This window comes from Hemicordylus capensis, chromosome 14 (genome assembly GCF_027244095.1).
Source record: "Hemicordylus capensis ecotype Gifberg chromosome 14, rHemCap1.1.pri, whole genome shotgun sequence".
Taxonomy (NCBI): Eukaryota; Metazoa; Chordata; class Lepidosauria; order Squamata; family Cordylidae; genus Hemicordylus; species Hemicordylus capensis.
The window spans coordinates 14,689,443-14,750,390 of record NC_069670.1 but is presented as its reverse complement, the minus strand read 5'-3'; the positions used below and the strand labels follow the sequence as shown (position 1 = coordinate 14,750,390).

The 60,948-nt window shown below is 51.3% G+C and overlaps 2 protein-coding genes across 2 annotated transcripts; one reads left to right on the top strand and one right to left on the bottom strand.

Moving 5' to 3' along the window:
- Positions 1 to 921: 921 nt before the first annotated feature.
- Positions 922 to 34,124, top strand: LOC128337203 (palmitoyltransferase ZDHHC3-like). The gene is made up of 10 exons (XM_053277946.1): positions 922 to 1,120; positions 2,671 to 2,759; positions 7,553 to 7,632; positions 8,218 to 8,330; positions 8,753 to 8,814; positions 9,976 to 10,096; positions 10,749 to 10,821; positions 11,559 to 11,688; positions 12,363 to 17,664; positions 32,605 to 34,124. Exons 1-9 carry the CDS (start codon positions 939 to 941, stop codon positions 12,452 to 12,454), a joined length of 942 nt encoding a protein of 313 aa, XP_053133921.1. The 5' UTR covers positions 922 to 938; the 3' UTR covers positions 12,455 to 17,664; positions 32,605 to 34,124.
- ADAMTS4 (ADAM metallopeptidase with thrombospondin type 1 motif 4) lies at positions 19,248 to 33,672 on the bottom strand. The gene is made up of 9 exons (XM_053277945.1): positions 32,985 to 33,672; positions 28,926 to 29,249; positions 28,493 to 28,625; positions 27,202 to 27,369; positions 25,611 to 25,897; positions 24,566 to 24,752; positions 23,464 to 23,639; positions 23,052 to 23,227; positions 19,248 to 22,195 (listed from the first exon to the last, which is right to left on the bottom strand). The coding sequence occupies exons 1-9, from the start codon at positions 33,654 to 33,656 to the stop codon at positions 21,754 to 21,756; spliced, it is 2,565 nt and encodes an 854-aa protein (XP_053133920.1). The 5' UTR covers positions 33,657 to 33,672; the 3' UTR covers positions 19,248 to 21,753.
- Positions 34,125 to 60,948: the final 26,824 nt, after the last annotated feature.

Sequence of the window (60,948 nt, the reverse complement as noted above, 5' to 3'; positions counted from 1 at the left end):
ACAAGTAAAATAAAAGATAAAACAGATGTTAAAAGTAGCAGACATTTTGATGTCACCCATCAGCTTCAGTGCTATACAGTGGTGGCTGAAACATGCTCTTAAATACAATAACTTAAATACAATTGATGAGTCGTTTTGTAGTAGCAAAATTTTTGCTACTTTTAACATCTTTTTTATGCTTTATTTTACTTGCACATTAAAGAGGTCTCGGGAAAAGCTTAAATAAAATTCAATTGAATGCATATTCTTCCCTCGCCTGTCTTCTTTCTTTCCCTCTGTTGCCTTCCCTGTGTCAAGTTTTAGACTGCAGACTCCTTGGGGCAGAGACCTGACATTCTTGTCACTCTGTAAAGCACCAGGCACATTGGCGACGGCTGCGCTATATAAATTAAGAACAAGAATAACATGACAGTGCCTCATAGTGGAGTTACGACATGCCATTAGCTTGAAACCAGAGCTTGCTTTTTCCTAGCGCAAAAAGCCTCCATGATTGTAAAAATCAAGGTTGCATTTCATCTTTTGTAATAGTCGTTTGACGTGATCCGCTTCCATAAAGAATCATCAGACAGTTGCTGAGAATCTCCCGAATGAGTAGTTCGTCCTTGTCCTGAGAATAAATGAAATACATATTGATAAAATGAATGCTGCTCTACTGATTTATTATTATTGATTACTGAAGGCGATTATAGTATTTCTTGATCGTTGTGTGGCCTAGAGAGAGGCCATTTAGTCTCCAGCTGACATCGCCCTTCTTGGACTGGACTAGGGGCTGCAAAGGTGGAAAGGCCAGACTCTCGCCCTAGGCCCCGTCTCCATGGCAACAGTAACCCAGGAAGCGCGGCGCCCGGACGCTTCCGCGTCTGCCCCCTCTGTCGAGCTGCGATTGGCTGGCGGGGCCCGGGGAGGGGGCGGGCCCGGAAGCAGCTGCCGGGGTTGCCATGGGGGCGGCGGTGACAGCGGCGGCATCGGGGGGTCGCGGCTGGTGCCGCTGCTGCGGGACGGGGCGGTGCCGGGCGGACCCGTGCGGGGTGCTCTGCCTGCTGCTCACCTACCTCAGCGTGGGCTATGCCGACTACGTCGTCCTGGAGCACGTCCTGCTCCAGCCGGGCTTCCGGTCCAGGTAGGACAGCCGAGCCCTCTGCACACGCCCTGGGGCCCTGTGCCCGTGGGAGGGGCTTCTTGGCTCCTGTAGCGGGGAGTAAAGGCACTCTGCATGCGCTCAGGGGCATCGGGGCTAAAGGTACTCTGCATGCGCCCAGGAGCACTGTGCCCTTGGGAGAGGCTTCTTTGCTCTGCATGTGCTCAGGGACACTGTGCCCTTAAGTTGTTTTAAGAATGCAATTAGGGAGAGAAAGGCACTCTACATGTGCTCAGGGGCACTGTGCCCATAAGTTATCTTTAAAGGCTTTTTTGCCCATGGGGAGGAATGGTACTCAGCACATGCTTAGAGGCCTTGTGGTTTCTTCTTTGGGCTTTGGCTTTGGGGAGAAATGTAGTGTGCCCTAAAGTGTGGGTTTAGGTAAGGGGGATTCCGCTCCCTTAGAGAAGTCTTAACACCCACTGCTGTGCTGATGTCTTTAGGGAAAGACATTTTTCAACTTGGATAAATTAAAGATGTATGTTCTGCTTTACCTTCTAAAGCAAACTTGAAGTACCTTGCAACAAAAAGCAATTGCTTAAAACAAACTTCAAAATACATAGTTAAGACAGCAGTGGAGACCAGAAAGGTCCTCTGCTCGAGGACACTTGTTTCTCCTTGAGAGGGAGGATGAAAGAACTCTGCACATGCTTAGAGGTGCTCTGCCTGTGGAAGCTTTGTTGAGACCTTTCTCTGAGGACATGCTCATTCTGAGGGACACTGAGCTTTAGATGACAAATTTTCTTGTCTCTTCTAAAGGTCTTATATGAGATCATGAAGTCTTGTAATTACGATAAATAGAGAGAGGGGATTGCAGTGCAGACAACAGAGGTGTGGAATAGAGCTTTAGTATTTTTAAATCTGTTTTACAATTGCTTCTAAGCACAAGTAGGGCCTTGCAGCACATTCTGTTGTTGTTGTTGTTGTTACGCGGTTCAAACCAGGGATTCTCAGCATTAGGTCCCCAGATGTCATTGTACTTCAGCTCTCATAATCCTCAACTGAAGGCCACTGGGGCTGGGGATTATGGGAATTGCAGTCCAAAAACATCTGAGGACCCAACATTGAGAATCCCTGGTCCAAATCATTAACAACTTGATGAGTTCCAGGAACTATTTATGGGCCAGGATCCTAAGGAACTGTGGTGTACCGAGTGGGACTCCCATTGTGTCATAAAGCACCCCTCTCCCACATGCTGCATTTCGGAAGAGAGTGCAGTGGAAAATAAGTCAAAAAGAAATTCCGCTGTGCGTGTTCAAGCGATTAGCATCCCCAAAACTAGGCCTTGGGATCCTGGCCATAACATTTAAAACCTCCCTTTCTTCCACGAAGAAACCCAAAGAGTGCTGCATTAGTAAGATGATGCCTGCCTGCCTGTCAGAATGTGATGTTTGCAACCAGATAATATGAGTTTGGGAGATGGTTATGATGGCATAAGAGAGAGTTGAATTTCACTGAGTTAGCCTCCTGGGAGTGCGGGAAGAAGAAAGCTTGTGGGATGCTAATGATCTCATCACTTCCGTTTGTTGCAGCCTCTGGTGCCCGTTCCATGCCGTGGCATTCAACTTCATTGTCGTGATGTTGCTGGCCTGCCATACGCGGGCTGTCTTTGCCGACCCAGGTAAGTACCTGCTCTTTCGTCCCTTGGGAGGCCACTGTGGCTTTACTGTTGGTGTAGGGGCTTCCTGGGCAAGAGGACAGTTTTGGTACCCCTTTGACCACAATTGCCCCTTTAACATACGGAATTCACTGCCACAAGATGGAGCCAGTGTTCCCTCTAAGGCGTGCGCATGTCTGTGCACTCAGAAGGTTTTTTTAATGTCCGTTCACTTAGCAGCAGTGTTGCTCAGATGACTAAAAAAAAAAAAAAAAGAGGATTAGACACATTCATGGAGGAGGAGGGATGATCAACTACTGCTCTTAGTCATAACACTGAAAGAAATATCTGTATTTCAGAAGTGTCATAATTGTAGTCGCATCCACTCGCTTTCACTTTAAAATGGTCTCACAGAACTCCTGTACACACATTCAGCACAAGTACAATCTGTGTACATTGTACATGGGTATAGGTCTGCACGCTTATACAACAGGGTTGCACAGCTTGGGCCCTCCTGCAGCTGTTGGACTACAACTCCCATCATCCCTGATTTTTAGCCACTGTAGCTGGGGATTATGGGACTTGTAGTGTAAAAACAGCTGGAGGGCCGAAGTTGTGCAGGCCTGTTGTATATGCATACAGACCTATGCCCATGTACACTGTACACAGATTGGGAAGCATGGTACCATTATTAGACGGGGCTGGTTCCCACCACTTTTAAAATAAACGTACATGCAAGCCATTCACACAAAAGTGTGTGAGTGTGTACAGGCGCTTACAATGTAATGTCTGGATAGGACTGGAAGTTCCCTTCGACCAAAAATTCAATACAATGCTAGTGACGGTCACTGTACATACGTGTGAGCAAGTAAATTAATTTATTGTCATGACCACTGTAACAAAACATAAAACATGACATAACAGTCTGAAAAGCTCCGTAGCCGCCCAGAGAGCAATTTCTTATGGGGCGGCTAACAAAGTTATTTATTTACTTATTCATTCTGAAAAGAAAAATAACAGTCTGAAGCAGAGGCTCTAAAGCAAGCTGTTACTCTGTCAGCAGCTTGGCTCTTTCCCCCATATGTGTAAATGGCAAAGAGAATGGAAGAAGAGGAACAGGTCACTTGTTAGCCACCACTTAGAAAAATGGTCTCGTAGAAAAATAGGATGAAATGTTAGATAAGGTAAATGAGCAAAGTCTGGTTGCTCTCTGTTGGAAATAGGATGCTGGGCAGAATGAGTGCTGTGCTGTGGTCCATTCAAGGCCATTGGTTGAGCCCCTTAGCTAAGCAGGGTCTACCTTGGATGCATCTGAATGGGAGACTAGAAGTGTGAGCACTGTAAGAGATTCCCCTTATTACGGGATGGGGCTGCTCTGGGAAGAGCAGAAGGTCCCAAGTTCCCTCCCTGGCAGCATCTCCAAGATAGGGCTGCGAGAGATTCCTGCCTGCAACCTTGGAGAAGCCGCTGCCAGTCTGTGAAGACAATACTGAGCTAGATGGACCAATGGTCTGACTCAGTATATGGCAGCTTCCTATATGTCCCATCAGAACATAGGGAGTTGCCTTATACCAAGTCAGACCCTTGGTCTGTCTGACTGAGGTTTGTCTACACTGCTACAACCTCTGCAAAGTTTTCAGGCAGAAATCTCTCTCAACTCCACCTGGAGGTGCTGCCGGCAATTGAACCTGAGACCTTCGGCCTGCAAACCGGCTGCTCTGCCATTGAGCTACAGCCCCATCCCTTGTGCGAAATCCAAATGCCAGGTTTTTCCTTGGCAAACAAAAAGGGCTGGAAACTCATACTCTTATCTTAAATATTTATAGCTTGCCTTTCCACTTTGTGAATGCACAAGGTGGCTAACAACAACATTTGAGATGTGTGTTGTTACAGTGTAGCGAAGAAATTCAAACACTGCTTATAAATCAGAAGAAAATGCAATAAGAGCAGAAGGGGGAAACTAACAGCTTCACTGAGAGGGACGAAGCCACTCGGCCCCCTCTTTGAACAGGGAAAACTGAGCTCCCCACAAACTGCTCAGACCCACATTTCCATGTTCTGTAGCTTCTCGCTTCTTGCTTCTTCCATGATGCCGTTTTAGCACATCCAGGCAAAGCAGCTGCGAGAAACGGAGAAGCCTGGCCCATCCTTTGGCTGGAATTATTTTTCCCGCGGTTGCTTGTTGGGATCCAAGGTTGTTCGCCTTGGCTTCCTTGAAAGTGTTGTCTTACCCTGGAAGGGGGCCCTCAGGCCTGCTGGTCTTCAAGAGCGTTTATCTTCGGCAGAGGGAGGCCGTCGGTCATCTTGGCCAGTGGTGCTTGGCGCCGAAGCCGAACTGGCGCGGTTTCAATGTATCATCCCGCTTGTCCGCCCCCTCTTCAAATGCAGAATCAAAATATTTATCACGCTAATGTCCTTTTGCTGCGTCATTAAGGGAGAGAACATCTCCGCTGAGTAACGGGCCTGCATCATTGTCGGGGGTTTGTTCTGTTCCCATGGCTCAGTGTTAATGCATGATGCACTTTGTCTTAATCCACGATATACTTTAAAAGGAGAAAAGAAAAGGCCTGGATTCTCCATGTCCCTTCTAGCCATCGCTGCGTCTTCACTTGTTGATTTGCTTAGAAATGCAGAGGATTTGCCTTGCTGGGTTGGGCTGTGGGCCCATCTTTTCATCCAGGGGAGCTGTGGTAGTCCAAGCCGGTGGTGCGGCCACCGCTGGCCTGCAGCGCACCCGGCGGCCGAGTGTGATTGTGATCTGTGCTGGGTGCTTTAGAGACAGAGTGGGGCAAGCAAGATGTGGGATCAGAATAGGGGGATGTTGTTTGACTTGCAGCAAAGGGCTCCAGAAAGCGTAGCGGGGGTGGGCCTCCAAAGGCCTTTAGGTCCAGGCTCCAAAATGACCTGAGTGCACCTCTGGTCAAAGCTATCCCTTGTTGATTGTTCCCAGCATCTGAGAGGTATACTGCCTTGGAACCTGGAGGTTCTGTTCCTAGCTGTGGGTAATAACTCTTGCCGCTCGGGCAGAGAGGCACCTTTTAAAAGTGGTAGCTCTCCGCTGTTTAGCAGAGCGAGCGAGAGAGCAACCTCCCCTCTTCAGCCCAGCGTAGCATTCCCCCCAGTGGCCGTTGCTGGGGGTCTCCCTTACAGATTTGTGTGTGTGGTGGTGGTGGTGGTGGTATTGTTTTTTAAAAGGGCAGAGTGGGCAAGCTGCAAGCAGCCCCCTCAGGCAAAGATTGGCCTTGTTAAGTCGCATCTGCTCAGTGGGCCAGGACAGGAGGCTTCTTCTCCAGATGGTGGCGCCCCTCCGGGGGCGGCTGCTGGGGTCCTCCTTGTGTTTCTTTTTCGGCCTGGAGCCTCTTTGGGGCAGGGAGCCATCTTCTCAGTCTCTTTGCCACATAAACGGCCTCGGGAACTGTTCTGTGGGGAAGCAGCTGTTCCCTAAATAATAGATGCCACCTTCTCGCCATGGCAGCTCTCTTACAGCTCAGCAAGGGCAGAGCTCCTGCCCAGGGGCCGTTGCTGGTGCCCCGGCCCCGTGGGTTTTGGAGGCTGCGAGCCTCTTTGGGACAGGGAACTTTCTTCTCACTCCTCTTGTGGTGTAAACTGGCTTGAGACCTTTTTTTGGTTGAAAAATGGTAAGCATCCTAAATAAATAGCCTCCATCCACATTTTTCAGTTCGATTTTAGAGGGGTTTGGGGCAGGGGGAGGTTAAGAACCTAAGAACAGCCCTGCTGGATCAGGCCCAAGAAGGCCCATCGAGTCCAGCATCCTGCTTCCCACAGTGGCCCACCAGATGCCTCCGAGAAGCCCACGGGCAAGTGTTGAGGGCATGCCCTCTCTCCAGCATGTGACTCCCCTGCAACTGGGATTGAGAGGCATCGTGCCTCTGAGGCTGGAGGTGGCCTATAGCCCTCAGACTCATAGCCACTGATAGACCGGTTCTCCCTGAAGTTGGGTTTACATGCATCCATCAAGAAAATAGCAAATACACTTGAAGATTTCAAGCCTACATTCCTGGATTGAGTGGTCTTTTCTCTTTAAAAAAAAGGATATATATTGCATTAGCTATAGAAGGACTTTTTTTATCTTCAAGCAAAAGACACACCGTGGAGGATGAGGAAAGGAGAATAAATGTTTGCAGGCTTTTAAAAAGGATATAATATTATCCTGCAGCTGCTACCAGCCAACCAAGGACAGTGACAGGAACGTGAGCATGTTTTGCTTGAGGTGACCCTGTGAGTTTCATGGCTGACTGGAGGCTTGAACCTGGCATTTCTCGCTCTTGGCCTCTCAGCCACTACACACACCACTGCCCTGTTCTTTCAGAGCTGTGGGCCCATAAATACAGTTACTGATTGTATTATTAACTGTCCATTAAACTTCTGTCACCCGTTGCGAACCTTCTGGAAAAGATGGGGTATAAATCCTAACAAAGAATCTGGGCGGCCAAGGAAAGCATGGAAACCAAATTTCCCCGGGATGTACGCTCAGGACCTTTTAATCCCAATTAGGAATGGTTTAATCCCCATTTGAAAACACACCTACCGTATTTTCTCAGGCTTTTAGTTCGTAACGTTTTAGATGGTGGTTTTAATTTGTTTTGTGTGATTTAAGGTTTTAATTGAAAACCCCCCAGATATGGGGCGGTTTGTAAATATGAGAAATAAATGGATTTGAACATCGGGTTGGTTGAAGACCAGTGACAAGAGCCTTCTCTGAAAATAAGAGCAACAAAATATGTGGTGGCCTTATTGTGGGGAGGTTTGAGCGGCTGCCAGCCTTGATATGACCCACCCACCCCTCCCTCTTTCAGGCATGGTCCCACTTCCTGACACTGCCATTGACTTCTCTGATCTCCGGAGCGGCAGCAGTTCGTCACACAAGAAAAGCCGGGTGAGTTTGTGAGCCTTTTCGCCAGGCAAGGATTCTGTCCTGCCAGAGTCAAGCCAGTAGTCCCTCCAGGTTAGGATTGTTTGCTGCAACTGGCAGCATCTCTCTCCGAGGTCTCGGGCCCTTTCCCAGCCCCTGCAACCTAAGATCCTTTTAACGGAGAAGCCAGGAATGGACTCGACCGCAGCACTAACCACATAACCTAGGAAGCTGCTTGATACTGAATCAGGCCCTAAGTCCACCTAGCTCAGTGTGGTCCACACTGACTGGCAGCAGCTCTCCAAAGTTCCAGGCAGGGGGTTTTCCCAGCCCTATCTGGAGACGCTGCCAGGGCTTGAACCTGGGAGCATCTCACTGCGCCATGGCCCTCTCCCTGGGGTCCCCACCACATATTCTGGCTCTTCCGTTTCCGTTCTGAATGGAAGCATATTTAATCATGAGATCTGCCGTGAGACAGCCGAGTCACAGGCTTACCACCTGGGGAGGAACTGGGGTCTGGGCGTGCAGATGACCTGGCCCCACGGCAGCCGGAGGGAGGTGATGCAGGTTTCCCTTTGAAGCATCCTTTCCTCCTCCCGCCCTCTCCAGAATAATGAAGACTGGACAGTGTGCAACCGCTGTGAGACGTACCGGCCACCGCGGGCTCACCACTGCCGCGTCTGCCACCGGTGCATACGTCGCATGGATCATCACTGCCCCTGGTGAGGTTCTCAAAGCTTGCGGGGCAAGGCAGGGGGGCGGGGGGGGCTGGGGTGGTGTGGCCGGGGGCAGTCTCTCCTCTCCCAGGGATTCCCAGGTGTTGTTGACTACAACTCCCAGAAGCCCCAAGCAACAGCTGTTGCTGCTGGGGATTCTGGGAGTTGTAGTCCACAACATCTGGGGATCCCTCGGAGAAGGGGACACTGGCTGGGGCCACACGCACCGACAGTGGGGTTTGGGTGGCACGTTTCAGGGACTGGTGGAGGGGGCTTCCCCGAGTCGTTCAGCAAAGCACTTGGGCAACTTCAACCTTGTCCTGCCTTCCTGTAACGGGGGCGGAGTGGGGGGACGACGAAACTCTGATATTCGCGAGGTCCGTGGTTCGGCTTTCTTTTGACACGCACACACTCCGCCTTTTTTGTAGGATCAACAACTGTGTTGGCGAACTGAACCAGAAATACTTCATCCAGTTCCTCTTCTATACAGGCAGGTTGGAAGCAGACACCGCTGTGGTTCAGAAGGGGGTTTCTTGGGAGGGACCAGCCGGGGGTAGTAGTCCTGGTTGATCTCTTGGCTTAGCGGCCCCTCCTGCTGGCCTCTGCGGGCCTGGAGCCCAGTAAGCTCGTGCTGCTTGATTGAGCTGTGCACAGCTCTGTCTGAAGAGTGCTGCGGTGAGACCCACCAGCTCCTCTCCTTCTGCACTAGCAGGCATTGGCCCAACATAAATTCTGTTGTTCTCTGATGCGGCCCTTGCTGTCTTTTCCCTCTAGAGGCCGCTCTTGCCCCAGCCATGCCTTTAACTTCTGCCTTAAAAACCTGGGGATTGTTCTCAGTTTCTAACCAATATCTTTGTTGCTTCCGGGGCTGAGATTAGCCCTTGCCTGGGGTGCCCTTTCCTGTCCCCACACTAGAGATGTGGTGCCAGCACAAGGCCTCCAGTGCAAGCCCTTCTCTTGACTCTTTCCTCATTTGCCACTTCACCTAATGGCCTTAGTTCCTAAAACCTACTGCCGCCAGCTGCCCAGAAGTGTGCTGCTCCCCTCAGCCGCTCTGTCCATTCTCCCTTGAGGTCCCTTAAGCGCCAAGAATTTGGGAGCCCATGGGCAGAGTGCCCTTAGCAGGCCCTGATTAGTCTGGAAGAGGTCGTGTGTGCACAGAGGTGGGTTGTGCACAGATCTGAAGGCCTGGGGATGGGGGCAGGGTGGGGAAATGGTTCTGAAAAAAGCTGGGGAGGCGGGCGAGTTTTCCAGAAAAAGAAACCTGCCCCCCACAACACACATTTCCCCCCCTAGGCCTTCACATCTTTAGTTCTGCACCAATAATTTGTTCATCTCTGGCAGTTAAAGAGCTTTAAAACTGTCCAAACCGACCCGCAGTCCGAACCTGTCTTTCCTTTGCTACCTGTTTTCTAAAATTGTGACCATGAGGACTAGAAACTGAAGGAGAACGGTGGTGGTCAGGAATTCACAGAGCCACCCTTGAAGCCGGTTTAACAAACAGGAGGCTGCAGTTCCATCCTGGCCACGTTTTGGGGAGTTAACGGCAGCTGGCCCTCTAATGGGTTAGAGTGGAGTGAAGGGGTGGTTGGTTGTTGTTTTTTGTTGGTAAGCCATCCTGACTTTTGCTGACCTCCTTCTCCGGCCACAGGCTTGGCCAGCCTCTACGCCATGGGGCTGGTCCTGACCACCTGGCTGTGGCCCGCCGACAAGGGCTTGGCAGGAAAAGCGGAAGGAGCCGAAGGAGGCGTTTCTGGCAGCCACCTCCAAACGTAAGTGCCCAATTCTTCCTTTCCTCACCAGGCTGATGAATTTATGTGGCACTGGAGGGCTGAGTCGTCTCAGCAGGGGCCCTGCAGATTCCTCAGCACAGCCTTCTCAGGGCTGGGCTGGTTTTTTTTGTTTTTGGGTTTTTTTTAAAGAAACTGCCATGTCACACAGTTCTTGCCAAGAACAACTGGAGCTCCAGAATTTGGCTCAGGGCCTGGGGAAGGGAGAGGAAGAAGCGCTGAGCGGACGGCTGCAGAGCAGCTGGGCCAGTCCCTCTGGAAACTGGGGGCAGCCGAGGTGGGGGAGCGGTTCCTGTGTCCATCTCGGCGCCTTGCTGCCTCTCCCACGTCGGGTTGCTCTACACCAGTGATCTTCGCTATTTTTCATGCAGAGGCCGCTCTGGAAGGGTTTTTTTTGCCAATGTGAGAGCCATATCCCACTGTACTGTGCTTTTCTCCGTGCTGGGAGGGCCCTTGAAGAGAGAGGGAGCCCTCTCTTAAGAGCCCTAGGAGGAAAGCAAGGGTGACGGCTACACTCCCCAGCACTCCATTCGCGCCTTCCCATCTTTATTTTATTTTTACATTTATACCCCACTCTTCCTCTGAGGAGCCTAGAGCCCTGACTATGTTTTCTCTTTCCCATCTCCTCCTCTAGTGCTCACCACATTGTCTTGCTGGTGGAATCCATCCTCTTTGGGCTTTTCGTCACAGTCATATTTTATGACCAGGTTAGTTGCTCTACGTGGGTTAGCCTTTGATAATCAACCACCCCACCCCACCCCGCCAAATTCTCTGATTTTAAGAGTCCTTATAAAACAAAAGCAGAATGTGAGCAGTTTCAAAATTGCACGGGCATGGGACCAGAAGCGAAATTGTGTCTTGTTAGTGGTGGCATGGGCACTGGCCAATATGAAGCTGCCTTGTACGGGATGGAACCATCAGTTCTTCTGGTTCAGTATTCCTCAGGCAGAAGTCTTCCCTGGAGTGGAGATGCCAGGGACTGAACAAGCAAAGCGTTTTCCTCTACCACTGAGCAATGATTCCTCCAGAAGGAAGGAACAGCCTCTACCAGTAGTCTGTCTAGGACGGTATTTTCTGCTGTAACTGGCAGTGGCTCTCCAGGATTGTAGGTCTTTCCCAGGGCTGCTCCCGCAGAGCCTTTGTTTTGGCTGGAGACCCCAGGGATCGAACCTGGCTGCTTCTGCAGCCGAAGCATGTGCTCCAACCCTGAGGTGTGCACCCTCCCATTCGGTTGGTTCCTCGGACAGCCAGGCATCACCTCTGCCTTGAAGTGACATGGGTGCTTGTGAGGGTGGGAGAGGTTTCAGCTTCTAGCAGGCCAATGATGGCAACGCAGCAGAAAAAAGTGGAAGCTCCTATTTCTCAGGACAAAAGGTGGGTGGGAGTGCTGCTTGGAATGGGTCTGGACCTTTGCGTGCTACTTTCTCTGCTTCTTCTCTCCCAGCTGGTCTCCATTATCACGGACGAGACCCCCATCGAGCAGCTGCGCAATCGGCTCAGGAAGGAGGCGCACCGAGAAGTGTCCCACGTGCGGAAGCCGAAGATCGCCCTCCTGCGGGAGGTGTTCGGCCGAGGTTTGTCCGAGAAGGGTGGCTGGGCCGGGGGTGGAGGGGTGTCCATCCCGAGCTGTGGAAGCCAGGGCCTGCGACAAGCCACTCCCTTGCTGATTCAACAGCATAGGAAGCTGCCGTATACTGAGTCAGACCCTTGGTCCATCTCGCTCAGGAACGTCTTCACAGACTGGCAGCGGCTTCTCCAAGGTTGCAGGCAGGAGTCTCTCTCAGCCCTTTCTTGGAGATGCTGCCAGGGAGGGAACTTGGAACCTTCTGCTCTTCCCAGAGTGACTCCATCCCCCGAGGGGGGGAATATCTTACGGTGCTCACACATCAAGGCTCCCATTCTTATGCAGCCAGGGCAGACCCTGCTTAGCTAAGGGGACAAGCCATGTTTGCTACCACAAGACCAGCTCTCCTCTCCAAAAGAGGCACCTTTTTAAAAAATTCTCTTCCGTGAGCAGGGGGAGAGCAACTGGCCCTCTCCATCCCCAGCACAGCATTCCTCTAGGGGCCGTTGCTGCTGTCTGTCTTGTGTTTCCTTTTTGTATGGTGAGCCCTTTGTGGACAGGGAGCCATTTTATTTATTCATAGCTATGTAAACTGCTTTGGGGTCTTGGGCTGAAAAGCAGTCTATCAAGATTCGTCAGATTCGTCTCGGTATTCACAGCAGCCTTCCCTCTCTCCCTGCCCAGGGCTCGTGATCTGCTGGTTCTTCCCATGCAACTGCACCTCTCCACTGGCCAGCGGGCCCTCCTACAGCTACGTGCCCAACTACGACGTGTGACCTGGCCTTGGTGCCCCCAAGGAAAGTCTCCCTCCTTGCTTCCCCACTTTCTCTCTCTCTCTCTCTCTCTCCCGGCGAGAGCAAAAGCTTTATTTGGTTCCTTGCTGCACCCTGAGGAAGTGGCTGTGGTCAGTGGCCTATCCCTTGAGTCCTGAAAAGGGGGGACCTGTGTTCCACAAGCATTTGAAACTCCATGCCCTGGCAGGAATGCGTGCTGTTGGGTTCAGCGAGGGGCTCCTGCCTCTGAACCCTTTGGCCGGTGTGGCCCTTTGGCTTTTTTTTTGGCGAGCCCTGCACTGAAACCCGCTCTGGAAGTCCTCGCCCTGCAAGGAGGAGTGGGTGGGAGAGGGGCCCCTTCCCTTCAGGCCTGACTTCCTGCCTTGCACAGGAAGCACCTTAAGCCCTGTGCCCTGATTCGGGGATCTGAAGACTTCCACCCCAGCCTGCAAGAACACGGAACTCCAGGGCAGTGTGAGCCTCTGGCTGGTTGCTAATGGGTCCTTCACAAGCCACTCTGCCTCTCTAGGGAACTGTGCCCGCTAAAGACGTTACTCTGGTTCATGTGGTCGCTTCCCCTGCAGTGGGAGGCAAGGCGCCAAGGCCCTGATCTCGTCCCAGGGGCTGTGGACACTCTCACGTGTGCTTCAGCGTCCAACTCACCGGTGGGGTGTTGTTGTTTTTAATGTGTCAGCAAATCAAAGGCTGACGGGAAGCTGCTACTCTGGGCTAATAGTGCCTGTCTGCACACCCTTTGTCTCCTGTTGTTGGGCTGTCTCTCTGTGATGTGTGTGACTTTGATCTCTCCTGGCCCCTGGCAGGGCTTGGGTAGGTGTGTGGAGCAGGCAGCGGCACCCTCCTGTAGCTACTTGCCTGTGGTATGTCTGCTTATGTGTCTAGCTTGCTGTGAACATTGTGTGTGTGTGTGTGTGTGTGTGTGTGTGTGTGTGTGTGTGTGTGTGTGTGTGTGTTGCTTTTCAGTGCTTGCCCCTTGCCCCATCCTGCCAAGTGTTTTGGCTGCCTTGGAAGCAAAATCAGGACGTAATGCTGGGGGAGGCGTGCAGGGATGGGATAGCTACACCTTCCAGCTCTTGTTTTTGTGTTTGATTTTCTTTCATATCTCAGGAGGCTTCTACTACAGATGTTGAGCCTGGCAAAAGGGATGGCTTTGTCATTTTTAAAAAAAAATTCCTCCCCCACACATTCCAGGGATTCCCTGTCTACCTTCTTTTTCATAGAATCAGCCCTGTTTGTCTTGCATGTTGCTCCTTAGTCCTGAGGGGTTGGGTTTCCCGCCTATTTATTGAACACTTTTGTAACCCGCCTTTCAGACCTTTTTTAAAAAAAAAAAAAAGACGGATCACAACAAATCTAAAAGACATTAAATATGGTACATCAGAACAAAATAAACAGTACAGCTGGAAAGCACAGCACGTTTAAAACCATGCCACTACCACATCTAAACCATGGTGAAAATCACATCTTAACTGAACGCTTGTCAGAACCAATGCGTCTTTGTCACCCACTTAACAGGAGGGAGGGTGCCTGGGTCTGTTGCAGGAGAGTATTCTGCAGTCTGTACACAGCTCCTTTCCTGCATCCCAGCCGAATGCACCTCCTAAGGCAAGAGGGTGTGAAACAAGGCCTCCCAGCGGACACAGCAGGTGGGTGGTGTTTTTATGATCGTGGCTTTCAGATTGTGCATTCAGTGACCAGGTTTGGGCCTCGGCAAAGCTTAACAGCACTGCGGTTCTGTTCTTCAGCCCAGGTTGGCACCTGAGCCTTTGGTAACTGGAAAAGGACGCGTCTTTGAGGAGTAGGTGCAGCTTCTCCTGCCTTGGTGCTGCAGCACTGGGGAAAGCTGCACCTCTAAAATCGCCCCCCCTCCCCACTTAGACCTCGGAGCTGCATCTTACATGGGAACAAAAGCACCAGAGCTGTGTCCCCTTTAGAATCCAGTGCCCTTCGTATCAGCTGCTGCTTCCGTCTGATGCGCTTCACCCCAGCAATGCTGCTGCTGCTTTTGAGGGTTCGTAGCACAACGTCGCCAGTTTTACGTTCCACGGGGCTCTGTTGCTGCATCTGCTTTAATTTGTGCCCTTTGCTTTGATTCAGTTCTGCTTAGTTTAAGAAGACTTCTCTGCCCTCCCGCCTGCCACCCCGTATCCAGCCAGGATCTGGCTTCGCTTGAAACTTGGCAAGCCAGTTTGGAACCGTGAACTTTGAACTGTGAAATGAATAGAGGGTGTGAGGAGGAGGAGAAGGGGAACCATTTATCTTGCATTTATGAGAGAGAATTATCACAATTAGCAAAGGTCTAGACGAAGGCCCAAATGCAGGGCGTAGCCAGGTGGGAGTGGTGAGCAATTGACTGCCTGCCCTGCAGACAGCCATCGTGTTGCAGGGGAAGTTAAGGATGCCCCTGAGATGTTCTGCAGCTGCTCAGGTTGTATTTGGACATGCTGCTTCATTTTCGGGCTAGATGCCGTGTGCTCTGTCGAAGAAGAAAAGCCTGGAGCTTTTTCAGACGGCCGCTTCGCCGCGACTTCACTTTGGGAGGCTGGGTGCGCATTCACATATCGGCCAGATTTACCCCGAAGTCCGTGCGATGTTTCAGAGAGCGCTTCACACATGGTTCGGGTTCCCCCCTCTGTATTGGAACCTAGCCCGATTTATGTCCGGGGTTAAAAAAAAAAAATCCTCTTTTTGCATGGGAGTATCCGTCATGCCCCGAGCTCGCAGTAAAGCCTTGTAGTAAAGCCTGCTGTCTGAAAAGCCGCCTGGCACTTGCACAGGAAGCAAGTCAGTTTTTCGCTCGCGTGACCTACAGGAAGTGGGGGGCATCTGTGGTGCCAAGAGAGCGCGAGACGACATGGAATCTTTGCTCTTACGTAGGAAGTTGCCTTGTACTGAGTCAGACGCCTGGTCCGACCAAGGCCATTATATTCCGCACTGACTGGCAGCAGTTATCCCAGGTTTCGGGCAGGAGTCTTGCCCAGCCCTTGAACCTGGAACCCCCTGCATCCGTAGAGGCTCTAGCACCGAACCACAGCACTGTTCCATTGCTTTGTTTTCATAACACAGTATTCTTTTCTTATACTCCTGTCGCTCTTCCCTGCTGTGGGTTTGATGCACTTTGCTTTCCACTCTCTTCCTCTTCCAGTCAAAGCTGTGCAATGAATCCCTTTAAAAAAAAAAAAAAACAGTAGTAAAAGCAAATCGTGCTGCTCTGGAAATTGTGGACATTGAATGTAACATAAACTCTGCATCCTTTATTCCAGTTGCTCAGTGAGGAATATTTAATTGGGTTTAGGGTTGTTGTTGTGTTTTGGCTTTGGGGCAGAATTCCAGACCCTTGGCTTGTGGCTGTGTCTGCAGTGAGGTAGAATGGAAAATAATAGCATACCAAAAAAAAAAGGTTGGTCCAGGCAAGCTGAATGCTGAGACCAGGGTAGGTCCAGGAAGAGCTTGTGCAGATGTGCTTTCTTTGAGTGATGTATTCAGTTTGTCCTGTGGCAGGACGAAGGGCCACCTGAGGGGCTGAACCCCCGACCCCTGGAACTAGGTAGCCACGTGAACAAAACGTTGGGAGAGCTGAGGCAGTGTCTGCCGATCTCTGGCGTGTGGAAGGCTATGCACCCTTCTTAAAAATAAAAATAAACTGAAATTGACATTACCAAGATGTAGAGTCCTTTGCTTCGTACCAGCTGATTTGCTTCGGCGGTGCAGTGGTGGCTTTGAGCGGCCCCATTCCTTCCTCGGTGTCATGTACAGGTCCCTACACAAGGTGGGGGGGGGAGCCCATAAGGATCCACTGGCAGACTGCTGGCTAACTTGCAGGGTGCATTGGCAGTACATTGACAAGGGTTTTTGACGCCCAGTTTTTAGAACAGTGGAACTTGAACTTGCTCTTCAATCAGGCTGTTGAAATCCCTGCTCTGTCGTCACTCACACATAGATTTATACTCGTGCTTGCAGGTTATTCCGGTGCATGGCTCTTGGGGTGCAGGCAGTGGTGGAGGGCTCAGCCTCTGAGCCGCCGTTTTGTACCTAGCTTTGCCCCTTCTTGCGCCCGCCTCCAGTTGTTTCTTGGGGTTGGTTGTGGGTCCTAGTTAAAAACAGGGCAATGTAGATCCTTCAAGCCTGGAATCTGACCCACCTCACTCGAGAAGAACCTCCCAAGTTTCTCTGGAGAGAATCCCAGTTCCCTTGATCAGCAGTGTGAGCAAGCATACGCGGGGGGAAGAGAAGCAGGCGCCCTTATGCAGCTGTCCGTTGACAGGCTTGCAGTGACCATTGCACTTGGTAGAGACCCTGTGGCTTTACACCATGCATGTTCCCCCGGCCCCCAACAGCTGCAACATCCAGTGATGGTTTGCGTGTGTGAATGGGCCATCGCAGATCTAACCCAGCAGGCAGCGCTTCATATGGGCTTGAGTGAAGTGTCAGGGCAGGCGGTCCCAGGGAGCTCAGCCATGCAGTTGTCCAGGGGGTTGTGTGTGTGTGTGTGTGACTAGTCTGCAGGTAGCAAGGATGCAAGTGAGGGGAAGGGCCTTTCATGGCTCAGTGTATCCCCAGCCACCTGGCTGAAAAGGTATTTCTGGAGGCTGGACCACAGGAGTGTGCTGTTGGGAAGATTCTTCAGTATTAATATGACAGGCCATCTCTGTATAGGCTTGTTATTTGTGTTACAGCAAGGCTTATTTAAAAACTGTTTTCTGGGCAAATTCTGCCTCTTTGTGACTCTTGGCCCCTCTGGATAATACACCCACCCCACACCCACACCCCGGCTCCATAACTTCAGTTTTGCAGCCGCCTTGATTGTGATTTAAAAAAAAAAAAAACCAGTTCCAGCTCCCTGACCCAGTTCCACCAACAGCCTCCTTCCATCCAGCACCAGGAATGGAAATTGTAGCCTCCATTGTGGGCTCTGAAATTTGATCCTCCGCTCTGGCGGCCTTGGGAGGCTTGGGGATTTGGAACCAGGCCTGGGAGCCTTTCAGCAGGGGGATGAGTCAGAGAAAGTGATGGAGGAGGAGAATGTCTGGAAAGAAGATCTGAGGCAGAGGAGGGGGGGGGGATGTGGCAACAGTCCTTCCTCTTGTCCTGACCCTTGGGGCCTCCTTCCTTTCAGACCAGTGTGGCCCGGAATCTCCGCTTCCGTAGGCGCGTAGGCCCAGCTGGTCAGGTATCCAAACCAACCGTCAGGCAGGGTGAGGATACTCTTTCGGCGGTGGGGGCGGGCGGAGGAAAATAGCATGACATCGCCCGTTTCTGTCCTCTGGTGGAGCGCTCCAGCTGGGCAGCGGGGTGTACAGTACGGCACTCCGAAGTGTGTGTATCGGTGGTGTTCGAACCGACCCCTTTGTGACAGGTCCGTCTCTTGATAAGACAGGTGCCGTAATGCTTGCGGAGTTGTGCAGTGCGTATGCACGCTCGGGATTCAGGCATTCCATGTGAAATCCCAAGATAGGCATCAAAGCACAGACTGCTTTCCTTACACTGGAAAACTTTCTTCCGCTCCCCAACCCCTCGCTTTCGCTTCCTGCCAGTGAAAACGTGGCCTAGCTTCCCCCCAGCCCCCACTCCGCCCCCCCCCCCCCGCATGCTTTCAGCCAAATCCAGGCCTGCCACTCAGGGACCTTGCTTCGGGGGTGGGCGAGCGGCCAGCTGGCCACCCCAGCCCTGGACCCGGTCAAAGGAAGGTCTCCCACCCCGTGCTGCTTGGAAGTCCTAGCCGGCGAGTGACTGCCTAGGAGCGCCTGAGTGCATGGCCCCAGCAAATGTGGGCCAAGCATTTGACCCCGTGTGTGCCCTGCATCCCTCCCTGCGACGAGGCTCATTTGCTTATGTGGAGAGGTATATATTTCGGGCCCGCGGGTGGGGTGTCTTGCTGTTGGGAATTGAAATCTTGCTTTCTGCTGCATGATCCTCGCCCATGAGAGATTGTGAGCTGTTGGCCAGAGCTCAGTTTCCTTATTGCTTACTGTCTGCTTCTCTCTTCCATACATAGGAACATAGGAAACTGCCATAGACTGAGTCAGACCAGTGGTCTACCTAGCTCAGGATTGTCTTCACAGACTGGCAGCGGCTTCTCCAAGGTTGCAGGCAGGAATCTCTCTCAGCCCTCTCTTGGAGATGCTGCCAGGGAGGGAACTTGGAACCTTCTGCTCTTCCCAGAGCGGCTCCATCATCCCCTGAGAGGAATAGCTTGCAGTGCTCACACATCAAGTCTCCCATTCATATGCAACCAGGGCAGACCCTGCTTAGCTATGGGGACAAGTCATGCTTGCTACCACAAGACCAGCTCTCCTCTCCTTAGCAGCAGTCTCTGTCTGGGAATCGGTAGGGCCTGCTTAAGGAGAGCCTTGCCGAGTGAGAGACCCAAGGGGGCACAGAAGTTTCATGCAGTGGCCGCAGCTTCCTGGGAAGCCCTTAAGCAGGACGCAAAGGCAATAATGCGTAGTATTCAGTGGTAATCTGCCTCCCCACATGGGAGTTCCACCACAGAGGCTCTGCAAGGACTAGCCAGTGATAGACCTGTTTGCCATGAAGATGCCTGTGCTTTCTCTTAGAACTGACTGCCTTACTGCTTCCGGGGGGCTCTGTTTCCAATAGAAAGGAGGCTATGGATGCAGACGACCTTCGCTCTTGCTTCTAACTCTTCCCCAAGCCCAGAAAAAGGACATTTTAAAAAAACCTTTTTTCAGTCCCATCCCCAAATACTGATTGCTAAGGGTAGCCATAGAACGGAGTCCTTAGAAAGAACCACACGGACCAAAAGTGGGTTTATAAATAGCATTAAATAACCTGGGAAGTTTTATTATTATTATTTAAAAAACACACACACCTCAATAATTATTAATATTAACATGCCACTTATACAAAACTGGTTGAAACACCACCACCCTCCAGCTCTTGCGGAGGGGAGGTGTTTTGCCACAGGGCCGGTAGGCCATTTATTGCTGCTCGTTAAATCATAACTTAATTAAATTATTAACCTTCAGCATCAGTCTCCTGGCTGGGACATGTATTGCGGGCGAAAGACCGCCCCAGGGCAGAAACTGTGAAGGCTTGGGGTTTTCCCCCCCACCCTCTGATTCTACAGAGGTTTAAATTAGATTCACCCCCTCCAGGGAGAAATTCTAGGGGTCTCGCCCCAGCATGGGCATAGTTCACAGGCACAACTCAGGCTTAGCACAGCTTTGCCAAGGGAGAAGTCAGGACGGGGGGAACTTTGTTCCTGGCATTTCTGGCTCTTCTGCTCCTCCTAGGAAGATGAACCCAGGAGGAGTCCTGCTTCCTTAACAGTTCTAGGGCAGTGTTTTGAAAGGGACGGTAAGATATCGCCCTAAAAGAGTCTTTGCTGTCTTGGCACCTCTGCTTCTCCTCGGGAGTGGCGGTTGTGTGTGTGTGTGTGTGACAGAGGACTGGTCCCTGCCCCAAGGGGCTGACAGTCTAGAAAGGGGCGGAAGGGAGCAGAGTGGAGACAGGGTGGACGGAGGAAGAATAGGCCGTTGTTTCGTGTACTTGTTTGTGGGGCTGGGGAGGAAAGGACAAAAGGGCTGCTGTGAGAGGAAAGGCGAGGGAGGGGAAGAGCTCTGGCAGGGATTGCACCAGGGAGAGGATTGAGATCCAGTGCAGCTGTGAATGGCTGGGTGGGCAGCAGTAGCCTGTGCGGAGGGCCCCCGCCAAGGGAGCTGCTGAGACAGGCCCCACCAGAGGCTGGCGTGCACTGTGGAATCCGGGCTTCAGTGCAGCCCCCTCGGTGCTCTGTGAAGCCACGTGGCACACGGGGAGAACCCAGGACCCCCAAGGCACTCTTTCCCTCTCTGATAGTTGGGGTCCCGTGTCCCATTTCCCCCTTGCTCCGCTGAATTTCACTCCCATTTTTGCGACGTTGCAAGGAACTGTCCCCTGTGCCTGTGGATCTCCCCATCGATTTGATTTTAGAGGCTTAAAAAAAGGGTGTGTTCAGTGGTCACTTTGAGTGAAGCCGCTGCTTACTCTCTTGCAAATGCTGTGGAGAGTGCCTTCTGGGCCGTGATGTCCGGGGTGTCCACTCCACTTGCAGCCTGTGATCCTGGGAACCAGCCCAGACACAGCATTCTCTGGGCCGAAGGGTAAATTCCTCGCCTTAGCCTCTCTGTGCCGTTTTTGGGTTGGCCCACTGTGCAGGCCACAGCAGCGGCATGCATGAGAGAGAGGGCCTAACCCTTTCCCTCCCCTTTGGGGATGGAGGCCAGGATGTTGTGGGAGAGGCCTTTGGGCCCACAGCTTTGGGGCTGGATTGCTCCCAAGCCAAGGCTTGTAATTTCTCTGGTGCCGAGTCAGTGCCACAGGCAAACCCACAACTGCCAGAAGCGGGCAGGCTTGGCCGTCCCCACAGAGACCGCTCAAAGAGGGCTTAGGGGCCGAGGAAAGAGTTACTTGTGAAGGGGGCAGAGGGAGGAGGAGGAGAAGGCGCTAAGACGCTGAGGTAGACACCACCAACTCAAGCACATTTCCTGGCTGTCCTAGAAAATGTGTGGTGTGAACTTGCCAAGTTTCAGTGAGAGCTGAGGAGCGTTGCTTGCTTTGCTTTTTTCTGGTAAAAAGAGAGAGCGCGCGAGAGAGATCCCCTCCCCACAACTCATACTCTACATAGCCAGAGCGGCAAATAAATAAACCCAATAATAAATACAGCACAGGAATCTGTCAGCTCCAATGGTATAGCTACCATGGGGTGGGGGGTCATAAAGCCCAGCCTGTGGAAGGTGCTTGGCTAAGCCCAAAGGAACGCCTTTAAAAAAACCAGTGTCCAGTGTCTCTCTGTGCCACGGACGGCTGGTGCTGGCCTCTCCCAAACTTGGAATGAGAGAGGTGTGGCGCCCTCTTCCCTTCCCCGGAGAGTTCAGAGTCTGATTTATCACCCCATAGTCCTTGCAGTTTCCCCAGGGAGGAGATGGGTGGGGCCTGATCGGCCAAGAAGACCACGCGAGTAACACAGTTCTTAGGCTTCCCTTGGCTTCCTTGGTTGGCGTCCTGAGTCACCAAGCATCCAGGCAGAGCCGAGCAGGCCAGAAAGGGACCGTGACAAGCTGTGGATGGTTTTGGAAGGGCCCTGAGTGTGCAGAGACTAACGTGGCACCCGCTTGCAAGCTGCTTAGGGTCCCTTGTGGGAAAGAGGGAGAGGAGATGCAGTTGGTCATCTTTGGAAGGGCATATCGTCATGCTCTGGACCACTCCCTCCCTATGTACCCCTTTGTGGTTTGGAGGGGCAAAGACCACCTTTGCGGCCCGCCCAGAACCCCCCCGTGGGTCTATTTGCCACTTCTTCGGTTCCTTAGGATTTCTAAAATGCGGGCCTTCTGCTTCAGCCACTGGATCGACTGGCTCTTGGGGCTGTCTTGGGTGGGCGGTCTCTTAGAGCGCTTGGGGACGAAGAACGTATACTTCAAGCGCGGCGTCTTCTGGTCCGACACCACCAAGGCTTGGAGGGTGAGAGGCTCTTGTAGCGGCCCACGGCCCGAGATCACCTCCATGGCCTTGGTGGCCCCGTTGTAGCGCAAGGCGACGCCGCCCTGCAGGTGGACGTCCTGCTCGGAGGGCGACAGGATGTAGTTGCCGTTGAGGGCGTAAGAGCCGTCCTGCCGGCGCAGGGCCAAGTAGATGCCATCGCTGGTGGAGGAGGAGCCGCTGTTCTGGCGGATCACGATGTGGGTGGCTCCTGCGGGGATGGTGACCACGTCGTTGTAACCGTACCTGGTGGCGGGGTGGGGGGGAGAGAAGAAAGATCATCAGGAATGAGTTGAAATGGAGACTCTGAGTCAGTCTTGGCCAAGCAGGCTAGAGGTGCAGAGCCCCTCTAATGATCACCTTTTGGACAGAGGAGGGCCGTGTTCGGGGCTGAATGGGATTTCCAGAACTGGGGGACGAGAGCGCCCCACCTCCACCCCGAAGTGTCCCGAAGGGGCCAATCCATAGAAAAAGACTAGTCCCTTATGAGCACTTCCGCTCTCAGACGCCATTTGCTCCTTCATTTCCAGTGAGAGAGAGAGAGAGAGAGAGAGAGAGAGCGTTCGCCATAGAGATGGGGCTAGAGCAGGGGTAGGCATACTTGGGCCTCCAACGGTTGTTGAACTACAGTTCCAATAAATGGTGGCTGGGCATGATGGGAGTTGTAGTTCAGCAACAGCCGGAGGGCCAAGGGTACTTACGCCCACCCCTGGGCTAGGGCAACTCTACTCAAATCATAGACTATGGCAACTTTCCACTTCTACCAGATTTTCAGGGTGTACATCACTCTAGTCTCCCCCACCGCCCGCCCCCTTGTCTTTATAGGGCAATCTGCATGGGGTTGCACCTCTTCTGACTCAGCAGGAATCATAATGGTTTGGTAAAACGTTAAAAAATATATTTTTTTTTGAAGTGCCAACGATGCATCGTTTTAATCTGGGCCCATAAACTGGACTCTCTGTGGATCCTTTCGACAGGGTCCTGCACGCACAAGACCTGTAAGCTTCTGGGAATGCTGCAGAGGTTCTGGAGACCTCTGTGGTGTCCTGCTTATTCCAGGCGTTGGACAGCAGAAGTAGAGCCCAGGGAAAATGCCACTCACTGGGGTTTGGTGAAGGAGCCGTAGATCTTGGTGCAGCGAGAGTTGTCTCCTCCGCAGACCATGCATTTGTCAAACTTCTTCTTGGAGCCGATGATGCGGTCACAGCCGGCGTGGACGCAGCGTCCCTGGACGCAGACTGAGGTGGATTCGGGGGAGCAGGGCGTTCCATCAGCCACCTAGAACCGAGCGAGAGTCAGTGTGTGGTGCCCTAGGGAGTCACGGGGTGGGGGGGATCACTTCCCTATCCCAGGTCTTGGCCCTTTGAGCCCCTTCATCTTCTAACCCACCCACATACTCTCTTCCAGTTCAGGCTTGCAGACCCTTGACTTTGAAAGAGAGAAGGAAAAAAGGCTACTTCTCTATAAATTCATCTCAGCGTCTCCTGAGCCCAGGAGGACCAGTCTCTACTCACCCGTGGTTGCAGGACGTAGTAATAGCCAAGAGCATGAGATTGGCAGGTCAGCTTGCACTGGTCGTGTTCAGACACACCGCTGTAGCGGGGCACCCAGTCCATGGGAGAAGGGTAGCCTTTAAACATGTCCTCCCGGTGGTTGTAGACGGCACACTGCTGCTCGCGATAGGTCAAGGCTGGAAGGAAATTCCCACACAGGGTCAGTTTGCTTCACGTTGTAATGAGGGGAGGAGGCTGTGATGAGACACGCCCTCTGTGCAGTGTGGTCAGAGGTCTATAAAACCATGCATGGTGTGGAGAAAGTGGAGAGAGAGAGAAATTCTTCTCCCTCTCCCATCACACTAGAACCAGGGGTCATCCCATGAAATTGATGGCTAGGAAATCTAGGACCAACAAACAGAAGTACTTTTTCACACAGCGCATAATCAGCTTGTGGAACTCTCTGCCACATGATGTGGTGACGGCCAACCACCTGGATGGCTTGAAGAGGGGTTTGGATCACTTCATGAAGGAGAGGTCTATCAACGGCTACTAGTCGGAGGGCTATAAGCCACCTCCAGCCCCGGAGGCAGGATTCCTCTGAGTACCAGTTGCAGGGGAGTAAAAGCAGGAGGAAGGGCATGCCCTTAACTCCTGCCTGTGGACTTCCCAGCAGCCTCTGGTGGGCCACTGTGCGAAACAAGATGCGGGACTAGATGGGCTTCCTTGGGCTTGATCCAGCAGGGCCGTTCTTATGTTCTTATGTTATGATGCAGAATAGGCACCCCTGTTTTAGGTAGTAGCATCACTGAATTGTATTTCTATAGTCAGGCTGAATGCCGTCACCTTTTCCACATTCAGTAGTGAAGTGAGTGTTCAGAATCATAGGTGGAACTTTGCTCAGAGGCTTAGTGAGGGCAGCTGGCCAGGCAGCGCAGGTGGGGCTGCTACTCCTTGGCTCCGTGCCAGCCCAAAGATGGAGGAGACAACTCCTCTCTGACTACCTGTGTCTCCATTTTTAAACCGGCTTGCGCGCCGACTGAAAGCTCTGGGCTGCCTTTCCGCAATCAAGCAGAAAGGTGGTCTAGGAGGGTATGTTAAAGCGAAAAAGGCGTCCTCTCACCATTCCCGTCAGGGCAATCCTGGACATTGCAGGAGCGGTATTGGGTGCGTTTCCCCTCGCAGTACTTGCCGCCGTTGCGCGGGACGGGCTTGTTGCACTCGCGGGTGGAGTACTGCACCCCCCCTCCACAGGTGCGGGAACACTCGCCCCATGGACCCCAGTGCCCCCAGCCTCCATTGGTTGGAACCTGCAAGCAAGCGAGAGGGAGAGGAGATTATTTGCCTGGAAAAAACAAGGCTGAGTCTTTGCACGGCGCTTTGGGATGTTCAGAGCACCTCACGTCCATCCTTCTGCAAGCCCAACCCACAACCCTGTGAAGCAGGCCCTTGACGGTAGTTGGTCTAAGCTTTGACCTGACTCAGACTCCCATCATCCCCAGCGACCAGTAGTCGGGAGTGATGGGAGTTGTAGTCCAACGCCTGCAGAAGGGCCCAAAGTGCTTAACCAGTCTAAGGCCACCTCATGGGTTTGTGGCAGAGGCGAGGTTCGAACCAGGGACTTCCAGAGGACTAGCAACTTGGTCTCTGAGCCGTTGTGTGATGCCAGCAAGATGCCCTGTATGTCCTAAGTGCTGTGTGGCGTGCACTGAGGGACTTATTTCGGGGTGTGTGTGTGTGTCTGTGTCTGTGTCTGTGTGTGCGTGTGTGTGTGTGTGTGTCCGATGGTTGTATCTTTGTGCCCTGGTCCTATGCCGACTCCGCCGTGGGTCAGCTGCAGATCCAGCCTTCTGTGCTATGGATGAACTAGGCAGGGTGAAATTGACCAGACCTCCGAAGAGTGTGCTAGTTAGTTGACCGAGGATCCAGAGGGAGAGAAGAAGGGCTGTGTGGCCCCTCTCCTGTCCTCTCCACAGTGTCCATCTCCTCCAAGTGCGCCCCCTCTCAGGTGTGCTGTGTGGGAGCAACCGCCGCAGTGGACAGGACCCCACCCCGCCAAAATGGGCCGGCCCCTCCTTTCCACGGCCCCGCTCTTCCTAGCCACCTGCTCCCACCAGTCGCCATGGTGGTTTGAGGCAGAGGGCGGGGGCTCCTCCCGGGCTACTCACGTTGTAGGCCTTCAGCTCCACTTTGCTGAGGCACTGGCCGCTCATGCAGCTCTTGCCCTCGCCGCAAGGTGTCCCGTCGGCCCAGGGGAAGTACTTGGTCTGGCACATGACCTGCCCGTTGATCCGCCCCGTGCACCACAGCGAGGCGCAGGGTGGGTGCATGTTGGGGCAGTGGCGCGAGTCGGACCCGAAGCTCAGTTGGCACTGCTGGTCGACGTCGTAATCGCTGCCGGGGAAGGCGGCTGGCAGGCGCAGGGGTTCGCTCGGTTTGTCCAGGAGGCACTGACCTGCAGGGAACGAGGGAGCGGCTGAGCCTGGGCCGTGGCACTTAGGAAGCAGCCCTAGACTGAGCCAGACCCTCTTGGTCCATCTCGCTCGGTACTGTCTGCCCAAACTGGTGAGTCTCCCCAGAGAGGAGAGCTGGTCTGGTGGGAGCAAGCAGGACTGGTCCCCTTAGCTAAGCAGGGTCCACCCTGGTTGCATTTGAATGGGAGACGAGAAGTGTGAGCAGCACTGCAAGAGATTCCCCTTCTTAGGGGATGGAGCCGCTCTGGGAAGAGCAGAAAAAGGTTCCCAGTTCCCTCCCTGGCAGCATCTCCAAGACAGGGCGGAGAGAGACTCCTGCCTGCAACCTTGGAGAAGCCGCTGCCAGTCTGGGTAGACAATGCTGAGCTAGATGGACCAAGGGTCTGACTCAGTATATGGCAGCTTCCTATGACTGGCAGCGGCTTCTCCAAGGTTGCAGGCAGGAGAGTCTCTCTCCGCCTTCTCTTGGAGATGCTGCCAGGGCGGGAACTTGGAATCTTCTGCAATCAAGCAGGCAGGGGCTCTTCCCAGAGCGGCCCCTTCCCCTAATCTTACAGCGCTCACATGTGGCGTCTCCCATTCAAATGCAAACCAGGGTGGACCCTGCTTGGCAAAGGGGTGACTCATGCTTGCTATCACAAGACCAGCCCTCCTCCCTTAATGCTGCTCCCTTGCTCCCGGGAAGCAATTTGTAGCCGTGGAATATCCGCTTCTCCTAAAAGGAGAAGCTTTGCTTCCCCTCCCAGGTGGATTGTCAGTGCATGAGCAGCAATCCTTGATACCTTCATTCCAGGCTATAAAACCAGCCCCACCCCGCCCGCCCCCACCCTGTTCATCTAAAGTCCATTGGGGTTTGTTCCTTTTAACTCTCAGCAGGTGGCAGCCTTGCGCCTCTCTGTTGTAAGGGACGCCATGGCTAACGAAGTAGCAGAAGGACACCCCTGAGGAGGGGGACTCAAGTGGCCAAGAATCAGGATGGCCCCAGGCAGATTCCAGGCAGGGGTGGGTATGGGGATTAGAGATGAAAGGTGCCATCTATGTCCCCCTGCGGAGATTGGCTTCCATCCTTTTCTGGCCCAGGACAGGGAGCAGAAGGGGGTCTCTGTCCTGTGTGGCCCTGAACTCCTTCACATAAGCCGTGTTGTTTATGCCACAACCCACTCAGCCAAGGCTCATAAGAACGGTTCCCATGCCGCAGGGCCTCAAGGGAGGGGTCAGCAGGCCCGGGGTAGTCACGAAGACCTGAATTGGACAGATGATGAGGCCCAAGCGAGCGGGGTCTTACCGAGGCGGTTATCCAGGAAGTCAGTGATGAAGTGGGCGCTGCAGGGCGACCACATCTCGTCAGGGTTCACGGGGGACATGACAGAGGCCATCATGTGGCGGGAGGTGCTGTGGCGGTTCAGCTCCTTGCAGTGTTTGTCGTCGTCGTGCAGCATGTTGAAGACGTGGCCTATGCGTGGGGGCAGGAGGGGAATAAGGGGTCAGCGCCACTTCCCATCAGCCCTTCCTTGCAGAGCTGTGTGGGTCTCCTCCTGCTCAGGTGTTTGCCGGGCAAGGAAAGAACCTGCTGTCTAACGCAGAGTTTGCAGGGCCAGAATCTCAACCTTTTGGATTCGTGTGTTTGTTTTTAACCACGTTTCTAGTCCTGTGCCCCCAAAATTTTTCAGCAAGGGTTAAAGCTGGACAAATGAGAAAATCTGCAACATCAGCGCTCAGTTTGCTTCATATGATTTGGATTTCCCTGATGCAGATGTTTTGAATCCATTTGAATCCATATCAGTGTTGTATATACAGTAAGCCGCTTGTTTCAACAGGCCTTTTAAACTAGCTCTATAAGCTTTTTTAAAATATTGTGAACTGCCCAGGGACTTTTTGTATAAGGCAGTATATAAATGCACTAAATAAATGAGGCCTAAAGGCATCGGATACATCCACCTTGCTGAAGCTAAGGAGGACTAGGTCTGGTCAGTACTGGGATGAGTTACCAGCTGGGCGCTTTCCAGACTTGCTGCTCATTAATAGAAGCAAAATGCCTCCATTCGGGCAAGTTTCCTTCGGAACGGAAACAACAGGGGGAGCAGTCTGGCAGCAACTCACAACCTGACAAAACAGCAACTTTTCCACGCTGGGTGTACAATATCTAGCTCCGTTTTGCAGTGATTAAATTTGAAACAAGGCATTGAAGTGTGGAGACACCCTCCCGAGATGCATCCTGACCCCATTGCAGGGTCTAGTCTGGAAAGCACCCTGGTGACCTGGAGATGTCTTTGTGAATGCCATCATGGAAGAAATATGTGTATTAAATGTAATGAATGATATACACGCCAAACTTAAGAGCGGTTTGATGCCTATTTGGCTGCCACGGCTCTGCCCCATGACTCTCGGGAATTGTAGTCCTAGAGATCCCTTTTGCAGGGAACTACAACTCCCTGTGAAGAAGACACAAACCACTTGGCAGGCACGCAGCCTGAGCAGCTGCTGACTTTCAGGCAAGGGTGGAGCAGTCGGGTAGTTCCTGAGGGCGTCTGGATGTGGTCCCCACGCCTGAATAAAAGCTACTGTTCTCTGCTTACCGAGTTCATGGGCCGCGGTGAAGGCAGCCTGGAGACCGTCGTCCTCCACAATGGAGCAGCTGCGGGCTGGATCGCACACCGTGCCAACGTCCGCCATGCCCAGCGTGCCACAGCTATCGCGCCCACACAGGTCCTGTCAGCAAAAGAGACGCACATGCCAAATGAGGGTCTGGGTTGGATGTCCTGCAAGGACCGCCGTGCCCCGATGTCCTTTTCCTGGGGCTTTAGCTCTTGGAGATGGACTCTCTTATCAGGTGCGTCGATTTGTGACCGGCAGAGTCATGCCTTCACCGACTGCTGCCCGTCCAGTTCATTTTAAGAACGAGATATTGAATGGCGGAGGTGAAGAGCTCCCTGCCGCCCTCTCTGCCCAACACCGCACCCTGCTCTCACGCGGCATATTGGGCCAAGGGCTGCCGACCGGCAGACTCACCTGTCTGGAGAAGAGGATGGCTGTGTCGAAGTGTTCGGGATCCTTGTCGTCGGGCTTGTTGAGGCCTTTCTGCCACTTGCAGAAGTTGCGCAGCGTCTCGGCGGCGTTGGAGGACACCTGGAGCCCGTCCTCGCCCTGCCCGATCACGACCAACCGAGTCACCACCACGTTGACAGGATTCTTCAGACTAGGGTGGCGGAAGAACTTGGCGGCGGCGGCCATGACGGTGAGCAGGTAGCGTTTGAGGCCTGCGCCGTGGAAGCGCTCCATCGCCTCGTCGGCCACCACCAGCGTCTCCACGTAGCGTGGGACGGACGCGAATCGCTGTCGGGGAGAGAGAGAAAGAGGGTGAAAGGTGAGTCGGGCAGGGAAGGAGTGCGCCATTTTCTTTCCTCCTCATTCTATTCCTCTGACTCCACCTATTGCCCCAGACTGCCAAAGGCACATCCAGGAGGATGGATGGAAATGCCCGAGAAAGAGCTGCTCCTTGGATTTAATCAACATTTTTAGTAAAGAAAGGATGAGCTAAAAGGTGGATGGGTGCATATTGGCTCCTCAGATGGACTTATTTGAACAACACAGTATTGTCACCAGGATGTGGCAAATACCATTTCTGGTACTCACAGGGAACTGGAGAAGATGCATTTCATGAGCTGGAAGTGATTCAGTGGTATGGATTATGAAGATTGTCACTGCAGCTAATCTATGGGTTAATCCACTAAAAAGTTGATTAAGTTAACTTAATAATCAATACATTAAGCGTTAGTTAATCCACCTGCCGAGGCCAGATCAATTGACTTACTAAAGCTTTAGTTTGGAGTGCCCTTTCTGACACTCTCCAGCTGTTGGGCTACAACTCCCATTATCCCCAGCTGCAGTTGTGGCTGGAGATGATGGGAGTTGTAGTCCCCTGCTTTAGTTGATTGACCTACCGGCTGGAAGTTGCAGAGTTAAGAACTCTTGTTCCTGGACGCCTTTGGGCTGCGTCAGGGTTAACCTGCTCAGCTTATATTCTTGTGGGTAGCTGTCTCTGGCTGCGTGCCCGGCAGAATTCCTGAGGAAGCGGAGGGGGGGTGCTCAGGGCTGGTCTGCCATTGGTACGAAGCCCTGAGCGCTGAACCCAGCTCTTTCTTCAGTACAGTCGGATGCCAGGCACCAACATCTGGTTTGCCCTGGGCAGGAGGCAGCGTCCCTTTGGGTGTGTGCAGCACTGAGACGTCCCTGCAGCCCCTGTGAAGTCAGAGCTAGCTACAGCGATGCCAAGGGAGAGAGGCTGGCATGGCAGCTAAACACTTCTGGCCCTGTGGAAGGGGACAGATGCCAAAAAGGTCCAGCAGGAAGCAGAGCTCCAGCCTGCATCCTTTGACCCGGCAGCATTCTCTCCTCCTCCTCCTCCTCCTCCTCCTCCTCAATGCAGGAGCTGCCCGTGGTGCTTACTCTGTGGCAAGGGAAGTGTATTCTGTGCATGCCCAGGGGCAATATGCCCACATGGGCCGAACTGCATTGGCAGGATTAGGGTAGCCATCCTAGAGGACATGGGGTTCTTATTCACAGCACCTTTCCTTGAAATGCTTCATTTTTTATTATTATTATTATGGAGGAGGGGCACGCCTCTGTTCCAGTGAGTCTGCATGCAGAGATAAATTCCCTCTACCGCTCTGTGAGAATAACCTGGCCCCGGACCAGTTGTTCTGATGGGCTGCTGCTTTTGAGGTGGGGGTCAGATGGTGGAATATCACCCAGTGTGACTTCTGTCGCTCCTGGGCACACAGTGGCAGCTCTCAGAATCCCCTCTTCTGTGCCACCGCTGAAGGAAGAAGAGCCTTAGTTGCCGCTCTCCTTTATACAGAGAAGTCACTCGAGAGCTTGCAAGGTTGCCAACTCTGACTTGAGCTATTCCTGGAGAGCCCTAGACACACACCCGCCCGACAGCTCGGCCTTCTCCTAATATTTTTCACCATAGCAATCCGTTAATATCTCCAGGACTGAGCTAGCTGTGAGATTCCAGGCCATCCGGAACAGTTGGCAGCCCTAACCCAGGAGTGGCGGGAGTCTGTTCCCAGCAGTAGGAACAGGGCTGGTGGTTCCCCCTGCTGCAGCTCTGCGGGTTGGTTTCGTGTCTCTTTCCTAACCCAGCAGCTCCCGACATCTCAGCCGGGGCCAGGAGGCAGCCGGGGATGGGGGTGGCGATTGTGGGGGTGTGGAATATGGCACAGCAGGGCTGGGCTTTCCCCCTGATTCACTCTGTTCTGTTCTTCTCTCTCTGACGTGCACGACTGGAAAGCAACAGGCATTTCACCCCTTCCACTGAGTAGCGGGGAGAGAAAGATGAGACACAGGGGAGGCGGGGAGAGAGAGAGAGAGAGAATCTCTCTCTCTCTTTCTTTTGTGCATTCAGGAAACAGGACCTGCATGCAGGCAGACACACATGAAATTCACCTGTTTGTATCACCACCTAGCAGGAGATAGAGCGACCGCTGTGCTCAGCGCTGCACAGAACAGGCATGGAGAAATTCCTGCCTCTGCAGAGGTGCAAGTTTTTATAATGGATGGGGAAAGGCAGCCGTGGAGGGATCGGAGGTGGGGAGGCATTGGGGAAACTGCAGTGGGGCTGGAAAGTGGGTGGGCAGGAAGGGTGACGGGCTCACCTGCGGGAAATGGGTGCACCACACTACACTCTTGCGATCTCACATCTGCAGTGTGGGGTCGATACTGGTCTACCTCACAGGACTGTTGTGAAGATTTCTGAGGCCATGTAAGTGGAACGCTTGCGATGTGCAAGTCAAATACTCGATTTCCGATATTATCATTATTTTCTGCTCTGCTATGCCAAAAACACTCCCTGCACTTGGAAACTAGCAGGGAGGAACAGCCTAGCAGGATAGACAAGAGCCTTCTGTGCATCATCCCTTGCCTGTCCCTGGGACCCACAGATGCAGAATAAATTATGCACAACATGATGCTAATTAGGTTCATTTGCATCCTGTCAACTAGTGCTCTGTTGTTTTGCAACAACGACAACAAAGATTAAAAACAAAATTGGGTTACCCAGGGGCAGATTTCTAACTTTTCTCCCAACAGCCATCCCCGAGTAGAACTACGAAGCAGTTACTAACATCTCTTCTTGTTTCCACCTCCTGCTGGCCCTCTCTGTGTGTTTCTGCCCTGCCAGGATTGAGCAGATTGGATGGGTATGCTGCAGGTGTTAGTTGTGGCCGCTGATTCTTACCAGCCAAAGTGTTGGCAGGTAGGGCCCGGTATGGTTGGACACAGATTTCTGGCTCTCAGGAGGAGGAGGATAAATCTGGCACTTTGTTGTAGGGAAGGAACAAAGAGAGTCTGTTTGGAAGAGGAGAGCCGGTCTTGTGTCAGCAAGCATGACTTGTCCCCTTAGCTAAGCAGGGTCTGCCGTAGTTGCATTTGAATGGGAGACTTGATGTGTGAGCACTGGAAGAGATTCCTCCACTTAGGGGATGGAGCCACTCTGGGAAGAGCATCTAGGTTCCCAAGTTCCCTCTTTGGCAGCATCTCCAAGACAGGGCTGAGAGAGATTCCTGCCAGCAACCTTGGAGAAGCCGCTGCCAGTCTGTGAAGACGATACTGAGCTAGATAGACCAATGGTCTGACTCAGTATATGGCAGCTCCCTATGTCAAACACCACCCCACCTTCCTTCCATAGGAAGCTGCTTTATACTGAGTCAGACCCTTGGTCCATTGGTATTGTCTACACTGACTGGCAGCAACTCTCCAAGGTTTGGGGCAGGAGTCTTTCCCAGTTCGTCCCGGAGGTGCTGCCAGGAATTGAACCTGAGACCTTCTGCATTGCAAAGCAGATGCTCTAGCACCCACTGAGAGCATAGCTGAGGACAAGAGAACCTCCCAAGAAAGAGCAAAGGAGAGAGACCCCCAAGAGCAAAGGAGAGATACTCGGAGGAAGGGATCTCTGGCCAAGGGTACCTTTAAGTACCCCTAACTATGGAACCAACCTGTAAATGAAAAGCATCCCTAGTGGGCATTTTAGCCCGCTGTATCCCAAAGCCAGCAAGTGGCCACTCCTACCTTGGCTCTCCTGGGAGACGTCTGCGACGCGGTCAAAAGTTCACCCCCGGGGGCCGGCCTGCTCTCGGGCACCTGGGACCTGACTCCACACGTGGGTCCATCGGCTTTTTCCGGCATCTTCTTCCTCACCACATGGGCCCCAGCGCCTCCTGCTGCATTTGGGACTCCCCCTTCCAGAGGCTGCACATGATACTCTGCGCCCCGGTACTGCAGCACCCCCAGCAGGGATGCCCCGTTGTAGTTGACCGCCGCAATTGACTCTGGGTCAGAGTTCACCGTCCCAGTGTAATAGGTTCCTTGCTCCATCGGATCGTCCACCACCTGCTTGGGGCTGCCCAGATACTGTACAGTCAAGCCCTCCGAGAAGAAACTGGGGTCTTTCTCTAAACGGAGCACCAGTTCTTCTCCGAACGCCTGGATCCGATACGAGAGGTGCTCCTCCCCTGGGCTCCCGCTGCTGCCCAGGCTGTTATCCCACAAGCCGTCCTCATCCTGACCGGCAGGATGGAACGTGGCATTGAGTCTCTCGGGGAAGACAATGTCTTCTTGGTACCTGCCAACATGAGCGTGCTCCTCCCCTGCCAGGACCAGGTGGCAGCAGGTGGCAAACAGTACAAGAATCATGGTGGGTAAATTATTAAATTCTGTCCTGAAAAAAGGGAAGGTGACCATTTTTTTTTTAAACCAAAAAACAGATATGTGATTTTAGGACTTTAAAAATTAAAAAAAAAAAAAGACAAACCCTTCAGGTCAGCAAAAATCAGCTGAGGAACACGAAAGGTACGGATTATAATAAATACAGATAGTTATTGCCTCTCCTCTCTGCTACCTGTGATCCTCTGCGCCTAAGCAAAGAGCATCCCTTCCCTTTGGGGTTTTACAGCCAGGAAAACCAGAGTCTCCTGTCACCTCACACGCCTGAGTGTGAAGCTTCTTGCCGCTATTTTTGCTTCTTAAAGTGAACAATCGAAATTCTCTTCCCAGATTTTGTTTCTTTTTTTCTTTTTGGTCTTCTCTGCTGCCAAGTCTCTTCCAACGGAGGAATATGCCTCTTTTTCCACACTCGTGCTGCTACCACAGCCTTTGCAGCAGGACGGAGTAGAGTTTTCTGCTTTAGTTCCAAATAAAAAGAAATAGAAATGGTGTGTTTTTTTAAAAAAGGGTTTCCTTCTCTACAATAGAAGAGCTGGGATGAAAATAGAAAACAGAAAAGATGGATGCAGTTCCAGTAGGAGCTTTCTCTTTTTCTCTCTTTTCTTCTCTTCTGTGTAATAATCTCTGGAAAACTTGGTGAGTTGGAGAGGGAATGTGTGTATATATATGTGTGTGTGTGTGTATGTAGAAATCTCTCCCTCTCTGATTGAATTGCTCTCTCGTAGCTGGGCTCCTTTCCTTTTAAACAGATGTTTCGGTCCAATCAGGAGGCAAGAACTCCCCCCCCCCATCTCTTTGCTGATGTACTTTCCACGCACACCACACCACCGGCCGTGTTCCTTTTTCTTTTGCATAGGGAAGGGCAGGGGTGTGTTGTTCTTTTTTTTTCTTTCTTTCTTGAGTGACACACTATGTTTCACCATTGGCTAGATGCCCATTTTTAGAAATCTAGAAACTCGTCGTTATTACTTGTCCAGATGCCAGTTTGACGCAGCTTTTTCTTTTCTTCTTTTTTTGGAAATACAAAGCCAGGACTGCCTCTTTGGCAGATTCTCTTTCTGGCTCTCTCTGGCTGCGCGGATTGTATTTTCTTAGCAGGCAAATGCGCTTCCAGGTACTGGCTTTTCACAGGTGTATTACTATGGAAGGTGAGCAGCATCCCAGTTTGGAGAGCAAAGCAGCCTTCTTGTCACACCTATTCAAGCGGAGGGAAGAAGCTTTCCCCATTCCACACGGCGCTAGTCCACATGATTTTAAGCTTCAAAGCATCTTGCGGCTTGGGACCTGGAGTCTGGCAAATGGCGGATGTGCTGTTGGTGAGCGGTTGCTGACGTGAGGGTCAGCCTGTTCTGGTTTACAGCATAGAAGGTGCCACCAGGCTGAGCACCAGCCGGGCTGAGCACCAGTCGCTCAGTAGCTCACAACACCTTTCCCCCACCTTTTGGCTGGTCTGCCAGCCGTGCCCCTTCTTGGAGAGAAGTGACCTGGCCACAGTTACCCCAGCTGTAGCAGCAGCCAGGCTAGATAGCTCTGATGTGTCACAGATGGGCTGCCCTTGGAGACTGTCCTGAATGAATGTGGAGACCTGGCTATTAAGGCAGGCAGGCTGCCAGGAGCATATTTATGCCACTCTGAATGGGGGAGGAGGGACTCTCCTGGCTGCCAGGACATTTCTGGACTCTGTCCAAGGTGCTGGTCTTGGTCCTTCAAGCCCTTAACAGCCTGGGACCAGGATTGAGGGACCTCCTCCTCCCCCATGAACCTGTCCATCAGTCGAGTTGCTGGAGCATTAAGATCCCTTTCAGAAACCCTCTTCCAGGCGCCTCTGCCTTTTGGAGCAGAAGGAGATGGCGAGCAGAGAATGTTTGTGGTGGCATGCTGGCGCTTAAATTTTCTCCCCAGCGAAATCGTCCACTCAGCTGCCACTGACTTTGCTAGCTTTTGGAACTCTCTCTTTGCCCGTGCACTGAGCGGGGTGGCTAGTTCTGTGGAACTGCCCTGCTCTGCGGCTTTGCTGTAGCTGCTTACTTCAGTCCGATATGTGGAGAGCTTTTGCCACTTGCTTTATTTTCTGGTCAATTGGCTCGTCAGACGTTGCATATTTTTGTTTTCACTCGGACGCTGCCTTGGGAATCTTCTTGCAAGGTTGAAATACACAGGGGTTTTTAAAAATATCTGAAATGAAGTTAGTGACAGGACAAGGAGAATTGTGCCTGAAATGTGGCAGTCCAACAAAATCAGATTCTGATGCAGAAATGACCAACAGTTGCTGCTGGCAAAGCTGTGAGGCTCCATTCCCAAATCAGTGCCTGTCTCTTGTTAATATAACACAGGTATACGTGGACAGGCAAGTGCTATGTGATGACATCCAGGAGGGGGAGGATGGAGCGCCAGGACTTCTTGGCTTCTCTGGCTGTTGGGGTGGGCATGGCCAGAGGGGCTGTCATCATGGAGAGAGCCTTCTGCACTTCTGAATTTGCAACATCCCTGATGGCATCTGTGATATCTGTACTCCCAGTGTAAACTGTTTTTAATCTGGTTTAACTGTGAGGGCTTCCCCATCACCACCGCCGCCTCAGAGGATTCTGGAAAGTGCCGTTTGTGTAAGGGGATGAGAGGTGATTCTTGGCTTCCTGACATAAATGCAGTTGCTTGGTGTGGAGGGATAGGTGGCAAAGCATGAAACTGGTTTCAGTTTTTAGTGTAAATGCACACGCACGCACACACAAACACACACACCTTTGGTCCACAGTTATCTGGCTGGGAATGACACTGTGTTTGGCCCCCTCCACACACCAAAGGTGACCTTGGTGGTCTCCTTCAGGAAAGTCAGCTTTGCGTTTGTCACTCTAAAACTTCCAAGAAACTTGTCGTTTCTGACGACAGTGCTTTGCAGAGGACAAGGCATTTCCCGAAGGCCAGCTCCCATTTGATGACCGTCTCGCTGCCTTTCCCAAGCCAAGAGGGGCCTTCTGGGAACGTGCTCACCCTCTTTCCCACAGCCCTTTGAGGAAGCAGGGAGGGAGGTCAGGCTGAATGCAGCCCAAGCGAGGCTGGAGTTGAGGCCTGGGAGAAAGTGGTGCTTTTGAAAGAGAAGAAGGAGAATCGGATTCCTCTCTGGAACTAAGCCTTCTCATGGCTTGGCACCTGGGCTCTACAGTGATAATTTCCTCAGCCTGTGGCAATGTATGCTCTTTTTCTTTTTCTTTTCCTTTTCCTTTCCTTTTTCTTTTTCTTTTTCTCTTTCTTCCTTGTGGTGGTATTACCTACTTGCAATAGGTGCCTGATGTTCCCATGATCTTGATGGATCTTCAGGATAATGGCTAGCAATTTCAGCAGTCCGTGCTGGTATCTTATGAAGCTGCCGGCTTCCGAGTCGATTCAGACCCGTGGTCTACCCAGCTTGGTACTGTCTACACTGACTGGCAGCAGCTCTCCTGGGCTTTTTCTCAAGCCTCCTGGAGATGTCAAGGATCTCGTGATATTCTATATTATTTATTTATTTATTTTATCATGAACAAACACTAAGATATTATTTGGATTTCCTCTTCTCTTCTTGGTTTTCCTTTGTCCTCCTCTAACCTCAGTCTCAGCCTCACCCCCCTCACCCTTCCCATATTCTTGGCACAAATCTAGACATCCTTGGCCAGTCTCCTCTCCAGCCCTGCCAAAGGAACAGGGGGATATCTCTTGTCTAATCGGCTGGTTCGGAGGAATCTAAGCAGATCTTTCTGGAAACTTCAGCTGCACACAAACAAACACACACACCACTCAAACCATCTTTACCCTCCTGCCCTAGCTGCGCTATGCTTTCCCCTCTTCCTTCACACACACACACACACACACACACACACCTCTCCTTGCCTCTCTCTTCCCCCCCCCCACTTTATTTTCATTCTTTCACAGTCTTTATCATCTGTGTGTCGGTCTTGTGTCGGTATCTGTGCAGTCTGTCCTGCCTCTCCATCTCTACCGTCTCCTTTTCACATCTGTTTTGTACCCTTCCTCCCCAGATGCACACACACACGCTCTCTCCCTCCCTGCCGAAGCTCTGCACAGTCAAGAGAGTTGTCATGCTTTCCTTTCTTTTACGCTGCTCCGCTATTCTCCATGCTCAGCCTTGAGGAGATGAAAGAGACACCCTTCCAAGCGGCAGACAGCCACAGCTGCTTGTAGGTCCAGAGCAAAAGCAGAGATCCAGGAGCTCTGGACTCCCCTGGCAAGCTCATGGCCCACTACCTCCCACCTGGGGCCTGCTCTTGCTTCTAGGAAATCGACTGGCCCTCCGTCATCTTCAGTTGGTTTTCTTAGCAGGACACAGACAGGGGTGTCGCTATCATTGAGCGGATGGGTTCAAAGAACCCGAGCACCTGAGGGCCCCCCAGCTCCGGAGGGCCCCCCAGCTCCACCCCTCCCTATTTCCGTAATTATCTCTCTCACTCCAAGGGGCCGCCGAGGAGAGGGGCGAACATGGGCCCCCTCTCCCCTAGCTTATACCCCCTGGCAGGACACGCAATCCTCTGGGTTTCTTTCGTGGAAGCTGTTCTCTCTCAGGCATACGAAACGAGGTTTCCAGATTGCTGTTCTTTAGATCCCCCATCCACCACTTTCTTTCTGACCCCAGAGTTCCATCTCCTGGAGGTTTTACAGACAGGGCTCCCCCCACCCACCCCGCCCCTGAAATCCACTCCTGATTGGAGTGTGCCTGTCCACATATTCTCCATCAGGGACCAGGACAGACAGGATTTTGTTTTTCTCCCAAGGGAAGCTGCGGATTCTGGCTTAGCCCAAGTTATGTCTGGGTTAAAAAAAACTCTGGGGCTTCTGCTTTCTCTGAAGGTGCTGTCGGATGGAGGTGCTGATGGCTATGCGAATGGTCCATCTAATTCCTCGGAATTAAAATGCCTCGAATCTGCTCTTCAGATAGCCCGAGGCACAGAGTCATGTGTGAAAAACCTCCTGATAAAATAGTCCTAACGCTTTGTTCAGGGCCACAAGGAAAGTAGGTCAGGTATTTTAAGCATCTGCGATCATTGCAAAGGGTACATGGAAAGCAGGATACTGTGCTCCTGCACATATGCAGAAGGCTGGGCATCTCAGGTTCCTATTTCTCCCCCAGTCAAGGAACCCAGATTTCTGTGGAAATGAATTGCATAAATGTACATAGCATGGGCTTAATTTTGCAGGAGATAGCTTGCTTTAGGTGCTCGAAGAATTTTTATTTTGCAGGAGGCACAAGGGCTGGAAACCTGTTGCTTCCCAGAAAGATCACCGAGATCCTCTAGAGCCCAAATTCTGATCCGGGCAGCTGATTTATGGGCACAGCAGCCCAATAAATCTGCACGGTTCTGTTTTGATTTTTCAGCCCTTCTTCCCTTCCCCTTCTCCCTCGGCAGTTAGAGTGCTTGTGAGCCTTCCGTGACATCACAGCCCCTTCCAGCCATTCTGCGGCTGGGCTTGTGGACAGTCTGTTTTTAGCCGAATAATGTGTTCGCTGGCAGGCGGGACTGTATGCGTTTGAAGCTCGAAGCCTTTCATCTTGTGTGGTTTCCACAGCAGTGACCATCGCCACTCAGCGTCTAGCGGAGGTTTCTGGGCCTGCCATGCTGAACTCATCATCATCCCCCATACCTCTTTATTGGCCTGTATTTGGCACGGAAGCCGGGCGAAGGAAACGGACCTGGAAGTCCAGTCCCATCCTCCCTTTGACTCAAGAGGGGAAGGATGAGGGGTGATTACTCAGGCAGCTGTGAAGAGGAAGAAGTTGTGGAACAAAGCGTCACTCCCCGCCCGGCCCTCCATCCCTTGCCACACACACGCCCACTGTGGCTCTGGCGGCTACCTTTTTCGCTCCTTAGAAAGGCATACAGGAAAACATGATTCAGGCAGCCAAGTTCGGCCGAGCCCCTGGAGAATGGAGGCCGCCCCTCCCAGGGCCACAGAGAAAAACCTGAATGGCTGACAGCCCCCACTGACGGCTCCAAGGTTCTTGGGAGCCAGCAGGGCTCGCAGTTCCCAAAGCCCCCAGACCCAGCCCGGTGCATGTCATGAACCCGCCTTGTGGTCGCAAGCACGACTTGTCCCTTTAGCTAAGCAGGGTCTGCCCTGGTTGCATATGAATGGGAGACTTGAAGTGTGAGCACTGGAAGAGATTCCCCTCAGGGGATGGAGCCGCTCTGGGAAGAGCAGAAGGTTCCAAGTTCCTTCCCTGGCAGCCTCTCCAAGATATGGCTGAGAGAGATTCCTGCCTGCCACCTTGGAGAAGCCGCTGCCAGTCTGTGAAGACAATACTGAGCGAGATAGACCAATGGTCTGACTCAGTATATGGCAGCTCCCTATGTTCCTATTCACCCACTGAGGATAAATGCTTCCTGCACAAGTGGCCAGTAGCCCACAAAGGTGTAAAGTGGTGCCGTCGAGTCGGTGTTGACTCCTGGCACCCACAGAGCCCTGTGGTTGTCTTTGGTAGAATACAGGAGGGGTTGACCATTTCCTCCTCCCGCACAGTAAGAGTTGATCCCTTTCAGCAACTTCCTATATCACTGCTGCCCGATATAGTACCAGCGGGGATTTGCTCACTAAATAGTAATGCAATTAAATTACTTTATAAACATATTTGACTAATTATGTTCTGTCTGTCCCGGAATGATTCCCCACCCTGTTAAGTAACATCACGGCAACATTTCTGGCTACGGGCCTAATCGTGCGTTATCACTAGGTGCTGAAAACAGCATACCACCAAGAATGAAACAGATTCCAAAAACCATTTGCAAAAAACCCAAGGTTAAACGTTGATAGTGCTAATTATCTGTCTACCTTCAATAACGAGAGAATGGTCTGCATAATAGTCTTCAGGACAGCAGTAGTAAAGCCTTGTCAAGACCATGCTCACAGGATGCTAAATATTATATTATATTTGCGTATCTGAAAACTCTATATTACTATTGTTATTATTATTTATTCAATTTCTCTACCGCCCTTCCAAAAATGGCTCAGGGCGGTTTACACAGAGAAATAATAAATAAATAAGAGGGCTCCCTGTCCCCAAAGGGCTCACAATCTAAAAGAAACAGAAGACAGACACCAGCCACAGTCACTGGAGGGGTGCTGTGCTGGGGGTGGAGAGGGCCAGTTACTCTCCTCCTGCTAAATAAAGAGAATCACCACCTTAAAAGGTGCCTCTTTGCCAGGTTAGCAGGGCTATCAGCAGTGTACACAGTGCTTAAGTAGTAACAAGCAAAAAAGAAAGAAAGAAAGGTCTTTGCCCCCCGGCCCCCACCCCAAGGAGCTTACAATTTACACATTTCATCAGAGAGGAAAGCAATATAAAGGAGATGAGGGAAAGCAGAGGCCAGGAGACCAAGGAAAGAACAGCAGCAAATCCAGCTCCATTGACAAGGTTTCATTTCCATTTGGGATTAGGGCTGCAGGGAAAGGCCGTGCCTGGCGGTGTGTGTGTGTGTCTGAGTTGCAGTTTGGGCTTTTCCCTCCACTCACTTCTTGAGGTCTCGAGTGGAAAGAAGGAATTCTAAAGGTGAGGGGCTAAAACCAAGGCGTGTCAGGTGTCACCACCTAACGCCCAGGCTTTGCCCAAGCCCCAAAGGAACATGGGAAGCTGCCTTATACCGAGTCAGACCCTCCGTCCATCTAGCTCAAGTCTCGTCTACACTGACTGGTAGCAGCTTCTCCAAGGCTTCCCACTGGAGTCCCCAACCCCTACCTGAAGATGCTGTTGGGGTTTGTGGTTATTTAGCAAAGTAATCAAATTAATAATTGTGATTACTCAGCAAAGTGTATAAGGAAGCTCCCACTCCACGTACAGAGTGCAGAGTTTAGTTCTTGCAGCTGTTTAAGGAACATGCATGGAGATCACACTGTGTAGATTCTAAACTACGTTGATTTATCGGTGAAATGCATTTAGAATAGGAAAGACCTAATCCTGTCTATCAGCTGCAATGCATAACGAATAGGTAGGTGGGGAGAGAGAGATGTTTCCATCTTCTCTCTAAGGAGAAAGGAAGAGGACTGACTCGCCATAGGCAGTACCTGAGGTGGAGCCAAAGTAAGGGTCATGGTGTAGAGGCAAGAAGGCAGGTAAGGAGACCCTCACTAGCTACCTCTACTCCCAGTGCCCCTAGTGGTCATTAGGATAGTGGGCGCAAAAGGTCACTCCATCTGCAACAGATGCTGCCAGGGACCGAACCTGGAATTTTCTGCAAGCCTCGGGAGACCTAACGATGGTACCACTAAAGGTCAAGTGTGCCGTCAAGTCAATTTCGACTCCTGGTGCCCACAGAGCCCTGTGGTTTTCTTTGGTAGAATACAGGAGGGGTTGACCATTGCCCTCTCCCGCGCAGTGTGAGATGAAGCCTTTTAGCATCTTCCTAGATCGCTGCTGCCTGATATAGGCGTTTCTACCTCTCGGAGATTACAAAGTCGGTTTGGTGCAGTGGTTACCGTGTCAGACCAGGACTAAGAAGGCCCAGGTTTAAACCACCCTGAAGCCCACAAGGTGACCATGGGTGTGGCTTATGGATAAATAAAGGACTCGGGATACAAACAGGCCAGTCAACCTCACAGGGTTGTTGGGAGAATAGCCCCATCTGTGCCTCTTGCCCTGAGTTCTTTGGGGGAAAGGGGTGCTGTAAACATACGAATTATTAGGCCAATCAGAGACAGAGTGAGTTGCGGAGGGGGGTTTGGAGAGAAGTTGGAAGCTTTAGATTGCTTTCTCAAAGTCTGCAAGGTTGGATCCAAGTGCGGCTTCCTCGCCCCCATTTCCATAAAGGGTTGCTTAGTGTATAATTATAGTAAAAGGTATTGAGTTTCTAGTCAATTTTCAGTATATGATGAGAAGAGCTAAAGAAAGTGGGATCACCAGGACATTTGCTGCTGCTGTTATTTAGGAATTTGGACTATTTCTTCGATCCTGTCATGGGCTGCCTCTTAAAAATAATCAATACCGGCTCTCAGAAACCCTGAAGTGTTTTTTCCAGTCCTGGTTTATGGTGTGTATTTATTCTTCTACCCCCTAAGATGATTTTCTGCCTGTGTGATGGAAACTGCAGAGAAATACCGTCTATAGGAAGGTCTAGCCAGCTTTTCTTTTTTCTTGGTTTGGGAAAGATTGCCAGAAATGTGGAGCTCTTTCTAAGAATACATGTAGCCCATGATTTGTGAATTGTCTCTGGATTTGATCTGGGAACTTGTGATTCGATGACAGCATTGTTGCTGGGATGATGTGAACAGGCTGTATTTACACCAATCTTCTGTTTCTGTAGTGAAATGGTGGCACCTGATGCTGGATCGTTTGCCTGCGTTCTGAATGCGTGTTGCGGCTCTTCTGAAATCTTTCTGGAACAGCATGGGGTGGTGGTATGTTCTCTATGTGGCTTGCTAGTCTGCAGGTCCTCTCCTAGCCATTGACTGTGAGCTGCTGTGATGTCATGGAATGTTGACAAAACATTCTGCCTTAGAAGAAACCATCTCGACAGAATGTTGATGGACTGTAGCTTGGGTGAAGGAAGTGAAAGGTTCGTGTTGGTGTGAAAAAAGAGCAGCCATTTAAAGTCCCTTTGAGGTAGGGTTGCCAACTCTGACGGAAGCTGTCCTGAAGAATCTTTTTAACAGTATCTCCAAGATGGCTTTCAAAAGTCTCCTGGAGGGCTGGCAAGTGGCAACCCTTCTTCATCAAGGGAATCCGGACCAGATTCTGTTGCACAGCACAGCAAAACACCGACTGACCATGTCCGCGGCCCTAGACCCACTCCTGCCCTGCCAGCACCTCTCCTTCATGCCCCCGCCCCGTGTCTGTGCTGTGCACCACCATCAGTGCCCCCACCTCTCGGTAGGAAGTGATGTTGCCTGTTTTCCAGGCCCTGCAGGGATAAGACAATGCTTGGTTTCCCTGCCCCAGCCACGATGATGATCAATTCCCAGAAATTCCAAATAAAACTGGCAGGCAGCGGAAGTTTCATTTGGAAAAAGGAGGCAAGTCAGATCCTGTTGCAACAGGCCTCATTTCCTCCCCCTTGAGAACTGCTCCTCCCTCACCTAGCCAGAGGTAGTTCTGTATCGCGGGGATGTGCCAGTTCTTTGATGCAATGCCTGGAATTCCCTCCCAGAACATCTCTATGAGGCTGTCTCTCCGTCACTTCCATGAAATTCCTGCTCAAAATTCACCTTTTTCCATGGCACAGGTGCCTAATCCCCGTCATCTCCTGTCCTGGCACCCCAGTAGGTGTGCAGTTAGTAATTGCATATTCTTAGTAATTGCATATTCTTAGTAATTGCATATTCTTAGTAATTGCATATGCAGTTAGTAATTGCATATTCTTCTTCCCATATTTGCATATTCTTCTTCTCTGCCTTTCCTCTGCTGTCTCCCCTGCCTCAGTTTCTCTCCTGCAATCGGTTGATCAACCAATTATTTCTTTGATAAGAGATAACTTATGGCTTAAATTGAGGGGGAAACCCTAATGGTGATTGTCCACACACAGCCCAAGATCCAGAGAGTGGCTTCTCCAGGAATCCGCTGCCAGTCTGTGTAGACAATACTGAGCGAGATGGACCGATGGTCTGACTCAGTATATGGCAGCTTCCTATATTCCTGTGTGATATATTTTTATTTGATGTTTTAATGTTGTGTGGTGAGCTGCCCAGAGAACAATTTGTTATGGGGTGACTAACAAATAATGTTTGTTTATATTATTATTAGTAATTGTGGACTGAGACTGTTATTAAAGCAGGGATCGATGTATAATAATTGGGGAAAGGTGGTAAACGTCTTGGTGGATTCCCCAGGACCTCTTATTACAGGAAGTTGCATGTGTCCTTGTCCAGCTCGAATGAATGAGCAATAGCAGTGACGGATGTGTCAGTGGTCCTGACAGACCCCTGCGGTCCTGACCTCCCATCATGAACTCCTTCCACCACCTTTCCCTGCCCTGCTGCCTGGCTGCAGGGGACAAGTCCCTATCCAGAGGTGAAGCTGAGCGAAGACAGATGTATCGGGAGGAGATGTCTCTCAGTCCACAGGGCGTTGGGCACAGAGAACAAGCCCCGGACATCTCAAGAGGAAAACAAAGGAGGTGACGAGATCCCACAACAAAAAGTCTTCAGTGCCAGCTTGCCTGGGGGCCTGCTCCCGGACGGCGCAAGCAAAAGATGCTCCCAGACAAAGGTTCTTCTCAGTGTGCTGCTGGCAGCAGCAGCCATGCCAGGCTGTTAGGCCCAACCCCGAGAGGCCCGGCTGGGCATTTCAGTCTCACGCCCACCTGATATGGAACTGGAGTACGTGGAGTGTGGACTGCAGCTAAGCAGGCCAGGATAGAGGCCAGCGGGGAGGCTGGTCCTTTGGGGTCACCATCAGTGGTCCCTCTAATTTCCCCCCCCCATCTCTCTGTGCAGAATAAGTTTTGTTCTGGGCGGCAGTATCAAGGCAGTGTGCGCGCACCTGCATTCGGAGTGGGGCCTTCCTGATTCAACCTGAACGAGATCTAAAGGTAACTGAATGGACATCCAAAAACTTGTGAGCGTGCACATGCCTTAGAGGGAACAGTGGTCACAATATTCACAAAAGTCAAGGTTTGGTCCCTGTTTTGGTTCAGGCTGTGATTTTATTATTTTTTTATTTTATTTTATTTTTTAATGGTGGTGGGGTGGAAATCAGTGTCTGGCTCAACTTTCGAATCTCGAGGCAAACCAAACCTTTAGCAAACACTGGACGTGCATTCTCACTGGAGTGGTTTGCTTACAATCATCCGCACCCAGCCACCTACCCACCTGAGCACCCTGACTAAAGCGCCCTCTGTTCTGGATCGCTTTGAAGCAAATGGCCAATGACATTTGTGCAACTGCACTTGTACAAGAAGGCCATCCTGTCTTGCTGGGTTATCTCGAAATGTTTCCGATGGGTGGGCTTCACGTGGAGGAAGGGGTGTCCTTGGTGAATCACCAGCCACCGTGTTCTAAGAGCCCATGGCTCATACCCACCCACAGCTGAGCCATGGATTAAGCCCAAGCAGGCCTGTCATGGTTCCCTGTAAGTAGGTTGCCTCTGCCAAGGGATGTGTTGCGTCAACTGCTTCTGCTGAAAAGACGGAAATGGTGGCTCATTTTAAATGTCCTTTTAAGGTGCCTTCCACCCCTAAATTTCAGGAAATCTGTGTAATGCAGCCCATGGAGAATTCACCCATCCACAGCTTCTGGTTTAATGCTTTGCAGCTCTCTGCTGAGGCAGGACGTCTGTGAGTCAGCAATTTCTTCACACAGGCTGACGGATGCTCAGGATTTCATGACCGTGCACTTCCAAGTGACTCTAGAGGAAATTGGTTGCACTTTTAGCAGCGGCAGATGTCCAGTACCTGATGGGTGGAAGTGGTCCGTTTCCTGCAAGGACAGTTGGGCCATGCCAGAGGGTTGCACTCTGAAATAATTCTCAGGAAGATGAGAAGGAGACGATGTGGGTTTTCCAAGTATTGCTTTGGAAATGTGGACCCTGCTGCAGCCAACCAGGCTCTGGATTCAGGGCTGATATTTCAAGCAATAAGCTTAATTAGCCATAACAGCTAAACTGAACTTCCATATACAGAGGCAGTATACCTCAGCAGCAGTCACTGGGGTTAAACGACAGAGCAGTGCCAAGACCCTCATGCCCTGCTTTCTGGCTTCCCAGAGGCATCATGTGGGCTGTTGCCGGAACTCACTGGCAAAGTGGGTCTAAGATTCACAACCTCCCAGCATAAATCAGTATTTTGAAAGCAGCTGCCTTCTCACGCCGGATGTCCCCGTATGAACTGTGGTTACTTTGTGGCGAGGAGCAGTCAGACACTCTGTACATGCTTGAAGAAACTCGTTTTGTGTAATGGCTTTGCATTTGCCAGGGCTGGGTCTTGCAAACCTAAGGGCTGGGCGACATTAATCCCTGGTTCTCAAGCCCGGGTGCCCCTTGGGAAGCCGCCTGCTCCGTGCCGGCTCCCCCTTGGGAGGAAGCCCAGGCCGGAGCCAGGATCCCAGTGGCACAGTTCCCAGTCTCTCGTTCTGGGTGCAGACACTCAGCCCTGGCTGCTCTCTGGCTTCTGCCCCACGCGGCCGGAATCAATTAGCAGCAGGAGACCTGAGAAGTGATGACTGCGCGCTCAGCGTCTTTCCCCCTTGGTCAGCACAGTGTGTCTTTCCACTCCTCAAGAAAAACCCACCGCCCAGATGCGTTTCCGTTACAAAAGGGGGAGAGAGAGAAATCCCAGTTTGCAAAACGTTTGAGTTGCAGGAAATCATTAAGGCTGGAGACTGTCTTAAGAGAATCGAAGGGGGTTTCAAGGAAGGAGATGATTGGAAGGGCGACGTAGCTCAGTGGTAACGCAGCAACATCTTTGCATGCAGAAGGTCCCAGGTTCACTCCCTGGCAGCATCTCCGGGTAGGGCTGGGAGAGACACCTGCCTGAAACCCTAGAGAGACGCTGCCAGTCAGAGTAGGCAGTATGGAGCTAGATAGGTCAAGGGTCTGACTCGGTGTGTGGCAGACTCCTATGCTCAGGATGTGTCTCCTCATCTCACCTCTGGTTAAAGAGGCTCGGCAGGTTTCTGTGTTGGTTTTCAAAGAGCGCTGCAGAACCTATTTGAGCAGAAGCCAAAGTTTTGATGAGAGGAATGCAACTCTGCACACCCAAGAGAAGCAATGCCTCTGCCGGGTTGTCTTTGTCATTCCCATGAAAACTCTCTCGAGTCAGGGCTGCTCAGCTTCAGCCCTCCTGCAGATGATGGCCCTACAACTCCCATAATCCCTGGTTATGGGCCACGGTGGCTGGGGATTATGGGAGTCATGATCCAAAAACAGCGGGAGGGCCAAAGCTGAGCAGGACTGCTTTAGATTATGATAACATTTCATTATAGGCAGAGTCTCTCTCCCATGCTCCCAAGCACAACAATGAGGACTAGAACCTTGCCCTTTTTAGAAAAAGCAAGATGTTTCGGGAAAGAGATTATTGAGCCAAAAGCCTCATTTGTTGATATCCCACAGTATCCACAGGCCTAGAAGGCAACATGGTCCAGAACAGGAATACCTGGGCACAGAAGCACAAGAGTCTTTTCACACACACACACACACACACACACACACACACACACACACACACACAGAGCTTTGTTCATTTTTGTTGTATTTATGTTTGCCTTTTCTATTTTGCTAATGTATATAAATATGTTCCACTGTTCAAAAATAGATCATAATGGTGTACAAAATTGGGTGGGAGCAGGAGGCGAGAATAATATTAGGCAACAATGTACAGCGACCGGCCTGAGCTCTTGGAAGATGGATGAAACGAAATGGAAGAATACAACCCCAGTAATATTCCCCCAGTTTATATCACCCAGTCGGGCACAACTTTGGCCCTCCTCCAGCTCTTTTGGACTACAACTCCCAGTGTCCCCAGCCACCGTGGCCAATAGTCGAGGATTTTAATTTTTTTAAAGGACACCTTCCAAACTTGCAGGAGGCACCAGATGGGACCATAAACAAGGCTTCTTTTTTGCCTTCTTTTTTGAACTGGTCCATTTCAGGATGAAGGCACTCTGCCCATGTCTGAAGGAATGCTTGGAATCAAAACCTGGCCGCTCAGCTCCGGTGCAAGAGAAGAAGCCAGCCATCAGAAGTTCTGCAATGTGTTGGGCCTCTTCGCTCCTCCATCTTTCCCCCTCTTGGTAAGCATGCCAAGAGCTTAGATGAAACGTTTCCAGCTGGGCCAGTGACCACCAGGCCAGGGGAAGGCAAGCTTTTTGCTCCCACCCGCCAGCCCCGCTGCTTAACGATTTCTGCTTAACTGTTTCCGCACAAGCTGCTGCAAGAAGGTTGCTTGCTTCTGTGCTTTAACTCCTAAAAAGTGAGAAGTAGGCAGGTGTGTGTGTGTGTGTGTGTGTGTGTGTGTGTGTGTGTGCGCCACAAACAGTCAAGAGAGCTGGCACTAAGCTACTGCAATACAGGAAATTTTTAGAGATTGGTTGTTTGTTTGATGGTTTATTTTTTTTTTATATACTGCTCCAAGCTTCTGTCTCTGGCGGGCAGCATACATAAGCCTCTGCCGTCATTTAAGAGATTTGCACCCTGCCTTTGAATCCCTTTCGGGAAGTTTCTTTAATTCCCGATTGCCTCTCTCTTTCCTTTTATTGCCTGTTGCGAAATCCCGAAATACTGTGGTACTGTTTTGCAATAGAACGAAAGGAAGCTAGTCAGGGAAGTCCTGCCTGCCGTCAGGAGCTGACTAATTGGGTAATTCAGTAACTAATGCGAAGCCATCAGGAAGCAGACAGGAGCAAGCTTCTAACGCAAGGGGCAGTAGCCCCAGGCGGCCACTTAGGATCGCACTTGGCCAGTCTGGCGTGGCTGGCATCATGTGTGTGTGTGTGTGTGTGTGTGTTCTAATGGGGAAACTAGGCCTGGGAAAGAATGTGTCAGTCTGTCTAATTGCAATGGTGCAGTGTAGCAGTTGGGGCAATGTAATTTGATGTGTCTATCGAAAGTGAAAAGGACAAAGGATAGAAATTCTAGAGCAGCCTGCTTAGGGTGGAAGCAAGTAAATTGCAAGGAAATAGTGGAAGCCTAATGCATACAGGTCAGCTAATCCAGCCCTTCTCTCTCATCTCGTTTGCTTGTTCATCATATTTTATCATACCCTGCAAACTGAGCAAAGAGGCACAGTTTTCTAAAGTGGGGATTCTCTTGATTGAGCATGGGGAGAGCAATTGGCCCTATCCATCCCCAGCACAACAGCCCTCCAGTGGCTGTTGCTGGTGTCTGTCTTGTGTTTCTTTCTTTACTTTTTAATTGTGAACCCTTTGGGGACAGGGAGCCATTCTATGTATTTATTTATACCTATGTAAGCGCCGTGGGGAACTTTTGCTCGTATATTCATCGTATATTTTTATGCCGCCTGATATGTACATCTCTAGGCAGTGTACAGAATTTAAAATTGCAATATAAAACAGAGTAAAAACAGTTAAACTTTCACAAAATACAGTAAAAGCAATCCCGTAAGAGAAAAAAACCCAATCCCGCAAGAGAAAAACATTAAACCGTTTGAAATGAATCCCAGTTAAAAGCGTGAGAAAACAAGTGTGTCTTGAGGGCCTTCCTAAAAGCAAACAGAGGAGAAGAACAGATTCTCTTATTCCAACAGGGAGCATATTCCGCAGCCCCAGGGGCAGCCACAGAGAAGGCCCAGTCCCAAGTCGCCACCAAACGAGCCGGTGGCAACCATAACCGGATCTCTCCAGAAGATCTTAATAGGCGGCAGGGTTCCTGACAGAGAAGGCGCTCTCTTTTCCACTCATAGAAGACCAGAAAAGGCTTCCCCATCCTTGGCAGCCCTTTACCCTAAATCTCACATGCAGGTGGGCTGAGTGGGCTGCATCAGGGTGCTTACCACTCCAGGACTGGAGTCTGCATCCACCTCCAGGTCGAAAGCAAGCTTGGGGGTTTTAATGGCTTGATATTATGGGAAATAGCGGGGGGCGGGGGGGGGGAGAGAGCCTAGAAATGGCTGCAGTCAAAGTCGGCAACCCTAATGCCTCTGCACGTGCTCAGAGACGCACTTTTCTTTTTCTTAATGGTTTTGTTTTAATTTTAATTAACAACTTTATTTATTGACTGCCCCATAACGATTGCTCTCTGGGCAGCTCACACACAACAATGCAGGGGAGATACAATTTAAAAAGCACATTTAAAAAGAATGCTGCCATAAAAATACAAATGCATTAAAAAAAATTTTTTTGGAAGGATGTCTTCCCCACCCACCCCAGCGATGAAAAGAGGTTCTGGGGCTCAGATTAAGCCCCAGGCAGGCACGGCTTGCTGTTCTGGATAAGCGATTGGTTCGGCTGCACCAGACCTCTCTGGCAGACCCTCCCGGCTGGGGAGATCTCCTTCAGCCCCCACTAGGCTGCTGAACGGCAGTGATTTGAGGCTTAATTTGGAAATACTCATCTGGAGTTGGTTTGAGACAAGATTCCTGACATGACTCGACATGGTTTCCTTGAGAGGAACATCTGGGACCACCACATGCCTTGGAAAGGAGCATAGAAGTAGCCAGAGTTGGGGATGGCCTAAGGGGTGTGTGTGTGTGTGTGTGTGTGTGTGTGTGTGTGTGTGTTTTAAATACTGCTAAAATAAAATAAACTCCCCTTTCAGCTCTGAGGTCAGCCAAACTCCTGCACCATTAACCCCTGCTGTCTGGGCAAAGAGCCCCCTTTCCCAGTGAGGCCTCTTTCCTATTTAGCAGTGGGGTGGGGTGACCCCTGTCCCTATCCAATCCCAGCATAGCATCCCTGTCCCACATGTAGCAGTTGTTGTTGGGGTGTTTCTTTTAATACTGTGAGTCCTTTAGATACAGAGAACACATCTTCTTCTTGTTGTTTGTTGTTTGTTTCCTCTGTAAACTGCTTTGGGAACATTTCCATCGAAAAGCAGTGCATTCATAATGATACACGTTCTGTAGGCATGTCTCTGATTTATGTGAGTCTGCATAATTGCTTCGCAAACGTCTGCATAATTGCTTCGCAAACGTTTAATTTTGGGGTGGGTTTATTGGTTTTCATTTGCTAATTTTGCTGATGTCTTAGGTGCTTCTTTTTTTAAAAAAAAATTAGTTTTGAAATTTATTTATGACCTTGCAGCTATGTTATCAGAGGCTCAAATAGGTTATCATCTCACGCACTTTGACATGTATGTATAACTTAGTACGGCAGCCCCCTAATGGCACAGCGGGGAAATGACTTGACTAGCAAGCCAGAGGTTGCTGGTTCGAATCCTCACTAGTAAGTTTCCCTGACAATGGGGACCACCTATATTGGGCAGCAGACATATAGGAAGATGTTGAAAGGCATCATCTCATACTGCGTGGGAGGAGGCAATGGTCATCCCCTCCTGTATCCTACCAAAGACAACCACAGGGCTCTGTGGTTGCCAGGAGTCGACACCGACTCGACGGCACACTTTACCTATAACTTAGTGTCTATCAGTATCGATATAACATATTTCTTAGTATCTTAGTATCTCTCTAACCTGCTCCTATAGGTATGTTATAGCTCAGTGGTAGAGCATCTGCTTTGCATGCAGGAGTTCCCAGATCCACTCCCTGGCAGCATCTTCAGGTAGGCCTGGGAAAGATTCCTGCCTGAAACCTTGGAGAGCTGCTGTCAGTCACTGTAGGCAGTACTGAGCTAGGAGAACTAATAGTCTGACTCCGTATAAGGCAGCTGTATGTCTGTAACATGGCAGGATAGCGCTATTAAAACTTAAAGAGGATATTCTTGCAGCAGAAGCCTGTGTGAGTGGCTGTGCCTGTATGATCTCGGGATCCTGGAGCCTGATGGATCAGAAAGTAGAGATGGTCCTCTGATCAACTGTGTTTGTTTTTAACTCACTTTTTTCCTTGCGCTCTGACTTTTCCAGTCCAGTTGTTAGCTATTCCTAACCGAGTTATTGGAAGAACTCAGCAGTGTGTTGCTGTTCTCACGTATACCCCAACAGATGTGTTTGAGTGGCAGCTGTTCCATAAGAATAACAGAAGCCTTGTGTGTTTCCCCATTTGGTTCAACCAGCGTGGCTGCTTTTAAAGTAAACTCTTCTGCTCATAGGAACATGGGCAGCTGCCATAGACTGAGTCAGACCCTTGGTCCATCTAGCTCAGTATCGTCTACCCAGACTAGCAGCGGCTTCTCCAAGGTTGCAGGCAGGAATCTCTCTCAGCCCTCTCTTGGAGATGCTGCCAGGGAGGGAACTTGGAGCCTAGATGCTCTTCCCAGAGCGGCTCCATCCCCTAAGAAGGGGAATCTCTTGCAGTGCTGCTCACACTTCTAGTCTCCCCTTCATATGCAACCAGAGTGGACCCTGCTTAGCTGAGGGGACCAGTCCTGCTTGCTCCCACCAGGCCAGCTCTCCATTTAACATGTAGCAGGCAGAAAAGAGGCTCCGCCATCATGTAGTGCTTGGCTCCGACTGACAGCCATCTTTGTCGTGAGATGAAGCCTCTTCCATAAATCTGTGTCCTCCTCCCCTCCCCTCCGCCGTTGGAGGGTATATGCCTCTCGCCCGCACACCCTGCTATTGAACTTGCTGCCCACAGAACTGTTATCGTGTTGCGGGGGTTAGGGCACCTTGTCGCCCGCTGATAACAGCTGTTTTCCTCCCCTGGCTGGCTTGGCAGCGGAGGCTTCTCTTGTCTCTGCTCAGCTTCTGGCGCGGCCAGAGACCCGGGCTCGTGGCCAGCCGGGGCCTGCGTGGCCTGAGACGTCACCCAAGGCCCAGCCAAGAACAGCAGAGGGGAGATGCTCATAAATCTCCGGAAGGGGATTGCAAGGAAGGGGTTTTCTCCGGGATCCTTCCTGGCCCTGGGAAGAGGGGCGAGGGGCGACCGCTGGATCTAAGCTGCGCGGTTCTGGTTAGCTCCTTCTCTTGCCTCTCGTCCGGCTTCCCCCTGGTGCTGCCACAACAGCTCCGCACAAGGTCTCTCTGCTCATGCGGAGTTTCTGAGCACCGGAAAGCCTTTCTCCCTCCCTCTGTGGGCTTAGCACCGGACATCATACACTTGGCCACCCTGTAGAATCGTGGCGAACTCCATTTCCTTGGAGAGTGGTGCGGGTGCTGCTGAAGAGAGAATAACCGCAGCCCAGCCGCCCTCTTCTGCTTTGCTACCCAGCCGCAGCAGAGCGAAACGGGCCATTTCATGGCACCCTGGAACGGCTGGGCTGCTTGTCTCGAGAGAAGCAAAATCCTTGTCCTCGGGCCGCAGGCTTGAATGGGTGGAAGAAGCGCAGTGAATCGGTTCCATGTTTCACTGCAAGCAGAAATGGCCCGGCGCAGGCGGCCCCTAACCTTGGGGGACAGATTTTTCTGCTTTAAGAAGCGGGAGGGGACGTTCCTGGAGCAGAGGATCACAGAACTATTTAAAAAAAAAAAACCAGGGTTGTATTAAAGCCAAAAGTAAATATATTAGAACTAGTTTTCAGCGCCCCCCCCCCCTCCTCCAAGCACTCCAGTGCTTCATCAGATTGACTGGCAGGGCTCTTCTGCCTCTAAAATCTTCGTGGCAGAAACTCATCAGGTGCAGCTTTCCCAACACGGTGGTGATGTGAGCATTCCACAGGAGCAGCGCCACACTGGAGCAATGGGGTGATGACCCCCCTCTCCTACACACACACACACAGACACAGAGCTTAGCACCAACTGGAACAGCTGCCCAGCTCCACTGCCTTCCAGTTGCCAAGCTGGATGCTCGAGAAACCGATGCTTCCCTTGCCAAGATTATCGAGAAGCCACAGACATGAGAGCTGGCTGGGTGTTTTCCTTCCCACGGGGAACTGACCCAGAATCCCTGTCCCCAGCCATACACCCTGGGCACATGGTGCGGAAATGCAGCTAGCAGGATATTTTGGTCCCACTTTGAAGCCATCCAGAGGAACTGGGGCGGTGAGTGTGCATCCCTGCCATGCCTGCGCACTCCCGCCCGCCCTGAGGTTTTGAGCTTAGATGCCAACTCCCCCCCCCCCGCTAATTGCAGGCTCCAAACTGGGTGAATGAGCAGAGATTTAGGGCAATTTAGGACTGAATGACGCAGGATATTAAACACAGAGTTTGGTACGAAGGCACGGCCTTGGCTGGTCATTTGCCCCCAGGAACCGATATTCCGAGGTATAGTCTGTCTATGCATGGAGGCTCCATTTGGCAAACAGTCATTGATAGACTTCCACTGAGATATCTTCCCCCCTCTCCCTGACCCTCCCCTTTAAATTTGTTTTTAATGGACGTCAAGCCCAAAAGCAGAGTTTTGAGAAACTCAAAAACTTGCTTACGACTTCGTGATGTTTCCTAATGAAGAGTTCAGGCTGATGCCAGAAAGAAAGAAAGAAAGAAATCCAAGTGGTTTTGGGTTTCTGTTTTTCCGATTCCCAAGTGGGACCATCAGCAATCCCATGAGTCACTGCAGGGTCTGTAGATGGGAAGATAAACTTCCCAGAAGACACACACCGTGGCCCAGTGACCCCTCAGACAAAAAGAACAGCTCATGGGCCCAATGAGTCCCCAGTGACTCAGCCGCTCACCCCAAACAGCTGTTTGACGGACACAGGCAACTCTTCTCGGCTTCCTGTGTGTCCCTTGGGGGAGACCTCATGAGGCCGAGGGATCCTGCAAGGGTTCTGGCTGCCGAGACAGCACAGAAAGCCTTTCTTCCAGCCCAGGGAAAGAGATCTCAGCCCGCCAACGAGGCAACTGTGAGTCAAACACTTGGACTCCACTCAAGACTTCCACAAAGGCCATTCAAAGTCCCAGGAGAGGAAGGAGTGGCCTCCCCCCTTCAACGATGCCACCGTGAAACGTGGGCAGCGCTGACAGAGGCGCACTTACCCCTGGACATCGGGGCCAAAGTCCAGGGCCTCCACAGCCTCTGGGGCCCCCCAAATCCTCTTTAGTCTGTCCCAGGTGGTGTGGTTGTCCGTCCAGCAGAGCAAAATTATGCTTAATTTTTTTGGGGGGGCTCCAAAGGCCTTTAGGTCCAGGACCCCAAATTACCTAGGTACACCTGGCAGCGCATACTGGCACAAAGCAGGGAAGGGTGCAGATTTCTTGGGAGGAAAACAAGCAGGGCATAGCTAGAATTGAGCAGATGGGTTCAAAGAACCTGGGGGCCCCAGCATCTGAGGGCCCCCAGCTCCACCCCTTCCTATTTTCTTCATTATCTCCCTCACTCCGGGGGGGGCACGCTGGGGAGAGGGGCGAACACATGCCCCCTCTCCCCTAGCTACAGCCCAGCAAGCAGCACCCATCAGTGGGATGCCAGAAACGGAGGCGTCTGGAATCAGGAGTAGCAGGAGCCATCATTTTACACGGCAACCAGTAAAACTTTGTTCCAGCCAGTAACTGGTGGGCGTACTAATTTACGACCTTCTCTATCGCATGCTTCTATAGCCTGCAAGCCCAGGTGGGACTATTTGTTACTATGGTGCTAGAAATGCATGGCCCCCAATTCTTTCCATGAGGACTTCCCCCTCTTGATGACAAACGCTGGCGAAGGTAGCAACAGGTTGCTTCCCCTTCTGCGGTCACACAAGATCTTCCGTCCATTCTGGGGTGTTTGGGGGGGGGGTGAATACTGGGACGGATTGCCTTCCCATTTAAGTGTGCTCCAGAATCCACTGTTTTGGGATACACCCTGTCAAACTGGAGATTTCAGAGACACCAGAGAGCATAGCTGTTCCCACCCCTCAACAGCTGATTCTGCACCTCTGGAAAAAGAAGTAAACCTCCACCAGTAATTAATCAGTGGGCCTGTTAGTGCTGGCGGCTTGTGAAAAAATCTGGATCCAAATCTGAGAAAGGTTACGTGTTTCGTGGAGTATGGGGTGGTTCTCTGGACCCGTTTGTGCTTTCATTGCCTTTCTTGGCATTCTTGAAGATGGAGGAGATGGATCGTAGGCTTCGGTTCCCCTTCTTCGTTTCTCTCTCCTCTTTTCTCTTTTTCCTCTGTGTGTGTGTGTGTGTGTGTGTGTGTGTGTGTACGTACGCTCGTGCCCCGTGTGGGCTGCAGTGTTGCCTCTCACAGGGATCCCCAGATGTGGTTGACAACAACTCCCATCATCTCCAAGCCAAAGCCAGTGCAGCAGGGGATTCTGGGAGTTGTAGTCAACCACATCTGGGAATCCCTGCCAGAGGGAACACGGGCGGGGTGTGTGATGCTGCGCACATGTTCACTGAAGGGTATAAAATGTGTTTCCACGAATTCTTCTTGATTAGCATATGTCTTTTCTATCGATTGCTCTGGGGGAATTGTTCCGATGGGAAAGGGGGGTCTGGGAGAAGTTCTTTAAAAAGTGACTCAAGAGGTAAGCAATTGTGATTTCATTGTACTGACACTTAGTTGAATCAAAACTTTTAATTTTTAAAAAAATTAAAAAATAAATGTCATGTCCCACACATTGCAAAAGATATTTGCTAATCCCGATCTGATGTTTAGACTGAAATCAGGCCTCCTCCGCCACCTGCTCCCCAACACTTAAGAACATAAGAACACCCCTGCAGGATCAGGCCCAAGGCCCATCTAGTCCAGCATCCTGTTCCCCACAGTGGCCCGCTAAAGATGTCTCTGGTAAGGACTTTCTCTCCGCTAACTCTTTTTTAAAGATCCCACTCGCCACTCCCCTCCCTGCAGCGCCGAACCAGTTCTGACGTCGTCCGAATCGATCCGGTGCTGAACCAGTGCACGAACCTCAGTTCATGCACATCCCTACAAGGTACAAAGTGCTGGTTATTGCCTTTAAAGCCCTGAATGGCTTAGGTCTGGGTTACCTGAGAGAGCGCCTTTCTCTACAAGATCCCCACTGCTCATTAAGATCGTCAGGAGGGGTCCATCTTCAGGTGCCACCGGTTCATCTGGTAGCGACCTGGGATTGGGCCTTCTCAGTTGCCACCCCTGGATTGTGGGACACACTCTCTGTGGATAGAGGAACATAAGAAGTTGCCCTATACTGAGTCAGACCCTTGGTCTGTCTAGCTCAGTATTGTCTACCCAGACTGGCAGCGTCTTCTCCAAGGTTGCAGGCAGGAATCTCTCTCAGCCCGATCTCGGAGAGGCTGCCAAGGAGGGAACTTGGATCTTAGATGCTCTTCCCAGAGTGGCTCCGTCCCCTAAGAAGGGGACTCTCTTCCAGTGCTCACACTTCTAGTCTCCCATTCATATGCAAACCAGAGCAGACCCTGCTTAGCTAAGGGGACACATCATGCTTGCTACCCCAAGACCAGCTCTCCTCTCCTATGAGAAGATTATCTTCCTTGGAGGCCTCAGGAGAGCCTTAAAAGACCCATCTCTTTAGCCTGGCTTTTAATGATACCTAGTTTTCATTTCAATTGGGTTAAATTTAATTGTTATTATAGCTGTGTTACTACTATGTGTGCTTTATTTTAACGTCAACCACCCTGACTCACTTTAGGAAGGGGGCATACAAACCGAATAAATAATAAATAAATAATAACTTTAAAAATGGAAGAGAGGTGAGGATGGGATTATCTCTAGGATCTCCAAGTCCCACCCCGGCCTCAGCAAAACTGTCCCGACCAGACCCTGGAGCCGCTGACAAAGAAAAACTGAAGAGACTTTAATATTTTTTAGAAAAACAAAACTAGCTGTGTCAGGAAATAGTTGACTGATGTGTTTGCCTCCCTCTCCAACCCCCCCGCCCCGCCCCACTTTTCTTCTTTTCTTCTGAGGACGGGTTTGGCAGTTGCTGAAACTAGAAGGGGTCAGACTATGGGGTGCCAGGACAGACCACAAATGCTGCATTGTGGGGGTTTTGGTGTGTGTGCTGTTAACTGAATGACTGCGCCCTCTGCTGGCCACTGTCCGTTCTGCGCGCTCCTCCTTCGGCTCTCCAGCTTTTTAAGGCCACGTGCAAATCCTGCAGCAGGGTGCCCCTGTTGTGCATGATGCACCCCATGCTCCGCTCACCCGCTATGGGCAGCAGCACCTTGGACATGTGCTGAAGTGAGGGGCTAGTGTTGTCACTGTGCAGGGCTCAGCATCCAGTCACGGAGCCATCTGTGAGGCAAGGTGTGCTGAGCTTGCTCAAGCCTTCTCCTCCTGTCTGCATGCCATCTTCCTGTCCCCACACTCTCCTGCTGAGGAGTTGTTGGGCTCCAGCCTCCTCGCTTCCTCCCAGCAATTCCCAATCCCCCCTGGGTTTTGCACCGATGTCCCTTGGCCTCTCTTAAGGCTCCCCTTCAGAGAGGCAAAATGGACTGATTAACCCAACCACAGTCACCTGCGTTGCTGGTCTGCAGAACAGAGCCTGGTTTTTCCCCCTCCTGCTGCTGCTGCTGCTTCTTGGTGTTAATTTGGGCCGGGGATTCCAGCCGGAGGAGCTTACAAAGGAGAGACAAAACCAAGGGGGTAAATATGAGGGGGAATTGTGCTGGTGGGGGGAGGAAAACACGAAAGAAAGTGGAAGGGAAGCCCCTCTCCTCTGGGTTGCCTCTGATCTCTCTCTCTGCTTCTCCCTTCGGGTAAATAACTTCTCTTCCTTTGTGCTCAAGTACAAGGGTCTTGACGCTGCTGTTCCAATTAATGTCCACTGCCTCCTGAAGGGTTTCGGCCGCTAGAAGGAAGCAGGCGCCCCTCTTTTGTGGTGCCGGCATTTGTGCTTACGAAGTTTTGCTCTAGAATGCTTTCCCTGTCTCCTCTGGTTTTGATAACGCTCTCTCTAAACTATCATTGACATCTCTATAGCAAAGGTTTTCCCCAACCGATTTCCTCAAGAGTCTTTAAAATAGCTAAACTAGTGTCAGAAAATATTGCTTGCTTCTGTGTCTTTAGAAAGGATCTTTCTTTCTTTTCTTTTCTTTTAAAGAGAGACGCGACAAACTGCTCTTGAGGCTTCTTTGTTTAATTTTTGGTTTGTGTTTTTTGATCTCCCAAGTGCAGCCTCTCTCTCTCTCTTTGTTTTAGAAACAAAATTATATACCAATTACTTCCAGCTCTGATTTGTACTGTTTTGCTTTGCAAACCTGCAGTTACTCATGTAGTCCCCTGAGTGTCTGCATGCAACACTATAGTGTTAGTGAAGTGTTCCTTTAGTCATTTTTACATGTATATCTCACTCTTCCTCGGAGGAGTCCAGAGTGGTGTGCAGTATATGGTTATGTTCATCCTCACAACAATCCTGTGAGGTAGGTCAGCCTGAGAGATCCGTGAGTGGCCCAGAATCAACTAGTGAGTTTTATGGCTGAATGGGGATTTGAACTCGGGTCTCCACAATCCTAGTTCATCATTGTAACCTTTCTGAGGGTTGAATATGTGTCTGTGTTTATCATTATTACACTTTTAAAGTGTTTTTTTCTTCTGCTTATCTCCCTTATTAATCTGCTACATAATATTACACATGTTCTTAAAGTTCTGTTGTGGAAAGACATGCAGTAGAGGAAGGCGGAGAGCTGGCCTTGTGGAAGCAAGCATGACATGTCCCCCTAGCTAAGCAGGGTCTGCCCTGGTTTGCATTTGGATGGGAGATTACCAGTGTGAGCACTGTGAGATCTTCTCCTTAGGGGATGGGGCTGCTCTGGGAAGAGCAGAAGGTCCCAAGTTCCCTCCCTGGCAGCATCTCCAAGATCGGGCTGAGAAAGACTCCTGCCTGCCATCTTGGAAGAGCCGCTGCCAGTCTGGGTAGACATTACTGAGCTAGATCGACCAAGGGTCTGACTCCGTATATGGCAGCTTCCTATGAGATAGAGGCGGGGGGATCCATTTCCAAATCTTGTCCCTGGGCCCACTCAGCCTTCTGCTGAGTCAAACCCTTACTCCATCGTAGACCAGGGGTTCTCGACGTTGGGTCCCCAGATGTTCTTGGGCTTCAGCTCCCATAATCCCCAGCCCCAGTAGCCTTTGGCTGGGGATTATGGAAGTTGAAGTCCAAGAACATCTGGGGACCCAACGTTGAGAATCCCTGGTGTAGACAAGGCTCACTCGGTCTACTTACTCTGACTGGCAGCCGCTCTCCCAGGTTTCAGTGAAGAGTCTTTCCCAGCCCTACCCGGAGAGGCTGCCAGGGATTGAACCTGGGGCCTTCTGCATGCCAAGCAGACCATCCATGTCCTTTTGACTAGTTCGAGTCTTAATTGTGGTGTTGCCTCTTGAAGGGATCTGTTTGTTTTTCAAATGGTGGCTCGGGTTATATTGCATGGGACCGAGAAGATGATGGACTCCGTGGGTTAGGAAGTGAATCAGTGCAGAGGCACTCTTCCCCCTGGACCTCCGGGCAGAGGTTGAGGGTCTCCACTCCCCCTGGGGGCCCCCGAATCCTCTTTAGGCTGGAGACAGAGTGGGGAAATAAATGTGTGGGATGGGAATAAGTTCAGTTACATGTCGGAATGTTTCTGCAGTGCATATTATACCTGTTTTATATTCTTACGTTCTTGTGAGTTCAGTTGCTGTTTGTGCCCTGTGTGTTTGTGTGTGTGTAGGGTGTGTATGCTTAACTTGCAGCGGTGGTGGGGTGGCGGGGGGGAGGCAGGCCTTTAGGCCCAGGGTTCAAAATGACCTAGGTGCACCTCTGAAGAAGTGACATTTTGGAGGCTCCTAGTGTGGGTTTCATACGCCTGCCGTTGTATCCAGGTGTCCTGGAAGAACTGAGTGTGTCTCTGTTTAAATGGTTGTGTGCATGCATTCATTTTAAAAGTGAACATGGGTGCAAAAGGGAGCCAAATATGTGAACATTCAGATCACAGTGATACGCTTCTTGGTCTGAAATGGGGGTGTTGAAAAGCCCCCTTTCC

Bases quoted from the DNA above. Each gene is read 5' to 3' on its own strand.
- ADAMTS4 (XM_053277945.1), bottom strand. From the start codon at position 33,656: ATGGTCACCTTCCCTTTTTTCAGGACAGAATTTAATAATTTACCCACC. The intron at 27,370-28,492 runs GTAAGCAGAGAA...CCCCACGCATAG, and splicing joins CACCGCGGCCCATGAACTCG to GCCACGTCTTCAACATGCTG. The intron at 25,898-27,201 runs GTAAGACCCCGC...CGTTCCCTGCAG, and splicing joins CTTCCTGGATAACCGCCTCG to GTCAGTGCCTCCTGGACAAA.
- LOC128337203 (XM_053277946.1), top strand. From the start codon at position 939: ATGGGGGCGGCGGTGACAGCGGCGGCATCGGGGGGTCGCGGCTGGTGC. The intron at 1,121-2,670 runs GTAGGACAGCCG...CGTTTGTTGCAG, and splicing joins CAGCCGGGCTTCCGGTCCAG to CCTCTGGTGCCCGTTCCATG. The intron at 11,689-12,362 runs GTTTGTCCGAGA...CTCCCTGCCCAG, and splicing joins GCGGGAGGTGTTCGGCCGAG to GGCTCGTGATCTGCTGGTTC.